We start from the raw sequence: 61,622 nt of genomic DNA on the forward strand, positions 1-61,622 counted from the left end.
GATGGTGGATGCCAGGAAGTGACACCTCTTCTCTCCAGCCTTCTGCTGTGGGCCTTCAGGCAGCTTTGAAAACAGAGCAGGTGTAAACAGGGTGGAGGCAGACTTTGAGCCCTCTCGAACTGCTGCTCTTGTGCTGGGGTGTGGGTAAACAAGTTTTGGGTGGCTGCAGCCCACAAAGCTCACCTTTCCCATGCGGGGGCTCCTGGGCATCCCCCAGCATGTCTGTAGATGTGTGATCCCGCTGGGGAGGAGGAAGGTGGCCCATGGGAGTCACATCCCAACCTTCCTCATTTTGGCATAGCTTACAGTCTCCTGGAGGGGCAAACAGAGCCTGGCCAAGGGTTGGGCTCAGCAGGGTGGCTCCCAGCAGAGCTCCCCATTGAGGACCTCTGGGCTTGGTGGGCCAGCACAGAAGATGGGGTTAGACCTGCTGATTATATGATTTAACTTCGACCCACTCCAGCCAGCTAAGGGGGTCCTGGGTCCATACACCCCTTTGTACACGGCTGGTGAGGCAGCACACTTATGGTGATGCACTGTGGGGAGGATGGAAGCCAAGAGATGCATCTAGTTTTGCTTTTTTCCAGCTCTCCGGCCTGCAGCACACACAAGCAGTTAATCCCAGGCCGTGCAGAGCTGGCTGCTTACCTGTCTGGAGCAGTGCCTGGCAGAGGGAGGGACAAGGGCACGGCTCTGCACCTTGCCAGGGCAGGCATCACTGCAAAAATATTTGCTGAAAAAAGTGCAGCTCCACCCCAAGGAAAACCGGGACCGGGAGCGCAGCCTGCTCTGGGTTTGCAGACGGAGGGTGGTGGCAAGCAGGGGAATGCGTGTGGCTGCAGGGAGTCGAGCACATCCACTTGCTCCCCTTGCAGCCAGGCACTGCCCAGCACCTCCACTTGGCACCACCGGGCTCAGCTGAGGGTGCCGGGCAGGGACGGGTGGCTGGGCAAGGTGACAGCCACTAGGGATCCTGTCCGTGGGGCAATTCCAGCACCGGAGGTCGGGGAGCCCTCGCCACCTCAGTGGGCAGCCATGGGCTGCTGGAGGGGCCCCAGCACCATGCTGGCCTGCCTGCTTCTCCTGCGCCCGCTGCCCTCGCCAGCCTGCCCTGCCGCCTGCCGCTGCTCCTCGGGGGAGGTGGACTGCATCGAGCGTGCCCTCCGCAAGGTGCCACAGAGCCTGCCGACCAACACCAGCACCCTGTGGCTTGGCTACAACTTCATCTCTGTGCTGGGGCCGCACTCCTTCCCTCCCCTGTCGGGGTTGCTGCTGCTCAGCCTGCCCCACAACCGCCTGAAGCTGATCCACAGCCAGGCGCTGGTGGGGCTCCGGGCGCTGCAGGAGTTGGACCTCAGCAACAACTACTTAACTGTGCTGAACCCCGAAACCTTCCTGCCCCTCACCAGCCTGACCACGCTCAACCTGGGCAGCAACAGGCTGAGGGAGCTGGATCCTGGGGTGCTGCACGCCCTGCCCCAGCTCCAAGCCTTCCTCCTGCAGGACAACCCCTGGGTGTGCAGCTGCGGCATCCTGCCCCTCTGGCGCTGGCTCAGCCACAACAGGGAAAAAGTGCAAGGTGAGTGCCCAGAGGACTGTGTCCCCAAGCCCCCCACCTGCTCCATGCTGGCAGGTTACCCCGTTGAGGCTGAGGCAGGACCCAGCACCCTTGTTGCCAGCCGGCCGTGGGCTTGCATGGTCGGTGCCCATGGGGGTACAGTGAGGTTCCTCAGGACCCATCCTCAGGCCATGGCAGCTCCTGTGTCTGCTTGGGTGGATGCATCCCTGGGTCTGGTACTTGGTGCCCACCCTTGGTCACCAGCAGGGATTGCCTGGAGAGGAGGGCTGGGCAATGTCCCAGTGATGGGCACCCAGCGCTGTCCCCAGCAGTGGCACCAGTCCTGCCACACTGAGGGCAAGGCATGCTAGACAATGGGCACTTGAAGGGGCAAGAAGAGCCTGGGTATCATCGTGAGCATCACTGCTGACCAGCCAGGATTCAGTACCTTCAGCCCCTTCCCTGATACTTTCATTAATGTGGGTCTGATCCTGCATTTCTTACCTCGTGAACCTCAATGTGAGGTCTGCGAGCAAGGTCTCTCCCTCCGCTGCTACCCACTCCTGCTTGCTTCCAGCTTGGGTGCGCACCTGTCACTTGTGCTGGTTGGGACGTTCTGTGGCATCTCCAGGTTGGCTGCTCACTGCTCCCCACATCTGTCCCCTGGGAACAAGGCCTACCACCTTGCCTGCCCCATCTACCACCCCACACCAAACCTATTTTCCAGTGCCCCCTCCAGCACTGTCCCCACCTCCCCATCCCATCCCACTCCCCAGGGCATAGGACGTAGATGAATCCTGAATCCTCACCGCTCCCCTTCTTTGTACCCTGCCCTGGGTGATCTTGGTCAACCCTGTCCTCCTGCCCTGGTTCTGTCTGTCCCATATAGCCCTGCAATCCCCTCTGTCCTTGACATCTGCCTTGTCCCAGCTGCCTCATGTGCCCATCAGTGCTGCTTTTCTTTTCCAGAGAAGAGTTTGCTCCTCTGCAGAGTCCCAGAGCAGCTGAACAAGTATCCAGTCATGGCCTTCAGGAATGAGTCCTTCAGGCAATGTCAGGAGACCTTACTGTCTGCCAAGCACTACATCGCCTTCTTGATCATTGGACCGTTCTCCTTCATGGCCAGCATCTTCTTCTGCACCTTCATGGGCTCCATCATAGTGGTTTACCACAACCTGTGTAAGGAACCCCACTTCTGGAGGAGACCCGGCATCTGCAGGCGCCGCTGTGGCAGGGTGACTAGGCTTTAGCCCTGGGCACGCTGTGGTCCATGCTCTTGTCCAGCTGACTGCATCCCCCTGTTGCCAACATTTCCCTGTTGACCAGTGAGAGGATGCTCTGTTCTGGAAATTGCTTTTCTTCCTCCTCCCAGACTCCCCCGAGATGATGCCAAACTGCCTCTGCCCCGCAGCCTGGGGGGAGCAGCCCCCAGCTCAGCCCCCCTGCAGGGCACAGTCTAACCACAGCTGCTCTCAGTGTTTTGGGAGGCTGCCCCAGGCCACCCTCAGACCTGCACATCCCCTTTCTGGGGGTGGGGGGCAGATGATCCTTCTCCTCCAGCTCACCCTGACCCTGCTGCCCAGGAGCCTCATTGTGCATTTCAGGATGCACTGTATGCCTCTGTGTGCCTTTTGGTGCATCCTGGGAGCCCCTGTGTGCATCTCAGGACACACCATACTCCTCTGGGTGCCTTTCAGTGCACCCCAGGAGTCTTCATTTGCCTTTTGGTGCAGCCCAGGAGCCTCTGCATGCCTTTCAGTTTGCCCCAAAGCCCTCCTTGGGTCTTTGGGTGCCACCCAGCACTCCCCATCTGCCATTCAGTGACCCCAGCAGCCTTAGCATGCCATTCTGTGCCCTCAAGACCCCTTGGCTTGGCTTTTTCTGCATCCAAATGCCACCCATTTGGCTTTATGTGTCCTGAAAGGCATTGGTTGGACTTTTGGTGTGCCTCAGAGCTCTCTGTGTGCCTTTTGGTGCACCTGAAGATCTCTGTGTGCTTTTGGGGAACTCCAGAGCCTCCATGGGACTTTCAGAAAGCCCCAGACCCCTCTGTGTGCTGCCAGGACAGGGCAGGTTGCACAATGTTTCTTCTGTTGTTTTTTTTGGTTTTTGTTGGTTTTTTTCCTTGAGACAGGGCTGCTGGTGCTGAGAAGGCTCAGCCAACAACCAAGATCTAGGGTGAGGCTGAGGTTTTGGGTGAGGGTTGGAAAGAGACAAAGCCTTGAGCTCGCCCTGATGTGGTTTGGCAAATGGGCTGCCAAAGGATGTGTGAGGCTGCATGGCGGTTCCTCCCCTAATAGCTTTTCCCCTAGGCTAAAGCTCATCCAAGGCCAAAGTCTAGGGTTAGCTCAGTGATGGGAGTGGAGACAAAAAAGCCCATGTGGGTTTACAGCACAGAACCTGCAGCCCTTGCTGCTGCCTCACTTCCCATCACCCACAAAAAGGGGCTGGGGCTGCCCCTGCATCTCCTTGCCCTGCTGCCTCCTGCCCTTCCCTGCGGAAATGCTTCTCCACTGCATTCATGGAAATGCTTAGTGAGTGTAGCGGGTGATGGCCTGGAAGGGGCTGGAGCTGTGCTCCAGAGGAAAGCACAAGCTGTGGTGACAAAAACATCTCTCAAGGAGGAGCAACAGCCCTTTCTGGCATGAGTTCTTACCCACTGCAAGGCAGTAAGACCCACAGTGAGATGACTGTGGCCACAAGCCTCCCCCTGTTCACCCAATCTCTTGCCCATCCAAGAGCTGCAGGACAACGCAGCAATGTGGCAGGGGACAAGGCATCCTTTGGCAAGCTCTTGGCAAGGATTAAATATATCGTGCAGAGAATAAACCAATGTCACCTCAGTTGTGACATTTGCTCCCATTTTTATTTTCAAGAGAGAAACCAACCTAATGTGCTGCCACACTGCTTGATTCCCGCTCGGCTCTTCCTGCAGTGCCTCTCCCCAGGGAGGGATGCAAGGGCTGCAGGATGCTGGTGAAAGCAGCAGCTCCTCCAGTGCTAACAGCCCTGCACCTGGGATGGCTGCAGAACCTCTGCCAGGATCAGCCCCTTGCATGGCACCTTTCCCAGAAGCAATCCCAGCTCTCCCAGACCCTCTCTAGTGACAGCACTCTGTCCTTCCCGAGAAGGCCTGGGCTTCCCATTTGGAGCTAGAACCTTGCTTGTCATCCTGCTTGGCCACCTGAGCCTCACTCCTCCTCCCAGATCATCCTGAGGCTGAGACCCGCATGGGGGTTGGGCTAGTGGTCTCAGCACATAAGAGGCATGCTGTGAATGAGTGATGTTGCTTCATTTCAGCCCAGGGGAGCTGCCTCTCTGTTTTGCCTTGGGGCACCTCCCTACAGATAGGCTGATGTGTGGGGACTTCCTCAGATGCCTTCATCCCTGCAGTCAGTTCTTTGTTCCCAAAGGGCAGCCCCACTGGCAGTGCCCCATGCTGGCTCCCAGGAGGTGGGAAGCACAGCAGTGGCAGGGTACTGTTTTGCTCTGGATGGAGGTGGGTGAGAGCCAGCTGGCATGGTGCTGGCATTTGGACAGTTTCAGGCTGTCCCTGGCCCCCTGCTGCCAGGCCTGTCCCCCTACACTGGCTGTTCAGGCTGTCCATCAGCTTGGCATCCCAGAACAGTGATGCCCCTTCCCTCCTAGTCTTCCCTGCAGCTCCTGGCCTTTGTCCCTGCTGGCTTCTCCGTCCCTTCCCATCCCTCCACATTTTACTGTTTGCAAACCCTGCAGCAGTGCTGGGTGAGGCTCTGATTCAGCACGGGGCTCCCTGCCAGCTTTGCCAGAAGGCAGAGACGGAAAGAGGCACATGGCACTGAAATGAATCACTTCATGATCCAGTCTAGACTTTACTTAGCTTTTGCAAAAACTTGGTATTAATGTTACATTGACATATAAAGTAGAATGGGTCCAATTTCTCAGCTGGAGTGAGATGAACTTGATGGAGCCACTGCAGTCAGTGGGACGATGCTCACAAACCTCAGCTGCCGTCTGAAAATCCTGCTTGGAAAGGCTGCTGACCCTCAAGGGGAAGCCCCGTCTGCTTGGCTGGGGCAAGGAGAGGGCAGTTCATGCTGCTGGGGCTTGGTACCACATTGCAGGTGGGTTTTCCACCTTTGCAGGAGGCGGGATGCGATGTTGTCTGTGTGTGTGCTGTAGCAGCTCATCACCAGCCTGGCTGGTGCCAGATGCTTCCCCGGCGCTGGTGCCTCTGCACCCACTCACAGTGCCCACAGGGAGAGTGCTCAGGGATGTTGGCATATGGGCACATATGCTTGAGGGGCGGAAGCTGTGGGGAGGAATGGCATCGGCCTGTCTCATTTGGTTGCCTTCTCCTCAACGGGGATCCAGTTTCCAGGTTCAGGCAGATGCAGCCATGTGAGCTGGGGCTTCACGGCTGCCATAGGAGCTGCTGGCAAGCTTGAACTGGAGGTGAGTGTGGCAGGGAAGCTGCCAGTGCCCACTGCAGTGTGCTGACACTGCAGGCAGGCTGGGTGGCTGCTGCAGACACCGCAGCACACAGCAAGCCACAGCTGGCCAGCAGCATCTCTCCTCGCATTGCTGGTGCTGAGGCAGTGTGGAGCTTGGCTAAAAGTCAATGCAACAATCCAGATCCATTTACCATGGAGATGCTCCTGGCCAGGAAAGCCACGGTGTGAGAGCTACGTGCTGGCCATGGCCAGGTCCTGGGGATGCCTTCTGTGCAGGAGAGGTGGGGAGCCAGGATCTTGGCTGACAGCATGTTAGGAGCTCCAGAGTACCACATTTAGCACAGGAGCATGGGCTGCAGGGCTTGGAGCACTCCTGCTGCAAACAGACCATGTACAGGAGCCAAGTCACAGCCATGGGCTGATGGGAGGGAGGAACAGGGGGTTCATCCCCTGTGAGGAGCAGAGCACACATCTTCCAGCCCCTGCTGCAGAGGTGGGGGTCACTCGGCACAGCAGGAACATGTGCCCAACCTGCCGAACTGCCTCGGCTGCTCCAGTTGCTCGGGACCACAAGCATGTTGCACTGGAGCCCTCCAGGGTGGTGGGAAACGTGGAGCACGTGGCTGAGGGGCCGTGCGTGTGCTGAGAAGCCTGAAGCCTGCAAAGTGAAGCACGTTTGTAGTCTGCCACCAGCTCTTCCCTGCTACCGTGGGAGAGCAGGCACAATGTGCCTTTCGAAGTCCTTTCCCCTTGCACGTAGCCTGTCAGTGGCAATACTGATTATCAACAGCATTGGTTGGAAGCAATTGTCTCTGTACAGTGAAGTCCAAACCATGTCCTGGTTCTGCCGTGCATTCTGGGGCATGAGCATGGCAGCAGGCCTAGGAAGGGAGGGAGATATACAATGAAGTCACTGTGTATGGATGAAGGATGCTTTCCTCCCATCTCACCCAGAAGAACCCATCAGTGTCCCTTGAAAGACAGTCCTGGCTGTGCCTTCCTACTGTGTTGGGCAAGGACTGATGGCCCCCGGGGAGAAGGTCACACCACAGTGCTGACTGAGGGGTCGGAGAGGTTGAGCTGGCCAGTGATGTCGGTGGGATGATATTGCTGCAACACACAAATACACAGACAAGGAGAAAGAAGTGTTAGGCAGTTCTGGCACTTGCTCCCACCTCTACTTACATCACATGTGTCCCTACAGGATATCTCTTGGGGGTGATGCAACGGCCCGAAACCTGCTGCTGGCTGAGGTCCCCTTCCCAGTGCAATCCAAGCTTGTGCAGAGGTCGTTGCAGACACTCTCCAAGCACCCTACAGCTAGGCAGGGAGGACGCCCAGCAGCACGGTGCAGCTTCTGCAGAGCGTGGCAGCCGGGTCGCCTGCTGAGCGAGCCCCTCTCTGCTCTGGGAGAGCTACAAGACAAAGGCTGTGACTCATCATCCCAGCCCACCGCTGAACCTGTGTTTGGAGGGTCTGGCTGGGTTTCGGCATCTCTCTGGTGCCAGATAAAGCTGTGCTTTGAGGCCAGGGCGTTTCACCTCCTTGCTTGAATGACTCTGCTTTGACTATCCTTTCATGCAGGTGAGGAGATGCGTGGTGTGGTTGACTTGCAATAAACTGTAGTGTCAATTGCTAAGGTGAAAGTACAGCCTGTGTTGGGGATGTGGCCTGGATTCGGGGTTCTGCGCTCCTTGTGGTTGGGGGGGCTTGGCAAACACTCCCTGGGAGAGACCTCCCCAGCCACAGTTCCACCGGCAAACAAATGGGGAGCGCAGAAATACCCTTCAACAGGCAAGAAAAAAAAAGTCCTTCCTCCCCAGGCAGGGATTTACAACTGGGCAGTTATTTTCTCCCTTCCTCCTTCCATACTCCCTTCCTCTCCCAGTTCCCCTCTCTTAACTCCAGACCCTGAACTGGAAGCCCTGCTGTGAGAGCGGGTGGCACGGAGCATCTTGCGCTGCTGTTTGGGGACCTAAATTGGTGCCGGGGCAGGAAAGGGTCTCAGTGGGTCTTGTGTGCTGCAACGTGGACCCTCTCCAATGACATTTGCCTGGCCCTTGCACCATGCTACCCAGGAGGGCTGCCATTTTGCTGGGCTCTTGGGGGGGCTCCTCGGTGACGGAATTTTACCTGTCTTGCGTTGGTCAGTGGTGACTGTGGCCCCCATGGTGCCGCTGGCGGCTCTGGCACTGTGGCTACCCTGCATGGCTCTACACTGTGCCTCCCACCATGGGGAGGTCTGGGGTTCCCCCGAGCATTGCATGGGGTCCTCGGGGCTGCCCTGCTCTGCCCAGTTTTGTGCTTCACCGGGACCCCTCGGTGGGGAGCTGCTCGGGCAGGGGCGGGAGCCAACATGCTCCCGTCTCTCCGGTACATGTGGTTGGGACATGTGCTGACACCCAGGGAGCATCTCATGGGATCATTCTTTCATTTAGGGGACTAGCTCATATTAAAATAGAGCCTCTGAGAAATTCCTTGCTATGGCCTTGATTTGCTAAGTGGCAACACCTTGGCCGTCGCCTGTTTGCACAGGGAACGACTGAGGTGATCCTGAAGTCGCTCTGCCGCCCTGGGGGGAGCTTTTTGTGGCTATTCATCGGTCCACCAAAAAATGCCCCTCTCTGCCCAAAACGGGTGCAGCTGCCCCCTCCTTGCAAAGACCTAGGATTCCAGCTAAATGCAATCTTTCCTTTCTGTAGCAAAATGGCTGGGAGGTGTGTGCTTGTGGGATGGGGCTTGATCCCCACAGGGAGGAGAGGTGACTGGGAAAGGGAGAGGCTGGGTGACTCACTGGTGGAGAAGAAGGAGAAACTTGAGATATGAAAAGCAACGGGCAGAAGAAAAGTCCTTTGTTAAATATCCTGCCTGATGCAAGCGGGGGGTGGGGGTGGGGGTGGGGGTGGTGGGGTGGGGGTGTGTGGAAAAAGCGATGTGTGCGTGTGTGTGTGCATGTGCCTCGGTGCACGTGTATGTGTGGCTGCTGTGGCGGAAAGCTGGAGGTCTAGCAGGGCAGGCTGGGGTGTTTCTGGCCTCTCTGCACAGCTCTGGGGGTGGGAAACGGTAAAATAACCAAGCGAAATGGGGAATCTGGCCAGAAAAATTAAAATACAAGAGCATGGCTTTTGATTTGAAAGCATATCTCCTCCAATCACAGAGTTATCACAGGGTAACATTCTCATTTACTTTTTTTTGTGTAGAGTTCATGCATGCAATTTTTAATAATAAAAATTAAAAAAAAAGGAAAAGAAAAAAAGCAAGAAAACTGTCATATCAAAACTATGTTCAAGTAGAACTAATGCTAGAAGCACATATCAGTAATTTAGGGTAAATTATGTTACAGGGATGGTGCAATTATCCCCAAACCAAACATTATAAAGCCAAGAAATTAATCAATCTTAACTGTAGAAGAGACTCAAACATGTTAAGGTATGGAAGTGAAGTGAAGGCACCAAAAACTTTAAATGACAACCAGGAAGAAAATATAGACAAGAACTTAATATGTCTTTAAAAATGACTTCAACCTAATCTGGGCTCATATGGTAGTCCCTGGCTGGTGGAAGATTTTCTGGAAGAATTTTGGGGTTTGGGGTGGGTTTTTTTTAATTAAAAATTAAGATTCCAGCTAAATGCAATCTTGCTGTAGAAAACGTCAACTTTCCTTTAAAAAAAAAAAAAGAAGTTGTCTTTGACCTACATTTGGTTCTTTTGGGCCAAAAACTAGATTCTTTTTCAGCCAAGAAGCATTTGGCTTTGGGATGGCTGATCCTTCACTGAAAAGGTGACCTTTTCCATGAACCCCCTCAGTTCTCGACCAGCTCTGGCACCATCCCCATGGCTGCAGGGCGAGCATCGCCTCACAGAGCCGGGCCCTTGCTTGGGGTGACATGGGACGTGTGTCATGCTGTGTATGGTGGGGGACGCCCACGGGCTGGCAGTGTGACTCTGCGGGGGCTGATGACGGCTGCAGTGGGGGGGCTAAGGGACCTGTGCACCTCGTTACGTGTCTGTACGAAATGTGCCGGCTCGGAAGGTGTCTGTGTGGTTTATGCGTCTCACATGGCTTCTGTGGGGTTGCAGTATCGTGGGTGGCTGCGATGGATGGCAGTACGTCAGCTCTGCGAGTGCTATTCGAGTTGCAGGAGCTGCCTATGGGGAACACATGCATCTCCTCCTGGGGCGGTGGGGATGATGTGCCGCGGAGAGGCTGTGCAGCTCGGGTGATGGTGGGCGCTAGGACGTTCAGAGTGGGGTGGTAGCTTCCCAGGGCTGTCTTGGCTCCATGGTGCCAGCCTGTCTCTCTGGCACTCCTGAGGGACCATTCTGCAGGGCTGCAGAGCAGAATCCATTTTTAAAACTCCCGACAACGAAAAGGAAAGAAGCAAGGCCACCAGGTTTGCGTCTTTCGCTCACTAGCCAGGAGAGCCCATGGGGCTGGGGTCAGTCTGGCCTTCCAGCCCCATGGGCTCTCAAGCCTTGCCCATCTGAGACCTGGTGTCGGCCCGTGGCTCTGCTGAGCATCATGAAACAGAGCACCTCACTGCTTTCTTGTCTTTACAAGGACCCCAGGCAACGTGTCCCAGCATGCTACATACTCATGGGGCCTTCCACAGCAGGAGGGCATTGGGGTCTCTGAGCCAGGGCTGCTGCACGGGAGCGGAGGGCACCAAATGGCAGGCTGTGACATGAGCTGCTGGCAGCACCCTCCCGCTGGCTGCTCAACCTGCAGAGCAAACAGCAGGTCTGCCCAACATCACGACAAAGCTCGCTCCACCGCAGACCTCCTGCAATAGCTGGACCTTGGACCTGCTAGCCTCCATCTTGGCCACGTTGGCTTGGATGTTGACCCTGCTAGCCTGTTCTTGACCCAACTAGCCTGGTTCCCTGGGGAAAGTGTCCTGGGACCCTGGCCACATCACTCCATGGCAGGCAGAAGACTGTGAGAGGCTTTCTGGGCAGCAGGGCATCATTGCTTATAGCTGCGTCACAGATGCAGCTGCCCCTGAAGCGGAGGCCGTCTTCTGGGATGAGTGGGGCCATCTCCTTCCACATCTCGCCTGTGAGCAACGTGCCAAGAAGAGCATGGCAGGGACCCAGAACACAGGGAGCCCCATGCCGTGCTGGTCCCCACCAGGCAAGGGAAGGGGAGGGCACGGCTCCACTGCTTGCCCATGGGACCTCTGGTGCAGGTGGCCCCTGGACCTGGTCAGCTCAGGGCACTGGGGTGCTCCTACCCTGGGACTGAGAGCACTGTGGAGTGGTGTGGCATAGACTGGATGCCACACCATGGAGCAGGATCAGGCCCAGGATGCTTCCCTGAAGAGGGAGCGATGTGGGAGGTACCAGAAGTGCCACACACCAGCTGTCTGGTGTTCCTGGGTTCTCCCCCTCTCCTGTGCCCACCGGTCCTCCCAGGTGCACACTGCACCATGATACTCTTGTTGTCCAAGGACAGGACCCGTTGGATTCCTAACCGTGGAGTGATTCAAACACAATAAAACATGGGCGTCTGCTCAGGACTTGCTGAGCGTCCCCCCAGCAGATCTTTCTGCAATATTTTCTCCCCTTTTTTCTGTGCATCCCACCTGTCCCTCCTCCTCCTCCTCACTCTTCCCACCTTTTCCCCCTTGCACCATCCACCCAACACTGTCTCCTCTCCCCCCGTCAGAGCTCAGGCCACCAAGATACAACCTGCAACCTTCCTGCAGAGCTGCTTGGGGGGTGTACAGTGGCGAGGGAGGACCCCAGACATGGGGGTACCACTGGGACAAGGTGCTACCCAGGGAGCATGGAAGCAGCACAGGAGGTGACAGGGATGCCTGTCTTCCCTGTGGGGTATGGGGGATGAGCGAGGAGAGTGTGGGTCCCCCCCCATGCCTGCCCAACTTCGAGATGACAGCGAGAGGAGCACTTTGTGTGAGACGGTGGCAGTCGAGCCCGGCCAAGGGCTCAGCTGTCCCCAGGCCCGTGTCCCAGGGGTGCTCCAGGAGCTTCTCAGGATGAAGCCTGCATCGGTGTCAAAGGCAGCTGCCTCCATTTCGCGTACAGAGCCGTGGCACTGAGACCCCCTGCGATATCGCATGCTGCTCCCCGAGGCACCCCGAGCCTGCAGCCGGGGACAGGCCACCCCGCCATGGGGGGCCGCATCTCCCCACGCTGCCGCCGTCCCCCCGTCCCCGCCATGCCTCACGCCTCAGGCAGCCTGGCGGGGAGCCTGGTCTGAGCAACCCTGGGCAGAAACCCGCCGGTCACCCCGGGCAGGCAGTTTTGGCAAGCCCGTCGCGCCGGGAGGTCGGGCAGCAAAACGCAGTGGCCACCGCCACACGAGACAACAGAGTAGCCACAGTGCAGAGTGTCATACAACAGACGGCAACATGCAGAGGGACACCGGCTCAGTCCGACAGACCAACAGCCCAACCTGACGCTGAAGAGTGTCTGAAGCTCCAGCACGAGCAGACACATTTGCACATTTGGAAACAGCTGGCTTTAGAGGCAGCAATTTGGAAATTTTCTCTGGTTACGTGAGAGCAGTTTTACTCTGAGGCAGAAAGCACAAGTTTGAACCAAGGTTGGGTCTTTAACAACCTCCTCTTTCAAGCCTTTGCGTCTCTTTTCTGGAGCTGCATTACTGCTGACGATAACCAGAGACAGCTGTCACTCCTGTGCCGAGGACTACGTCCCGAATGCTAATCGTCACAAACAAAAATCACATGTAGAGAATGTGACACGCATGGCTCTCAGTGAGGTGACACGGTGCCCAAATTAAATCGGGGTGATCATTTTTAGGCATACAATGACAAACAGGAACAGGAACACTCAGGAACAGGAAAAAAAAAAGTCATCGGTTTCAAGAGGTCAGCACCAGTAAGGTGAGCGAAGCACAGAGAGGAACATCAGAAATCATCCAGGCAAAAGAAAACAAAAAAACAAAACAAAAACTCGGTTGCATCTCCCAACTCATCACAGGACTCCAAGCCACCTCCTGCCTGCCCTCCAGGATCCCAGCATCCTTTCAGGTACACGGGATGACTGACTCACTGACTCACTGACTGACTGGTGACGAACATGAGCTATGCATGTACACTGGCAGCTTCGGGATGGGTGTGTGGCAGTCGATGGGATGGCAGAAGAGAGAAAGAGAGAGAAAGAGAGAGGGCAGAATTGTTCTTCTTCCTCTTACCGTATCCTTGGAGGACCTACGTCTCTTGAAGCTGGAGGCCAGGGTGGAGGTGATGGACCTAAAAGTGGCTTTCTTTTTAGGGTCAGGTTCTGCTCTACCACTTTTTCTATCCTAAAATGAATATGTATAAGTGATTAGATCTCTAGTGTGTTGTTGGAAACACTAAATCTATTTGAATACTGCCCCGTGTCATGTCCTTCATTTAGGTGAGAAAGCTACTGGAGGTGTCCTGTCACTCCCAGTCCTCCAAGGGCCTCCGTGACCCACAGCTACAGCACGGCCACCACACTGCTACAGCTATGGGGCCGGCCTCACATCTGGAGTGCTGGAAACCCCTCTGGGGAGTAGCCCTGCTCTCCTGGGTGTCTGTGTCCAGGCCGGCACAGCTGACCTTGCTTCCTGGGGATGCTCTTCCTGGCACCCTGCCCCTCGCTTCCACTGCTAGCCTGGCTAGACCGAGAGGTGAGATGCTGCACCTACCACTAAAAAAAAAATTGCTCAGGGCCTTTTCTGAGGCTGAATCCTAGTGCCACAAGAGAGAGAGAGGACTGCATTGAAAGAGAAGTCATTGTATGAATATTCTGTAAAAAAATGTATTCAAAAATTTAAATGATGCAGTTGTGCAAAGCCGAACGTGGTTGTTGTTGGTGGTTTTTTTTTCCCAAAGTAAAACGGGTTAAAAAAAAGGAAACTGGAAGAAAAAGAAAAGGAAAAAAAATAAAAGGAAAAGAAAGGGAGGAGGCAAAGCGTTAGCGCTATGATGTCATTGGGGTCGGGATGAACTCAAAGAGAAACAGAACTGAAAAATGTAGCCATTGGTGTTAGCGAGTCGGACCTGGTTAGCGCAGGCTGGGAGCACCAGCCGCCATGGTGCGGGGGCAGCGAGCCGTGGGGACCGGCCGCGCTCTGCGGCGGGCGCTGAGAACGATTCCTCCCCAATTGCTTTCGTGCCAATGAGTGTGACCTTTCCGACGGGGGACGGAGTGACCAGGTCTGGCTCTGCTACCGCACGGGGGTAACCAAAATGTATCCCGCTGGTGCGTAGAGCATGCTCGGGGATACATTTGCTCCTCCTTCTCAGTTCTCTCTTTTGCGGACATGCACAAACGGAAAGGAAAGCAAGATGAATGGAATGAAATGTCTTTTTCTTCCATGGCATCTCAGGAAATAGCCATGGCAAAACTGTGATCCCAAAAACCATTATTTTTGTTTGTTTGTTTTAACAAATAAATCTTTCCACTTGCCTACCTTCTAGCAATGTACCAGATACTAGTGCTCTGACGTTTCCTCCTGTGGAAAAGTCTTACAATGTCAAACGGCTCTTTACCATGAGGCTGTTCACCCCCACAGGGCAGCATGCTTTGCTCACAGTCCCACAGACTCTGCCCAAGGACCCAGTGCAGTATTTTCTAGAAGGTTGGCAAGTGAAAAATGGCAGTGCGACTAGTGTGCTCTGTCCCAGCAGCCTTAACCCCCTTGGTGCTGCTGCTTTTTGGAAGCAAAGAAAAAAAAAAAGAAAAAAGAAAAAAAATAGAGAAATGGCTTTTCCAAGACTCTTATCAGTGAACTGAACCCAGCGAGCTCTCAGGATACAGCAGCCCGGCCTCGTGCTTCCCCTTGCTGCTCTCGGGCAGGTTGCTTCGACCCGGGCAGCCCACCCGCATGCCCCAGCCAGCGCTGCTCCTGCAGGGCCACCACTCCGGGCTCATTTTGGGGTCCCCAAGCCTTGTTCTCTCTCTGTCATTCACTGGCTCTGCTGTGAACGGCAGTCTCCTTTAGTCGCCTAAAGGATCTCCCGCACTTTGAATGCCGGTGTTCTTCCCCAAGGAAGAAAAGCAGCCCAGGCAATTCAGAGAGAGCCTCCAGCTGCCCTAAACTGGGGTTCGGGGACACCATGGGGCTCAGCCCCAAAAGCAATGGGCTAAGGGAAGTGTGAGGCAGGTGGCCCATGTGGGCCTACGGCTCAGTGTTACTGCCAGGCACCACTGACCCTCCCAGGCTCCCCTGCCTGAGCGGCACGGAGGTGTTTCAGGGATGGGAGAAGCCAGGGAGAGCAATGGCCCCAAGAAGGGGCCCAGGGGAGCCTTGGCGCTGACAGGCACTGGCATTGCTGGCTCCCATGTGGGGAGATGTCCTTGTCTCCAAATGACAAGAGCACGCACCACCTCTTTTTGGAGTCGGTCCTGGGTATGACAAGGGCTACCACACCCCCGGGGAGTGGGCAGGGAGGGGGAGGTGATGGAAACCATCCCTGGAGCATTTCTCCACCTGAGCAGGGATGCTCAGCGGCAGTGGATTAACCCTCCCGTCTGCTGGTGAGCGTGGCCAGAGCTGGGCAGCAGGGCAAAGCACCTGCAAAGGGGCTTGCACCGGCACCGCTTGCTCAGCCAGGGCAAGATGTGGCTCTGACACATGGTCCCCAGCAGAGCAAAGTCCCCGTCCCAAGCACCTCTGGGGGCATATGGGCCAGGTCTCTGTCCCGGTTGGAGCTGTGCACAACACCCCCCGGGAGAGATGGCATTGTCCAAGGGCAGCTCCCAGAGACAAGGCAGGGACCCTGCACTACAGCTTGCTAGGTGCCCAGTAACCCCAGCTGGAGTTACTGGGGTGCAGGGTGGGGGACAGAGGGCCCCATGCTAATCCACAGCTCTGCATTCACTGATTTGGTGAAGGAATGGAAAACGCACCTGTTGGAGATTTGCTCTAAAAACGGTTTGTCCTACCTGCAGGTTTTTCCTCCACACATTAACGGCCGCAAACGCCAGCTGCATCTGCTTCCTCCGCGCGTCCTTATGCCTTTTGTAAGCTATTTCTATGAATATTAAAAATATCCCGGCAACAATACCTCCAGCCACCAGCATAAACACACCTGAAATAAGCAGGAAAGTTACAGGGGGCAATGGAAATTGCACCATGACACTTCATTTCTTCTGTATCACACTCAGCAACAGGAGCACCTGCCAACCCAGGGTCCCCTTGGTCCCCCTTGGCCCCCCGCCATCCCCCCCCCAGTCCTGGAGGGGCCGGGGAGGGGAACCCAGCAGAGCAGGGCAGGCACTGCGGGTTGGCTACCCACAGTGATGGGTAGAAAGGTGATGGGGTGCTGGGTGTCCATGCAAGGTCCTGTTGGTCAGGCACAGGGCACCAGCTGTGCTGCAGCGGTGCTGGGGGCAGGCACGGCGCGCTGGGTGCTGCACCGAGCACCAGGGCAGACCCCGTCCCCTGGGACTGTAGGGTCGTTTGTACCAGAAACACAGCTCTGGTGCTCCTGTTTGGCTCATCGGGAAGGACAGCCATGCACAGAGCTCTCTGTGCTGTCCTTGGCCAGCTGCAACCCTCGGGGATGAAGTTTTGGGAGTGGTGTCTTGTCAAGCAAAGTGCCCCTCTCTTGGTGCTTCTGCCCGGGCCCGTGGTGCTGGTGAGGATGGGGTCCCATCAGACACCCCTCATCCCATGTCACCATGTTGGCTGGGTGAAGGGCCAGCAGCACTGCATTGCTGCAAAGGGAGAGCAAGTCTGGGGGAACTCGCACTCTTTGCAAAGGGGGACCAAGAAAAAAACCCCTCTGTATTGATTATCCTCCTCCTGCCCCCTGCCCACTGCCCAGGGCTAGCCGGGACACACTCGTCAGGGCTGGGGGGCTGCCCCTCGCCGCCAGCTCCCTCCTGCAGCAGCATCCTTGCTCGCCTCCGCGGCCACTCTTGCCTTCCCCGAGGTGCTGCTCCCCTCTCTCTGCCTTGGCGACAGCTCTGATTTCACTGTGACAGCCGCAGTTTGGCCAGAGCAGAGGGAGGGGAGCAATGTTCAAAGCAGGACAGCCCCACCGATGAGAAAGCCACCCCAGGGAAGGTGGGGGAAACTTCGTGGAGCTGTTTCAGACAAGGTGGGATCGGAGCCCAACATAGCAGCCTCCCAGCACTAGGAAAGCACAAACCCAGAAGAAGCAGAGCTTTGGCCCGAGAGGAAAGCCCCGGAGAGGAGAATGTCTTGAGCGAAAGCAGGCTACCCAGCGAAGAGGAAGAAAGAGGTTTGCAGAACAAACCTGCCATATTTTCAAAGGTGAGTGTTGCTGGGGCATTGCTACGGGAATCACACTCCTGATACCTCACCCAAGTCTTGTCCAAATCCTCCATGAAGCCGTTCTCGTGGGACCTGAAAACACAAGGAGACAGGACAGAGTAGTCACTGGGGACCAGCCGCAGGCAGCTGGGGCACATGCTTTTTGTGCCTTCACGCCCTTTGTCCTAGGACTCCGCAATTGCCTGCAGCCTACAAACACACAAACTGATGATGTGTGCGTGTGCACGCTTGTGTGTGCATGCCTGGCTGATATTGTGTGTGTGTGTGCACACGCATGTGCATGTATGGCATTTTGCATAGAGAGAGTGCGTGTGGCCTGTCTGCAGTGGCTGTCTGTAGTGCATGTGTTCGCACGCTGCCCTGCACACAGCCAGTGCTGCCACGAGCCACGTGCACAGTGCAGCAGGTGCGAGGAGGGATCCACAGCTGCCTGGTGCCACTGCCCCGTGTCTGACAGCCAGAGAGCTGGCCAGCTGCTGCCAAAAAGAGCCATGTGTGAGCTCAGTTCCCAAGGGGAGGGATGGAGCTGATGGGTGTAGGCAGGGCTCGGAGAGAGCTCAGAGGGAGGCTGCAAGTAGCTGACACGAACCACATCCCTGGTGCCCTCCTGTGCAATCCCCCACCTGTCAGGGCCACTTGGGAGCTGAGGCAATGCTGGAGCCCAATCCTGTCTGGTGAGCAGTGGCACCCTCTAGATCAGGGCAAGGGCAAAACTGCTGCCTGGCAGCTCCCTGCTGTGCACGGCGAGGCTGGGACTCTCCAGCAACCTGGTATCACTGCTTGGGAGGAAACAAACCATGTCCCCGCAGTGCCTGTCTCTGCCTGAACAGCTAGTGGGGCTGGTGGTGGGCACAGAGCACACGTCCTACCAGGGGTTCCCCTGTGCTTTCCTCCCTCTTGAACCTGGCACATCCCCACCGCCTTCCTGGGCCACCTGTAGCCCTGGGCTTCCCCTTCCTCTCCCAGGAGGACACTAAGGGCTCCTTCTGCCCCTCCAGACTTCTCACATTGTTGTCCCAAATCCCATCTGATCTGCTGCCACCCATCCCCATGGTAAGACCACCCCACAGATGGGGTCCCATGGCTCCTTACGTTAGTTACCCTGGGTCCTGCCTGTGTCTTCCACATCCGGCCCATCCTCTCTCTCAGGCCTTTCATCTCTGCATCTTGGGCAGGACCCTGGTGGCTCCTGACCCTGTCCCTCTGCAAAATGAATCTTGCATGTCCCCCTCCCTCTACTTGCTGCTTCCTGGCTACCTGTTACTCCATCACCACATTCCTTTGTCTGCAATGGGTGTGGCATTTCTGAACTAATAAAAGGAAATCCCTTTTTACCCATAGTATCAGATTGACTTGTGGCACCCCACGCTGCAGGCTAATGCTGGTATAGAAGCCTTAGTTGGACTCAACAGGAGTCCTGACATATCTCTGCCTAACAGGAATAGCCAGAGCTGAAAGAAAAACCCCTGGAAGATCAAGCCAGGGCACTGCAATGCTGTCAGCCAAGCTGAGCTCGCAGGGTGAAGTGGGGAAATGGCAGCACCCCTGCTTGCTGCTGCAGCCTGTGCCCTGCTCACAAGGACCTGGTCCTGGATAGGCCCAGGGATGCTCTCTGCCAGCTTTGCCTACACTCCTGCGGCTGAGCACAGCTCTTGCTCCCTGCCCTGCTCTTCTCTGCCCTCCCACCAGCTCGGTGCTGCTTCCCCAACCCTGCGAGCCGGAGCTGGGGCCGTGGATGCCCACCCCGGTCATTCAGGCACATCCCCTTCATCAAGAGTGACATGGCACCCCCACAGCCCATGTCCCTGCAGGGGGTTTGGAGGGTAGGGTGGCAGTGCCTGGCACAAGGCTACTTGCATGCTAACACATGCAGCATTTAGGGTGAGCCCCATGCCAAGAGCCGTGTACGGACTTGAGGATGGCCAGGGAGACATTCTGCTTCCACGGGCTGTCCTTGCGCATCCCGATCCCGAAGCCGGAGCGGAAGAAAAGCTCCCCCGTCGTCACCAGGTCACACTTCTGGGAGGCTTCAAACTCCAGCACCGCTGAGTCCCAGATGAAGGCGTGGAGCTTGCTGGACACCAAGAGAGGAGAGGCAGGTAAGGTTGGGCAGCTCAGCTTGTCTGCAGCCACCATGGGAGCAGCGAGGGTGCTCCCAGCCCTAACTTAAGCACTGATTAGCACCACCCTCCTCCCAGCAGGGTCTGTCCTGCTGGGAGCCAGAAGGCTTGGCAAAATTTTGGAACAGTGTGAGTGGTTTACATTGGATTTGAAGCCACCCAGCCTTGCACAGAAGAAAGCGCAGAGGTCAGAAAGGGAGGCCATGGCCAGGGCCAGGGCTCTGACTGTGCCTTTCCCCACGCAGACCTTGTGCTCTCCATCCAGAGACCTGGTATGCACCAGGACTAGGAAGATCCCACCCAGCACCAACTGGGCAGGTCCCATCAAGCCATGCTTTGACTGCAGGTCCTGCCAGGTTTGTATCAGCCCTGCTTGCTCTGCCAAACTGCAGATCCCTGAAACTCTTCCCAGCATGGCCAGGCAAGGTGCTGGCCCCACTCACTTGTCCCTCACTGCCTGGATGGCTTCGGCAGCGCTCTCGTAGTTGTGCTTCTCCATATGCCGGTACATCGTGCTCAGCTCCACCTGCCGTCGGAAGTAGATATCCACCGAGCTCTGCTTCACCGTGGCGTAGATGAACTTATCAGAAGGGTTGCGCAGCTGAAAGGCAAGGGCAGGGCTCCTATTTCTTCTGTTCTTCATCAACCAAACTAGCTCACCCCAAAGCTGTGTTTCCTAATTTCACATCTCCTTTAGGGACCTGTTTCCCAGAGAAGACCTTGATCTCCTCAGCAGAGCTGAAGATACCATGGGACAGTGGATGCTCTGGGACCATGGTGGTGGGGCAGGGGATGCTATGTGACAGGGACACTGTGGCATTGAGGATGCAGGAGGCCTGTGGATGTCATGGGGCTGGCAGTGCCGTGGACAGAAGAGGCAGTAGGGTGTGGGATGCTGTGGGTCAGCACTACTGTGGGGTATATTCCTGCATGCCTGGACTGATAAGCTGTGGCTGTGTCCTTGCCAGAGCAGGAAATGGGTTTGAGGCATGCTGGTATCTGCTGAGAGTATTGACTGCACCGCAGGGACAATTTCATTAGTTATAACTCATCCATAATGAATCGTTTCCTCGTTGGTTAGTGCAGGCTCTCCAGGAACTGGCAGGCAGTTTGGCTGGGTACGTGCTATTTCTGGACAAGCCTTTTTCCTGCTAATCCCTCCCCATGTCTGTCCATTCCCACCCAGTGCAGGGGCTCAGACCCACCAGGCAGAGCTACACGGGGCTCGACCCCCTGGCACAGACCCACAACCATGTTAAAGTAGGGCTCTGGGTACTACAAGCCACATTATATGAGCCAGGAGATATGACTGGAGGCATCTCCTGCATCTCTGCCCAGAGGTGGACAGGGAAGGGGAAAGCAAGTAAGAGGCCATTACCCGGGGGTCGTTAATGCCTGTAATTCTCTCCTCAGGCCGGTCTAACACCAGGAAGGCTGCCAGGTTGGCAGTGTATGAAGCCACAATGATCATAGCAAAGCCAGCCCAGACCATGCCAAGAATACGGGCAGAGAAACTCCGGGGAGCACCTGAGAGGAGAGAGGCGAGATCAGACTGGCACAACAAGGGCTTGACTTGGTTGCCAAAGCCACATCCATCCCACATGAGACCAATGGCAGCTGCAGATGTGCACCATCTATCTGCTCTGCTGACAGATGTGCAAGAAGCTTCTGCATTGCCCAAACCAAGAAAACCCCAGCTCCTTCCAGGGCATGATGTGTCTCACCCTGAATGGATGGGTAACCATGGGCAGGAGAAGCAGCCCAAAAGACCTGTTTTCCACCACTGATGGTAAGGGGTGGCAGGATGATCTGCACAAGTGTCACAGGTGTGCCACCCCCAGCATCACGGAATCTCCTACCAGCCTGCTCCAGGGAAGGCTCAGGGGATGAGGTTCCCCCAGGGCATCAGCCCTGCCACAGAGGGAGGCAGTGGAAGAGGGCATGGGCTTCTCCCCCAGCCTGGTATCCCCCCCAGCTCAGGGCCAGGGTCACGGGGCAGAGCATTCGCACTGCATGCTGTGACGCACCTTCTCCGATGCCAGAGTTCAGCAGGACTCCCCAGGAGAACCACATGGCTGAGGAAAGGGTCAGGGCATCTTCCTCCTCCTCCTCGCTGTTCACTTTGAACCGGCCAAATGGGCTGGAAAACAAGACAGAGAGCTCTTCTCATATCCCTTATCCTGGTTCCCAGGGCTCTCCACTGTGCCCTAAGAGTCCTGATGCTGCCTTACATCACTCATCCGTACAGACTGTGCCTATGCCCCAAACAGCTGTTCACTCCTCAAGTCCCCCTGCCTTGCATGTTCCCTCTGCTGACCTGCAACCCCGTCCGGCTCACACTGGTACTGGTCCCATCATGCTTCTCTCTGGGCCAGAAAGACCTTCTGATTCTGGCCAGCTTGAGCCTCTCCCACTGCAACATGGAGGGCTCACTGCAGATTAACTGCAAAAGCCTCTGGGCACAGGGCTGAGGTGGGGACAGGCTCCCTGCCCTTCAGAGGAGCTGCCTCTGGGCCAAGGAAGGGAGCTAACTCAGAGCCCAGGAGCTGATGGTCCCCTTGATCAGGCATCAGCACAGCACCTGGTCTAACAGGCATGTTCCCACATACCCAGGTGCCCGGTACCCCACATATCCATATCTCTCAGCTTAGCAGCAGCCAGAGAGGCCAGGAGCCTCAGCCCAGGGCTGGTAGGGTAGAGAAAGTGGGTTTAGCTCCTATGAGAGCCTCCCAAAAAGCTGCAGGGCTGTGCCTGAGCAAGACACTGTGGGCACCCAGGGGATGGTTCCCAGGAGCACCTCCCTGTCCCCTCCAGCCCTTGGGTTACCCAAAGCACACTCACCTGAATCGGTCCAAGAGGTACAACATCACTGCCACCACATGCACAGACAGCCCCACCAGCAGCCAAAGTGTGCTCTGGAAAGGCTGCATGAATGAGTCCAAGGTGCTGCGGGGGATTTCCTAGCACACAGGAGAGAGGTGAGCAGCACTGGCACCCATCACACCTGCACCTTGCCTGCCTGGCTGGACTCACAAAGGCCTCTGCCCTGCTCTGAGCTCCTCCTGTTCTGCTACACAGGAAGGCTCAAAGTGGCTGAGACAAGACCCAGCATTAAACCCAGCAACCTGGAGTCTGGCATCCCACAGCAAAGGCTGGGATTTGCAGCAGCTGCCCTGGGGTGGGCAGGGGGCAGCAGCTGGGGGAGCTGGGCATGGTGCAGGCATGGCACATGTCTGCAAGCTAGGGAACAAAGGGCACCTCCTCTGTTCTACAAAACATTCCAGCCCAGCCCATACCTTCTTCACAAGGATGGTGAGGCCTTGGTACTTGAAGGGCTTGGAGAACTCAATGTACTGTGCCCGCTCGTTGTTGATGGTGAGGGGAGCCACAATCATGTCTGCTTGGCCGCTCAGCAGCTCCCCCATCATCCCATTCCACTCCTTCTTGTTGCTGTTGTTAACCTGTCACAAGCCAGAGAGCCAGTGCAGGATCAGCCCACTTCCCTGACATCTGTCCCCCACCAGCCAGGAGCCCCACATACATGGCAGGCACCCTGCGCTGCCCTCTCACCCCACGCCTGCTCTGGAGAAGGCTCTGGGGGTGTTTCAACACACAATATGGGCAAAGAGATCTCACAGGCTGCCCAAACTCACCCGCTCTTGGGTACCAAATTTACCATCAGCCACCAGGTGAACCTCGTAGGTGAAGTTCATTACCCCTGCCAGCCGGATGAGCAGGTCGATGCAGAAGCCGTAGCAGCATAGTGCCACGGTGGGGCGGCCTGTGGGCAGGAGAAAATGGGGTGGACAAGTGGAGGCAGCCCTTTGCCAGGGACCCCATGCAGGATCCATGACTGTCCCCAGCGAGAGCAGCCACCTGTATGGCTCTGGTTTCATATGAGATGTAATATTATTCAGGCAGGACCATCCACCTTGACCACCCTCTCCCACTGTCTCCATCACCTATGGGTGCTGGCAAGCTGGGGGCAAAGGGGTCTCATTCATTTGCTATGTCCCAGTGAGGTGGGCTAGGAGTTGGTGCTACCGACCCAGTGCAGGAGACAGAGGGGTCTTGGTGCATGCAGGCTGCGCTGCAGGAGTGCTAACACAAACCCATCAGGTTGAACACAGCCCAGGACACAACTCAGGGCTGGAGGTGGGAGTTGCGCACATGAAAGTGTGATGGGCCAAGGGGATGCACTTCATGTGGATTTGGGCAAGCCTGGCATTGCTAAGCAGCTCCTGGCCCCCACCGGGTTCTCACTCCTAATCCTGAAACAGGCTTTCCATAACAAAATGATTTGAAACTGGTGGTGTTAGTACAGTGCAGCAGGTGCTAATGTGCCTCAGGGTTCTCACTTCTGCTTGAGATCAAGGCAAAGAGAATGGGAGCATGTCAGGAGACAGAAACATGGGACGCAATCCCCCAAAACAGCCCTGGAGTCCACCCAGAAAAGAAGCAGTGGGGAAAGTCATCTGTTGGGATCAAAAACCTGAATCCCAGTGCCCAGTTAGTGCACAGCACTACTGTGGGGCTGAGCTGATGGGGGGCATTTGGGAGCTGAATGTGCTGTCACCTTTCTGCTACTCATCCTCTGGGCCTCCTGTGTGACTGAGCACCCTCCCTGGGGACCCCATCTTGCGATGGGAGTCTTCATCAGCTGTGTAGGCTGGGGAAGCTGCTGTGCTCACCACCGGGCTGAGTTACCTGGGATGGTCTCATTGGGTCCAGTGCAAAAGACCTTTTTCACAGGATCTCCATTGATGGTGAATTCCTCCCTGCATGTCCCATCTGCTTGCGTGGGCTTCACATACACAAAAGGCTCTTGGTGGATGGTCACGATCTGCAAGGTGAAGCACAAACACCTGCTTGTCTCCATTCCCCTCCAGAGCTATGTTCCCCTGGGTGGGGAGCTGGGCTGCCCTCTCCACAAAAGCATGGCCAACATGCTGTGGTGCTCTCCTCAGCTGCTGTCTTGGCTCATGGGACTGCTCAGCCCAGCAGCAGGACCTGGCTTTGACACAGGGAACATTTGCTTTCCCTGCACCCAAGATGAGGAACAGCCGTATCAACATCCTCCTTCATGTGGCACTTTCATCTTGGCCTCAAAGGCTTTCACACGCCTCTCCCTAACAGCAGGCTGATGAGAGCCACCACACAGCCAGGATTAGTGCCCTGACTAGTGCTCTAGACACGGTCACACTGCCCCAAGCTAATGCAGATATTGCAGTCCTGCCCTGGACCTTTTCAGTAAAGCAGCATCCCAATGCATCTTCACCACCTCTGCAGGAATAAGGGCTCACTGCCTGTGGGAATGTGTGCTTTCCCTTGCCTGGACAGTAGGACAAACGAACGGTCATACTGGTAAGACTAGCCAGCCCAGGATCCAGTCACTAAAGTTGCTGCTGGGCTACACTTAAGGGAAGGGCGTGAGAAGCAAACCAAGAGTAGAGGGACCTTCTCCCAGTGTCACCTGCAGCTTCCAGCCATCCCTCCCCTAGCCTCTTTTGAACCTGTTTCCTTCCGGCCTCTGCGCTGCCTAGCAGCAGCAGGCTCCAGAACTGAACTATGCCTTGTCCAAAGGAGCCCATCCTTGCATTTCCTGCAAACCTGTGCCAGGTGCCCTCTGGCTCCCAAGCCACAAGGAATTGTGAGCACCTTATCCCTCCATCCCTTCTCTGCTGTTCTCTCTCATATCCCCTTTCCAGCTGTCTCTTTCCAAACCAAAGGATGCCTGCCACCCCATCTAGTTTGTCTCCAGCTGGAAGTTGTGCTCTAGCTCTGAACACCCTCCAGTACCTTCTCTAAGTTGTTCTGCTATATCCTTTCCGAGATGCCAGGTGCCCTGGGTTTGCAAATGCTGCTCACTGCTGCAGAGGCAGCAGTGGAAATGGGAGGCAGATAAAATCACAGCCCTGCATGCAGAGGGCTGAGGAGAGCTGCCACCCCCTAATGCCATTTGCTGTTACCTTCAACTTGGTTGACATCTGATAGCCTTGAGGTTTCTCGGTTTCTCCCCCTGGCCAGATAATCTTCCGATCATTGGTCAAGACCTGTGATTAATCCCAGAGGAAGGAGATAGGCATGAGGCCATAGGTAGACACCCCAGCACACACAACCCTCCTACCCAACCTTTTCAGGCCTCTACGTACGTGGCTGCCATTGTAAATCCCAACTTGGACCAGTTTCCGATTCTGCAGGTTCATGATACTGTAGTTGGCAAACTTCCTGTCCCCGTCCTCGTTGAACTCCACCCGTCCAGTGACACCCTCCGAATACTTGGAGGACATCAACACCCTGTGGAGAGAAACAGAGCAGGGCCAACCTAGAAAACCTCCTGTCACCATTGGGACACCTAAAAAGGCATTAGAAAGGCAAATGTTTTCCTCAGTTGCCTGCCATATGCCCACTACCCTATAGAAGTCCAGTCGAGGCTACCTATGGCCTGTTCATAGACCTGTGGTCATCCTCTCCTGGTGGATGGAGTCAGTTTCCGAAATGTTGCACTACCATACCTGTTGTCATTGCCCCTTGTTTTTCAGCAGACCAGTCCCATTCCCTTAAGGAATGATCTGTCCCACAGCACCCAAAGACACCTTCCTCTGGGGATCCCTTGGGAGCTGTGTCCATGCCACCGCTCCCGGTGCTTCTGTCTGGCACCAGCCCATCACAGCCTGGGTAGTGCCCCAGGCATGCACATACACCATCAAGGGAGAACCAGCCCTCCAAACCCTGGAAAGGCAATAGTGAAGACACAGAAGAATTGCCTGAGCCACTGGCAATGCACCATAGAGAGCAACTTCAAATAGCTCATGCCAAAGATCATGTCACTGCAGAGGATGCCAGAAATTTTTCTAAAATAATCTTCAGGCTTTGCAGGTCTCATGCTCAACAGAAACCAGATCTACGGAAAAGGCATCCCACAGACACCACGTCCATGTCTGCAGAGAGCATCCCCTGATCCAACTGCCAAAAGCAAAACCCTGGTGCCAGGCTACACACTGCAGAGAGCAGCCCTCCCACACAGGGAGCCATGCTGCAAAGGAAATTGTTGCTTTACCAAGATACAGCCTGCAGAAGTGGCCCTTGTGGCTCCAGTATCTGCAGTGATGCAGCACAAAACCCCACGCAGCACAAAAGACTGTGTTCTGGGGAATGCATGCAGCATCTGCTGATCACACTGCCCACGGCAGCGAGACCCAATACACACATGCTCTGATCTGCTGAAAAAACACAGCACCAGTGTTTGCTACAGCGGACAGCAGCCTGTCCCATGCATGGAAATCTCTTGCCCCCAAGTCCTGCTTGCAGCATGCTGACCCATGCCGCAGTCCTGAAATGTTCAGCAAGAAACATGTCCGCAGCACTGAGCTCCAATTTGACAGAAATATCCCCCTACCCTGATTCAGCAGAAAACCCCCTTTCTCCTCTCTTCCACCCACAGAATTAAGATCCAGACTAGAGGAGATCATGGCCACCCAGATTTCTTCCTCATAGAGTCATTCCCTGCCCACACTGATCCCAGCTGCCCAAGCACTGCGTAGGAGAGCGTGGGTTGGCATGGACCAAAATGGTGCCAGGTACCAGGATAATGCCTAAACAGCCTGGACAAAATGGGCACCAGTGCCTGAGCCCGTGTCCTGGCTAGTTTTCTAGGATAGATGTAGCCCTCACATCCGAATCATGCAGGAGAGTCCAAGCAATCCTGTGCCACATGCCCCAAGGCTATCCCCAAAGATGGATACTTTGAACAAAGCTAGCATGCTTCTCTTTTCCACATGCTCCCACCTTTTCCAGTTCTCCCCCAGGAGGTCCTCTGCTCCCTCCAGCAGGACCCTTCCCCAAATACCTCTTGAATAGGGGTCCTGTCTTCCAGATGTTGGTGTTGCCCACGCAGCCCCGTGGCGGGTCTGTGATATTCTCCTTCTCAAACAAGTCATGCACAGCCTGGGCCACCACTGCAACAGCGTCACTGATGTGGGCTGACTCGTTCTTTCCGTTGATGAGCTGCAAACCGATCACTCCTGCCACGAGCAGAGAGGAGGAGGCAGGTCAGCAGGGCACACTGGCTGCTCCGGCATTACTCCCATGCGCAGGGCTGGGGGGCCAGCAAGCACGCGGTTATGGGGCTAAGGAACCCTCGGATGCAGTTGGGGAGTTGTCTGAGCTTCAGGTAGGGCACACAGCTGTAGCGGTGCTGGGCTGGAACTGTCCTGCCTGCTGGATGGGGACTGGGGACAGCTACGTGGACTGCTGACACCCCATGCTCCATCCCCCTCCCCTTGCCCAAGCCTTTCCCCCAGGTGACAGTCATCTTGCAAAGCCCTGGCAAGCTGGATTTGGGGCACAGCAGTGTGGCCAAGGCTGCTGTCTCTCCACGCAGGCAAAGGGAGCGGAGAGCAATGTGTGGGACCCTCCGGTTGCTTGGGACCACCATGGCATCACGTTCCCCCAGCCCAAGGGGTCCCCGGGAGGGCAGGTGCTGCTCATCCCAGCTCTGAGCAGGCTCCTCCAAGCCTGGCTGACAGCAGGGCGGGCGCCTCCAGTGGGTGCCTACCATCAGGGGCGTAACGCAGGGCATTGCCCGATATCTCCCGTTCCCCCACCAGCCACACGTAGCCGGAGCCCGTCATATTGAGCATGGCTGCTGATCTGTACACCGTGGCCGCATCATCCTCACTGCAACGAGAAGAAGGGAACGGCAATGTGGCTCCAGGTGCCGGATGGCCCCTTTCCCCCTGTATAGGACCCCGAGAGGGTGGCGGGGCCAGGGAAAACATGTCCCCAGGCAGCCCTCCTCTTATAACTGGTTCTCCTGGGCAATGGCTAATTCCTTGGTGTGATGGGACCCTTTCTCTCAGCTTCATCTAATCCCACAGCACCCAGCACTGCTGAGCATCTGCAAATCTGGCCCATTCCTTATTGCTCATCGGCTGTAGGCATGGGGGCAATAAGACTCCCCTCCTTCACAGGTGGATCAGGATACATCCTCAGTAACTATTGCTGCTTCTGCAGCTGCTAATGCTTTGCAAGACTGCCAGACATCTCAACCATGTTCATGATTGCAAGCTCTCTGGCCAGCAGCACACACAGCACAGCATCCACTACCTCCTTGGCACACGGGGCTTTGTGTGGGTTTTCTCCCTTGCTCCTTGAAAGGATGACATGCCCCAAATCTGCACTGCCTCCAGCACTCAGCAGTGCTGCAAAGGGGAGAATGAGGAAATCAGAGCAGGGAGGGGAAGGGACAGCTCTGCCTTACCTGGCAGAAAGGATGATGACTCGAGCCTCCAGCTCCTTAGCCTCCAGCAGCAGCGACGTCACATTTTTGGTTCCAGGGTCAAACTGAAGGACTTTCTCAGCCTGTGATTAGTGTGAGCAAAGTTGGTTAGTGCAGGAGCCCCAGGACTGCCTGTGAGAGCCATGCTATCTAGAAAAGGGTCAAGAGAATTCATTAAACTGCACAAAAGTCTGCTAAATAAGGTTGGTTATAGCTACTTTTTTCTTTTTTCTTTTCTTTTCTTTCTTTTCTTTCTTTCCTTCCTTCCTTTCTCTTTTAAAGTTTTGGCTTTTTTGTTTTTTTTTTTTTTTGGTTTTTTTTTTTTTTTTTTTGCACTGTGCATGCAAACTGAAGTCAATCAAGACCCAAAAAGAGGCGTGCATTGTACAGGAAAGAGAAAAAGGTTTTGAAATGCAATTGAAAACTCAAACGAGTGTTGTTTTTCAAAAACATGGGAAATGAAAAAAACATATTGCACAGGGTTAACCTTTGGGAGTAAAAGTGAGCAACTTACACCAAGGAACCGTTTCCTTTGGGGAGGAAAGGGGGTTGGTTCAACTTTTCAAAAAAAAAAAAAAACTTGCAAGTTAATTACTGGTTCACATGCATGTTTCAAAAAGAAATCCTTCCAGGGTCAGCTGGCTAGGTTTCCATTCTCAAGTCCAAACCAAACTATCTCAACATAAAAACGTGCTACCAAGAAACATAGTCATGGATCTTTTTTTTTTCTTTCTTTTCTTTTCTTTTTTTCTCTTTCTCTTTTTTTTTTTTCTTTTTTATTTTTCTGGTGGCTGTGGCTATTTTTCATTTGCTAGTTAGGTTGGTGGGCGGCGTGCATTTCCATGCATATATACCTTGGGTCCTCGCTTGTTGTCATAGGAAAGTTGGTCGAGGTTTTCATAGTTCCTTTTTTTACTCTGATGAATAATGTGCACAGAGAAAATATGTAGACACAGAAGAATATTATAAACAGTTGAAAATGACGTGTAGTAAAGCAATCCAACATCCACCTCCTCCTCCACTGTTTGCTAAAGGGTCTCTATAACGCTGGAGCTCGCAAAAACCACTATCAGGAGAGAGTGCCTCAGCTCTCACGGGAGCGTCAAGGTGCAAAGCCGTATCGGTTAGAGCAAGCCTGAGTCTCACAGCTGTTGCGATGCAGTTGCATTTCCCTTGTGGGACTGGGGAATTCTTCAGCAAGAAATTTTTATTTTAAACTCAGAAACAATCTATGCATGTCTAAGGGCCTAAGTGGTGGGATTTCCATGGAATTACTGTGGAAGTAACGGACAAAATGCTGTGTACAGAAAGTGCTGGATAAATGCAAACTGTTACAGTTAAGAGTATTAGCATTACTACTGTCACTATTATCATTACAATTCTGTTCACCCTAAGAGAGTTCACAGCAAGTGAGGTGTCTCAGCTGAACTTCTCACCCCCTGCAAGGAGGGAGCAGCTTTTTGGAGCTCTGTTGCCGTCCAAAAGAGAAAGATAAAGCTCTCTATGTCCCGTGTTGGCTCAAAGCGTGGCGATATGAAGCAATGGTGATCATGGGATGACATTGCAGCTTTTACCTGGTGCTTGGGGAGGGCCAAGGGCACACGGGTGGCCCTGGGAGGTGCAGCTGCTGGAGACCACGGTGCCCATAACCTGGCTCTACACGTGGCTAGTGGGGTTCACTGCTTGGTGGTCTCCATGCTGCTGGCCAGAGCATCTCAGCTGGACTAGGGGCAGGTGGCTCAACGTGCACTGACCCTGCAGATAACAGACTGGAGCAGATAGCCTGCTCCTCCCCTTGTCTCCTGCCTGAACCACTTCTGCTGCTTGGCCCCAAAGGAGCCAGGGGCATGAAACCTCTTCTGGAAGCTTCCTCTCCTCCAAGCAGCGTGCTAAGGGTCAACAGCCTCTGCTCTCAGGAGCCTTGACCCTGCAGCAGCGTGCACAGAGCCCTGTGGATCTTCCTGGGAGCAGTCCCTGTGGTCAGGCCACTAGCATCAACCTGGTAGTGCCTGCAGGATAGTGCTTGGCTGGTTTTGGTGGGACATAGTCTGACCTCTTCTTCTTGGCCCCATCTTGCCCCAGCTGGGCATCCCTGATCTGTGTTTATGGGGTATGGGACATGGCTCTATCCCGATCTCCATTTCGCAGCATCTTTTGGCAATGGCAACTGATCCCTGCCAGGAACCTGACCCTCTGCACCCCCGTAATGCAAGGGTTCATGTTCCCAGGTTGTTCCTTAGGCAGCCAGGTTTTTTCTCTGCATCTTGCTTTCCAAACTAAATAGCTTGCCTCTTCCTGAGCACTCAGACCAGTCTTTGGCAGGACATTTTGCCAGGTCTCCTTTCTGTGCAGCTGTGTAATCTTTCTTCTCCTTGGACACAGCCTGACAGATTTTTCATTGCTCAAAGAAGTTGGGTCCTTGCAAGGAAAATTATCTGAGGAGGCAAAATCTGCCTGGAGCCCAGGTCTGCCTTCACTTCTGATGGCATCCACGGTGAGGCTTTCTGCGATGGCTTCTTAGAGGCTGCTCAGATCGCAGTGAGACCTGGAGTAACAAGTGCCTCCAAGGAGAGCACAGGTGCAGCAGGACAGCATGAATATTCTCCAGTGATGAGATATTGACCACTTTTCCTCAGGCACCATCAATTTAGCCAGAAACTTGGTCATCCATCTTGCAGCCTCCAGCCACGAATTGCCTTGTGTGCCTAGGATGTGCTGGCACCTTGACCCAAGCTGGTCAGCAAAGTGAAGCAGGGTCTTGGGTGCAGCAAAGCTGGACCTGATGGCACCTGATCACCTCTGCCTATCCCTGTCACTATCCCTATTGTGAGAACTAGACCAGTAATGTCTCCTCTCTTTCCCGTTTTTCCATGTCATCCTGCAGCCTTTCCCTGCTCCTCAGCCTGTGTTTCACACAGGCACCCACAAATTCAAAATTCACTTTCCACCATGTTCTCCAGCATTCACTGAAAAAATTACCACTTTCATGAGCAACACTGTCCCAGAGAAGAGGAGCCAGCACACCAGGGACCTGCCACCTCTGACTTGGACAAACTGATTTTCACAGCATCTGGCACTCCCTCCTGAACCCCAGCAGCACTGGTGCGATGGTGGCCTGCCCAAATGAACGAGCAGAGTTGTACTGGCATGAAGCAGTTGCTCCAGGCTGACAGTTACTGCAGACAGACATAAGACAAGGCCAGCACGTGGGGTGGGCCAGGGCTGGCGAGCCTGGCCCGGGTGCTGGGCTCTGAACACCTGCTTGAAGTGGAAATCCATGCAATGGTGCCTGAGTGGCACTCAGGGACAGTGCAGACTCCAGGGGACAAGCCATGCTCAGATCCAAGAGCTCTGGTGGGCAAGTGACCCACAGCAGATCCCCCAGGTCCTCAGAGGCTGTGATCCAAGCCTCAAAGAGGTCAAGAGCAGGTCTCCTGCCTGCTCCCTCCCCAAGGCCCAGGCTGCCCTTGAGGAGATTGGGGAGGGGTCCAGGGTATCACTTCACTGCATGAAGAGAGTCAGCACACAAGTGATTAGAAGAGCAATTACACAGCAGAAGAGATTGAGGAAGACTGGAAAGCCCCAACAGGTGTATCTACTACCTTCAAGACCAGTCAGACCAGTCAGTTTGACCAGAGAAAGCTCCTCAAAGGAAAAAGAAACAAGATGCAGCGGCACACTCCAAAGGGAAGACAAGGTGACCTACCATCATGGAGCACATGCCCCACACTGGAGGATGGCCAGGGCATTTGCAGTAGCCTAGTGGCTGCCAGGAGATACCAAGACATTTTGTAGATGCAGTGCAAATGCAGGGAAGGTCTGAGGACAGACCCTCCCTCCCCCATCTTTCAAGCCCCAGATATCAAATCTTTCCTGTAGGATGGGCAGGCTGAAGAAGAAATACACCCTGTGCCTGGGAGCATTGCATGGAGGAAGCAGGGAGTGGAGGCATGAGAGGGAGTAGCAGAAGGGGATTCACAGGAGCTGCAGGAAAACAGAAAGTGGAAATCAAAAGGTGCAAGGAAAGGGATGACAGACTGACAGTGGGAACAACCTTTCCACAACTCTCCCTGGGTGAGGGACACTGTGCTGGGAAGAGAAATACCAGCCCGCTGTCACCCAGTGGGAAGCTGCCTTTGGAGGCAGGAGGATCCCACCATGGTTGGTGGCACACCAGTGTCTCACGATGGCCCAGGATGCAGCAAGGATGACAATTCTTGAAAACCACCACCAAAAACAAAAGCCTGTTGGTAAGTGTGGTTTGTGCCAGCCCGCACCCCTGCACCAGTTGTTCCTCCAGTGGCTTGACAAATGGTGACAAAGAGCAGTGGCAGGCTGCTCTCTCTGGTCCCTCAGAGCTCAGCTGCCAACTCCAAGTACAAGAAGTGTCTATGGCCACGTCTCCTCAACAGCCAGCTGCCAAATGTCCAGCAGCTGCTGGTGGGGCTGGAGAAGCGCAGGTTGTGGTCCCTGCCTGTGACCCAGGAGGGAACAGACAGGAATGGGTGCCTGCCCTGACGCTGCTGCAGACTTGGAGATGGGCTCAGACTCTGCCCACCCGAAGGGGGCCTCACCCTGCCCCGGGCAAGAGGACATGCTGGGACTTCACCCCGTAGGGCAGGAGGTGGTTCCTTGCCTTCCAGACAGGCGCCTGCCTTTGAAGCACTGCAGCTGAATGGCTCCCTGTGTTCTCCTTGCCTGCTCATCTTGAACGCTTGCTCAGTCCTTTTACTCAATGGCAGCAGGTCTATGGTTGTCCTCCTGAATTTCTAACAGGTTCAGGGACCTCCCCTGCCTCCCTCCCTGTTCCCCTGCGTGGCCCTGAGTGCAGGTGCAGTGCACCTCCTCGATAAAGCTGCTCCCGCCAGCCGCAACCGCCCTCTCGTAACAGCATGGGGTGTCAGGAAAGCAGCGTTTGGCATGTGCTTCAATGGAGATGGGAACGGGGGCGTCAGCCTGCAGCTGCAGAGCTGACAGCTTTATAGAGAGGGTGCATTATACCTCCGTGCATCAATGTGCCGGCTGCCCTTGCCCCTCCTAAGCCACTAAGGTGAGCTCCGGTTAGCCAATTCAGAAGCTGCTTTTCGGGGTTGGTTTAGCACTGCTGGGTCTGCCTGGCCCGTGGGTGGCTGCAATGGGGCAGGTGCTTCCCTAAGCTGAGCGACTGGTCCTCTCCTTAGGTGGGAATCTTGGGCGAGGCATTTGCAGAGCTCCAGGTTATCCTTCCCTTCATTTTGTAGTCGATTTACATGTAGGAGATTTTGACCATGGCAAAGCAAGTGAAATGAATAAAGTACAAAGTTCTGTCAGGTACTAGTCAGACACTGTTGATGCTTTAAGCATGTTAGCCATGTTACAATGGAAAGAAAAGGTGTTTTACATACAGAAATCTACATACATACAACAGCCCAAGACTTCTAGTTTTGTTGTTGTTGCTTAAACAAAGCTACAAGACAATGTTCAGGAACTGACCTTGGACTCTCTCTCCTCCAAGAGGGTCTCCAGCTTCTTTTGGGCAGCACGACCTTCATGGTCGTCACTGACTATCAGAATGACGTGATTCCAGTTGAAGACTCTCATCATCTCAAACCAGACGTTGGCCTGGTGAGAGTATGGTGGGACCGTGCGCAAAAAGGACAGGTGGATACTCTGCAAGGAAGAACAAGAGCTCAACATAGACTGGTTGGGTTGTCAGCCAGGGTGCGTCTCAGGGGCCGGGCAGGTTTGCAGGGACAGGCCTGGGATCGCAAGGCCAAAGAGGCAGAGCAGCAATTTTTGGTAGACCTCTGGATTGCACGACTTGAGCTAGCCTCTGGGACCCACAATTCTTTCTTCTGGCTGAGAAGCAAACCCTGGCTACAATTTTGTACCTCTCTATGGTTAATTCGGCACATGGCAAAGCGGGTTTTTTGCTTTGTGGTCTCTAAATGCATGGTGAAGAAAAGCCTACCCAGCAATGAACTGTCAGCAACATTCAGTGCAAATATAGCCTTTCCTCTTGACTTTTTAAAAATATTATTGAGCAATGGACATTAAAAAGAAAACAAATTCCCTTCAGAGAGTGACAAGGAGCAGCTGCGTGTACATGCAGGTATATATTAGTTATTTGTCAAGACAGAAGTTCAGAAAAGCAATTTTATAATATGCTGTTCGGCTGTTTCTAGGTCAGCCTGTTCTGCAGCAGCACACAGGAGGAGGCAGCTCTGCACTCATGCCCCAGCTAACCTATCTGATTTGGTTAAAGACATCATTATGGTTGGATGATTGACCAATAGCAATTCCAGGCTAATTAAGTACAGCACTCTTAGGGGAGCAATTGGACCAAAAGCTGTAGTAGACAAAGAGGTTTCAAAAAAATGCAGCTTTTCAAAAAGGCCCTGGAGTCAAATATTAGAAAATGAAAGTGCTTATGCTCAGCACGGATGCTCCTTGACAAACCAGCTATATGCTAAAGGGAGGCAGAAGTCTGAACTGGAGAGGACAAAAAGGAAAGCACCATCATATTTCTTTTTTTAGGGCTGAGATGGTCCTCTGGACCAAACAGGGCTTGTCCATACCTGCTCATCCAGAGACCAGCCCCAGCACAGGTAGGAAATAATAGTCCTGAGTGGGCCAAAGTAATTCATGCTGGAAGGGGAAAGACATCGTGTCCACCATGGACCCACACAGGAGGAACAGGCAGACCAGATAATGCCTTTTCCTCACACTCAACACAGTGGTAAAGCCAAACCGAACCATGCAACATATAGAAAATAGGGCAAAACCGCTGTCATGGTCAGGTCTGTCTGCACTGGGACAGGAGGTCCTTTCTGCTGTCCTGGCCCAAAACACAGAAATGACAGAGGCAGCAGCAAAAATATCAAAGCACTGGAAACATTTCCTAATTACCGAAGAGACTGAGAAGAACTGTGGATGTTCGATCAAAGGAGGAAATGAATCAGGAGAGCTGTAACAAGCTGCAGTTTTGTATGACTGATACAAACATTCCCAATTACATGAAGAGCAGGAGAAATGCAGCTCACCCCACAAGCCCAGTACTAATCAACAGGATGAGGAAGAAGCCCCATAGGGACAAACAATGCAAGGACAGCTATGGTCTCCACACCAACATGGTGCTCAACCTCTCTTTGAAGTCAGCAGAAGTGCCCAGGTATTTCCAGGTCCAGCTGCACAGCTCAAGCCAGGGGCACAGAAGATGGGTCTAAGCATTTTTAATTTTTAATCCCTGAGATTTTTAATAGGTTTAAGGAAATCCATGAAAAATGAAAATGGAAAAAAATCAGAAAAGAGGAAAGAAATGAAAAAAGAACAGAATAGCTAATAGCAAAAAAAAAAAAAAAGGCTAAAAAAATCAAAATTCTAACTCAAAATTATTTCGATCCCTTTTATTTTAAAAAGAAAACATCTTTGAAATTTCAATATATTGCATCAAATTATTTTCTAGTTTCCCAACTAGCTCGCAAAAATGCTGTTTAAACTGATCATGGCTTTCTTAAGTGTTGTAAATACATATCCCTAGGTCAGATGAACAAATTTTACTGCAAAGTTGTTGGAGAGCAACTTGGTTTAACAGTTCAGGCAAATTTGCTTTCTGAGGTGGTGTTAAAAGGGTCATGGACTTGCTATGATGGTATGTCAGCTCTCAGATTACAGAATTTTAGTTATTAAATAGGATAATGAAGAATAACTAATTGTAAATGCTGATTCTGGATTTTAGGATAAGCATTCATATTCTGTGCTCAGCTTCTGATGCACCTGGGACTCCTGAACTTCCCTGCAGGGCCCAAAGGTTGGCAGAAAAAATGAAAGTAGAGTCCCCCAAAGGTTAAGAAGTCCAATTTGTGATGTGCAGAGGCAGTTGGGAATCAGGTTTTGTGCGATTTGATAACCCCTATCACAGCATAGTCAGTGACTTCCCACAGGTCTCTGGCAAATCCTTCTGAAACCCAGCACAGAGCTTTCCTGGCTATGCAGCACATGGACACATGGGGCTGTACTGCAAAGTGTGTGGATGCAACAATTTATGCACCATAGTTAGCCCAATTTTAGAGAAATAATTGTTATAAAGACCCGATTTTTTAACACAGCCTCTGTGAGACAACAGGCACAGTATGTTAACTCATTTCAGCTGCACCACTCGTCAGCACCGTCCCTGATGTACTGCTACAAGTGGTCTAACTCTAAGCTGTCATGGGTCATAACCCGCTCCCCTCAGATCAGGCACACAGAAAAAAAAATGCTCCTAATTACAAATCAGCTGTTGGCCTTGTACTATGTTTTGCAGGATTCACATCATTTGCTCTCCTCTGAGGGTGCCTGCCGCTTGCCAGGAGTGCTGGGATGTGAGCATGGAAATCGCTGACAGCAACCCCAAGCCAAGGAGCAGCTTCCTGCATTATCTTCTATACCCCACCAAAACCTGTGTGCTCAGCCCTGGGCTTCCTCACTTAATTCTATTTCTGCAAAAAGTAAGTAAATACAGGTTGGGATGGAATCCAGGCTTTAAAGTGGAATTAGCTCAGCAGAAACCCATGGGGCTGGAGCCTAGATGCACTGGGAGTGAGCGTGGTTACGAGGCTGGGGACATGTGCTAGGTCAGAACTCTTAGGAACTGCAAATTATTAGTGGTACTGACTTGGCTGATACGAGTACATATGAAGAGGAGCTAAGTTTAAGTAGATGATATGTGTGTGTGTGTGTGTGTGTGTGTGTGAAAGCAAGGACTCTCTGCATCCATAAATGTGGGCATGTACATGCAGAAAGCATGTGTGTGCATGTACCCACGCTGGGACCGTGCTTGGGCGCTTGAATAGCTGTGCACAAAGAGTCTGCACATGGCCTGGCCATGCCATGCCTGGGGGAGGGTGCATGTGTGGGTGCCTATCGTTGGAGTTTGTCTACATAGGGGATGTGCACATGTATAGGGGTTGTGCAGGCATGGGCCACCAGGCAATGCATGCGTGTCCACATAAGGACCATGTACACATCCGTGAATGAAAGGATCGCTATCTTCTTTACCTCTGTCTGCCGAAGGGCTCATCATAGCTCATGGTCAATGGCTGACAGAGTAATTTTTCCTACCAGCTTGAGGAAACAATGTGCTTTTGTTTGATTACCTAAGGAAATAATGTGGTCAATCCCCCTTCTAGCAGTGCACTCCAAAACTGAGCTGTCTGGGCAGTTTCAAGGAGATTGACAGAGATTCCAATGTATAAAGTTCCTGGTAATTTAGCAAAAATCATCAGATGGGTATGAAAAAGAAGCCCTGGCCAGTGTCTCCATGGAAGGAGTCTGGGCTGCTCTGTTCCCTGCTCTGTTCAGCCTGCCCGCCATTCAGCACGCATGTCGCTTAGCCCCGCCAGAAAGCAGCCTGCCCACTGCCCCACATGATAGCTGCAGACGTGGGAGGGAGCCGAGATAACTCTGCAATAGCTTAGATGTGCTGGGAGGGATTTTAGTGGGGGCAGCCATATGGGGAGCTCAGGCGCAAATGCGTCGTCTGCCTTTTCCTACAGTCTGTGGAGGAAAGGACTTGTCAGCCCCTGGGGAATGGCCCAGGACCACAGCAGCAGCTGTGGAGTGGTGGGGCTGCTCTGTTCTCCTCCCAGCTTGAATCCTGAGAGCCTGTGAAGAGCTCACCTCTGCTGGGATGGGTGGGCTCCATCACTGCCATCAGCACTGGCTTCAGTGTGCAGAACCCCCCTGCCTGCTCTGACGCAATGCAGGCAACCCCTGCTGATGGCTGTGCTACTTGGCGGTGGCTGTGAAACCCCTTCCCGGGGCAAACGTCTCTACACTGTGTTAACCAGCCTCTCCAGTCCCTTCTTGCAGGTGCCAGTGAAGGAGTCCTGACCCTGACCCCGACCCCGGTCAAGGGGAATCACTTTTCTCCCCACTTCCATGGAGTGGTTATACTGAGACAAGGAACCAGAGGGAAAAGCCACCCCCAGGCCCAGGCTGGAGAGAGAGAGAGAGACCTCATTTCAACTAGCAGGACCAGGTGCTGGACATTGAAATGGCTCTCCAAGTGCAGAATGACTAAATTCCATTTTCTGTCTCTTTCAGCAGCAGAGCAGGTGTCAGTTAAGAGCCACCCTTGATTCTCTGCTGCACTGCCTCTTTGACAGGGAGATGGTGTGGGCTCTGCACCTCGGGGTACCCAGCATGTCCGTTCATCTCCATCACGTAGGTGTGGTCCAAGTGGTGGTGATGAATGGCACCAGACCCCAACTCCTGAGCTGTGCATTTCCCCACAAGCTTCACTCTCACACTCTCAGTGTCATTTCATATTTCCCATATTTTCAAGATGTCAATGTCATCTCATTTTTTCAGCTGAGATGCAAATGAGATATAAATATCCACAATGACACATGGGGAACAGAAGCACCAGAGCAATAGTCCAGCCTGTCTCTTCAGGGGGCCCAGCGTGAGAAGGTGAGAGAGTGACTTTTAAAATGCTCAGTCCATGAGGAGACCATGAAGGGCTCTCCATAGTGACAGGTACCACAGCGATGGGTACCACTCTGCTGCCTGTACTGTGAGACCCTCGTCTCTCCTCCTGCAGTTCCCTGCTCACCTCACTCAGAGGTTACTTGGGATTTCAGACACCCCCTCACCATGCAGGTGGGACTGTGCTGAGTGATGTGAGGATCTCAGTGAAGAAACAGGTAATGATTTCATAAGATGTAGGCATAAGGAGGCCAAACAGAGGCTGCCAAGCCAGAGTGCTCAGCTTGATAGCTGCAATACCATTTCTAGAACAAATAGTTCTTTGAATACTGGGAGCAATAAAGCTTGCTTCCCTCAGGTGTCTTTGTTGAAAGACTGGCTATAGCTCGTGGACCGTTGTGCTTGACTGAAGATGCTCTGAGAGCATCAAAAGGTACAGGGAAAACCTGTCTGTGCTGAGGCCCACACCTTTCCCTTCCTGCCAGCTTAGCCTTGGGAGGACCATAATTAACTCTGAGAGTTCAACCCCCTGTGAAATTTAGCTAAAACTGGCTGATGCCTTCAAAACCAATTGGGCACATACACAAAGTGATCTTACAAGCTTGTTTCCATAGAAACTAAGCTGAAAGATATAATTTCCTGAATTAAAAAAAAAAAAGAAAAAAAGCAAGCTGATCACTGGAAACCAAAAAGGGAACCAGCTGAATGTCCCCATGTTGCACCAGCCAGTCTGTCCTGCATGGGGTGTGCAAAGCCTCGCACTGTCCTGTCCCATGCCTTCACACGCCTTTGCTCTGCTGTCCTCCACTCCACTCCCACCTTTGCTGTCACCTCCAGCTCTTGCCACTCCACTATTCAATGTCCTTGATCCTCTACCCACCCAGTCCCTGCCTTTGCCCCATCTCCTGCCTGCAACTCCCCTCCCTGCATAGAGCTCAAAGTCCTCCAGCCCTTGGCTGCCTTGGTGGGAAGGAGACTGAGCATGAAGCCAGCCAGGCAGGAGCACTTGGAGGGCTGAGACATGCCGTGTGGCCTCCCTGCCCGAGTCTCTGCCAGGCGGGTGCACCCCACAGCCCTGAACCTGCCCAACATCCCTAAATGTTCAGTGGAGAGCATCTCCCTGCCACTGCAGTGGGTTGCTCCTCCAGCTCTGAAGTGAGCCAGGTAGTTTTTATGAGCCACTTTGGCAGAAAATATGTTTTAAATAGGAAAAAATGGCTGAAGCAGAGTCTGCCGGAGAAGCTCCCTCCCCCTCAGAGTGAGCACGCAAGTTCAGCACAAGGTCATGCTACGGAAAAGGCGGCCAATTTGCTTTGGTGAGCATGGATGTGCTGAGATTAACCTGGACTGATAGCATGCGGGGTCTCCTCTTCCCGTCATCATGTGCACTGTGACAAGGTCCCTCTTGGTGATGTTGCTGATCAGACCCATCTCCTCCCCCTGGCAACATGAACCAAATTCACCCTGCACATTTCCTACCTGCTGCCTGCCCTCTCCTTCAGTCTGCCAGCTCTATTATCATCCCTTTCCTTCTGACAGTGTCTGATGGGACCTTGCTGGGGAATGTGGGTCCCCAGCCCCCGGCAGCCACTGTTGCTGTCACTGCTGTGGTATTGGCTTGCTGGTTGTCCTCCCATGGTTTTACCTCCCATCTCCCATGGTGGGAGATGCCAAGACCGGCTGCTGCTCCAGCCGCGCAGTCCTGTGGGATGCATCCCTGCAATGCTCTGCTCCTCCCTCCTGAAATTTGACTTCATTTAGCATGTAGGTGGAGTGACTATTTTTGCACTGAACATTTGCATTTGTGAATATTCACATTTTCCAAGACAAGGCTGATTCGTGCTTTGAAACAGGCCTGATCTCACCCCCTAAGCTCGTGCACCTGGACAAAAAGCTCCACCAAGGCTTCAATGGCATGTGGTCCACCAGGCTCTGCTCCTCCTTTTGCTTTTACTAATCTTGAAGTGTCTTTGCAAGACAGGTTGTGAGCTGAGTGCCTGGTGGAAGAGCTGGGCAGGGCAGGATCTCATTGCCCAGGCCAGGGCATTGCTCCCAGCCCCTGCACACAGCAGGACCTCATCCAGCCTGAAAGTCTCAATGTTTTCACAGGGACAGCAGAGAGTGGTTTGAAACACTGGAATTTTAACCTCTTTCTTGAGTGCTGGCTGGACTGAATGTTTTTTAAAGCCTCAGGATAACTTGTTAATCAATTCTATTATCTTCCCTACCAATATCACACAAACCCAGAGAGGTGAATGCAACCAAACAACCTTCAAGCCCCAGAGAGCTCCAGCCTGATGTACAGGCTCCACTACGATCTTCCTGCCCCTCCGCAGGCCCCCTGCACCCAGGGAGCACCCAGGACCCCCCATCTGTCACTAGTGAGCAGGGCAGGAGCTGGTTTGTGCATTTGCCTTGGCTGAAGAGCAGTGAGCCCAGCAGCCTGGCAGAGAAACGCTGCAGAAATCATCCAGCACTATGTAGGTCAACACTGGCAGCTGCAAAAAAATAATGTACCAGGGAATGCAGGAGAGAGAAAGAGGGAGCTGCAGGTTTAACTGGAGAGGGTGGATGGACAGACACATAGATAGGCAGGGTAGTGTAGACATCATTAACCCTCCTGATGGGCACTCTTGATTTACACCACATGTATGAGGTACTAGACTAGAAACATGCATCAGTTACCTTATCAGAATATATAGACATGCGTGTTGTCAGACCAATGACAGGGATCCTGTAGAAGCCAGCTGTGTATGATACGGGTGTTGGTGTTAGGTGATCGTTGGGAGCAGGAGGGTGACTAACTAATATTGCATAGACCTGTAGGACAGGATACATGACACAAACATTATTTCACAGGAGCACATTGGCCATTGAGTGTGATTATTTTCCTTTTCTTTTCTGCAATGTTAAACAGCCCCATGTTAACATGATAATGGCATTCAAATAATCAGGAACGGCAAAGCAAGGACTGCGCTGGGGAGTGAGGGGTGCTGTGCCACGGCTCGGGCTGCAGCCCGCGTAGAGGTGATGGGTCTGTTGAGGGTTATATCTTAATGGAAATGCCGTGCCTAGCCGCTCTGCTCGCTAAACTAATAACTTTCATGGATTGCAGATTAAAGGGAAACATCTCCCTTACAGTCACACTGTGTAATGCGATTTCTTTAACCACACATTTAATACTCGGTTGTAATTCCCCTCTGAGGACTATTACAAACAAAGTGGTCAGCTGGGACTCCGGGCAGGAGAAGGAGCGCAGAGCCACAGAGCAAATCAGCCATCTGGCCCTGAGCACACAGAGAAATGAGAAAGCTGGGAGGTGGCGTGGAGGGGGGGGCAGGAGCCAAGATCTGCCCTCAGCACACTGAGGCAATGGGAATGGGGTGCAGGGGATCTGGGTTATACTGAAATGGGGGAGGATCTTGGCAAGATCCTGCTGTATTTACAGGGCTGGAATTTTGGTCTCCAGCAGGATCCTATTTTGTGTAAAAGGGAGAGGAAGGAGCTGGGTAATCCCTGGGGGATCCTTTGTTACACTAATGCCCTTTCACAGCACAAGGAATGTCCCCATCTGGCGACAGGCTTCCAGCTAGGGTGAATCAGTGCAAGGACTTTGATGTCTGGGAGGAAATAATACTTATTCCTCCCCCAAGCATCTGCCCAAGCCCCAGGATGTGCTCTGCACCCAGGCTGGAGGGGCAGCTTCCTAGGACAGCAGAGGAAGACGAAGCGTGCCTGGGGAAGGGGAGCTGGGGACTGGGTGGGAAGAGGGAAGATCCTGCCTGGTGTTGGGTGGGAGCAAGCTGAGGTTGCAGAGCAAGCTGGGGCAGGGGTCGGAGACCCTACCATGGGAGAAGGAAGGAATTACTGGAGAAGGGTTTGGGGAGGTCACCTGTAGCGGCAGGAGGACAGGAGTGCCGTACGCAGAGGTGCCCGGTGCCATGCTGAAATGAGGGGTGGGTGATGACCTGCACTCTGCAGGGCTGGTGTATGGGCCTTGGGCAAGACCAGGCACTGGGGGGAGAGGCTGGGGGCTGTGTGGGGGTGAGGGCTGCGCTGTGCTGCACCGCACAGCAGCTGACTAACAGGAGCCATTTTGCACATTCAGGCTCCTAGCCCTTTCTCTGCCTCGCAGACCCCTGCTTGGGCACAGCACCAGTGAGCGAGGACCGAGGGTGGCTGTGCCCCATGCTGGGGCCATGGCGCTGGGAGAACCCCTGCATGTTGGGATAGCGTGGCCACCACCAGCCCATGAAGCCCCCAGCACCCGCAGCCCCCTCTGCACCCCAGCTTAGGTGCTCCCCCGCATCCCACCGCTCATGCAGGAATGTGCCAGCGCCTGCAACCCTGCACAGGCCCGGGGGTCAAGGCTTAGAGGTGGCATGGACACCGGCATCCATCAGCTGGGTTGCTTAAATGGAGCCTCAGCTCAGCAAGGGACCCAATTGAGCCTTCTTCATGCTCCCTGCCAGGCAGGGGGTATCTTTTACAGCCTGTGCTGTGCTTCCCGCCCCGGCTCTGCCAGCACCCCGAGGGATGTCTCCAGCCATCCTCCATCTCCACACTGGAAAGCTGAGCTGTGAACATGTCAGCTCTGCTCTGCTGTTCACCTCTGGCCCCTCCAGATCCCTCTGCCCTCGCTGGTTTTGTGTGTGCCTGGGTGCATACATGCATTTATGTGTGCGTGTTGGTGTGTGTGAGTCTCCATGGTGCAGGGATTTTTACCTCTGCATGGGTCTGTGTACACTTTTTGCATGTGCATGGGTGTGTTTGAGGTGGGGGTGGGTTTGTACTTGACTGTCTGCCCACCTGATGGCCCCGAGTGGGGGGAATGGGGGCTGGTTAGCTGGGCTCAGCACCCAGAGCACATGCAGGGGAGATGGAGGGGCCACAGGCTACCCAGGCTGCACCCACCACTGCTACAGTTTCGGACTGCTCCCTTGTGTGCGCTGAGAGTGACCCATGTAGACAGGAAGGAGGAGCGCGCTGTGCTTGTGTGTGCAGGCACGCACATGCACTGCACGCACTGTGTGTGAGCCCATGGCTCTGTGTCTGTGCAGGTGTGTGCTCGCTGTGTCTATGCATCTGCAGTCTCTCTGTGTGTGTGCCTGTGTCTCATGTGCATGTACGCTGGATCTGCTTGTGTGCCTGTTTCATGCATTGTGTGGTGCTGGGGGGGGGCATAATGCTGTGTGCGGTGGGGATACGTGCAGCTGTGGTGCACAGTTATGCAAGTGTATGACCTGGGATGATGTGCAGGTGTGTGTGTCTGTACATGAAGCATTGTGTATTTGTGTGTGTGTGCGTGCTTGTAGTGCACGCAGTGGGGTGTGTTTGTGTGGCAGTGCATGTGTGTGCCTGGCACAGCTCGTGCTCATGTGTGCACATGGATGTATGTATGCATGTGGCACAGCGCGTGGTCACACAGTGGTGTGGGTGTAGACGCGTAGCGTTCTGGGTGCGCCCGTGTTTGCACAGCGATGCGTGTGCGCACATGCCATATGTGTGTGCATGCAGTGCAGCCCATGGGCATTCCCACAGCGATAACATGAACACAGAGTGTGTGTGCACGCGTGGGGCTCCCCATGCCCACATCTACCCACGGTGTGTGGCTGCCCATGCGTGCACACAGCCTGTGCACACGTAGCTCTGTGTGCGCCCGCGCGCGCCCGTGCTGCGTGTCCGCGCACGGTGTATGTATGTGTGCATGCATGTCGCTCTCTGCACGCGTGCTGCTGGGTCGGCATGTCCGCACACCCGCTCTGTGTGCGTGAGCCCGTGTGCACCCCGGGGTGCGTGTGCGAGCCCGTGGGTGCCCCGGGGCGCGTGCGGGTGCCCGGGCGGGGGAGCGTACAGCCCGGCCGCGCTTACATAAAGGCTGCAATGCGGCCAGCGGCGCCCCGGGGCCCCGGGGCAGGACCCCGCTGGCCGCGGCTCTGCCCGCCCCGAGCCCCGGGGGCGGCCGCGGGGCGCCGCGGGGCCGGGCTCGCTGCGGCCGCGGGGGCGGCGGCTCGGCGCCCTCCAGGGACGGGGCGGGGGGGTGCCCGGCGGCGGCGGCGGCGGCGGCGGCGGCGGCGGCGGGGGAAGTCGCCGGCCCGGGGTACCTGGCTGGAGATGAGGTCCTCGCAGACGGAGAGGGCCATCTGGATGGCGTTGGGCTTGTGCGTGACCGAGGTGGCGTTGAGCTGGAGCTTCCAGGTGCCGTGCCGCTTGTTGGCCTGGTTCACCGCCTCGCGGAAGATCTGCTCGTGCTTCTTGGTGCTCAGCACCGCGCCGATGTTGACGATCTTGGGGTCGCAGCCGGCGCGGGCGAAGGAGGAGGAGAAGAGCAGGGCGAGCAGCAGCAGCCGCATGGTGCTCATCCACGGGCGGCCCGGAGCCCGCCGGGCCCCCCCCGCCCGCGCCCCGCCGCCGAGGGGCCGCCCGCCCCGCTCAGCGCGGCCCCATGCGGGGCCCGGCCCGGCCCGGCCCGGCGCGGCGCGGCGCGGCGCGGCGCGGTGCGGCGCGGGGCGCTCTCCCTGGTGCTGAACCGCCCGCTCCGCGCCGCTCCGCTCCGCTCCGCGCCGCTCCGCTCCGCCGGCGGCTCCTCCCGCTCCGCCGGCCCCGCGCTGCCGCAGCGCCCTCCCCCCGGCCCGCCCCCGGCCCCCCGGCGGAGCGCGGGCGGGACCCCCCGTTGGCCCCGGGCGCTGCGGCAGTGCCCCGCCCGGCGCGCTGGGCGCTGGTGCGGGATCGGCGGACGGGAGCCCCGCTGCCCGCCCGGCTGGACACGGCGAGTGGCCGGGGACGGAGGCTGCGGGGCTGGGGTCCGGCTCCCGCGCCGCTCGGGAGGGGCGGGAGGTGCGGAGGTCGTCTGGGGCTGAGCCTCCGGCCGCAGCGGAGAGAATCTCCCGGGGGTCCCGCTACGTCCTTTTCGCCCCCGCTGCCCGTTCGGGGACTGGGTGTTCCCCTTGCTTCGGGAGGCGTAATCACACCAGGTGTTGGGTAAGCTGGGGTCTTCCCCAGGCATAATCACACCAGACTGGGGGTAAACCAGGGTCTTCAGGATTTGTTCTCCAGAACAAATATTCCCAGTTATGCAGCATCTCTGAACAACGCACTTCCCCAGCCCTGCCTGGGGAGAGTTGCTTGTGACATGAACGCCATCGGGGTCTATGTTCACTCTAGTGCTGGACAACCCTCCCTTGACCAACACAAGGGTCATCTTAGGCAGAGATGTTAAGCAGACACTCAGCCTGGTTCCTTGGCTTCACTCTGTCCCTCCAGACAGAGCCACCACTCTTCCAGACATTAGCTCACAGGGCAACCGGCCATTTTCCTCCATTAAATTCACCACGTTACTCTGGGCTATGACCTTAAGATTTGTCTGCCGAGGAGATTTCTTGGGGTTCTCTTTATCCACCTGCCCCTGGGCTACTATTAGCCTCCCCAAAGGAAATGGAGGCATAGCAGCTAGCGGCCAACACCTGGAGGACAGTCCAGCTCCATAGCTGAAAGGGACTGAGTTTCACTCCTGGACCATGTCTCTCTCATTCCAGGGCCAGAGGGGTGAGGTGGCCAGAACAGCACATTGCTCCCCAGAGCTGCCACTTTGGCCTTTTTTGAAAAAACAAAGGGGTTGCAGATACCGACAGGGTTTTTCTTTGTAACTGCATGGGACAAATGCCATCAGCCAGCCCACTGTATGCCAGCCAAGGGTGAGCACTGCAGAAGAAAAATCACCAGAGATATTTTTACAGCAGCCATTTCTAGGGTATTGCCACAGCCCACCTCTGTGCTTGCTTGCAACGTGAGTTGAAGCAGAATTTTCTTCCCCCAACGCAAATTTCCTCACTGGCATCGCTGAAGTGCAAGTTGCCATGGAAACCATTTTGTCTGTGTCCCATGTTGCCCACATGCACTCGGAAGAAGCTGCAGAAGCAAAATGGCCGTTGTGTAATGCTGCAGGGTCTCAGCATATGAGGGGCTGCTGTGCTACACAGCACCCTTCCAGCTATTTGACCCTCTCAGAGAAGCTGCGGACAACTGCATGGGAAAGTAATGAAACCCATGGAGGTTATGACGCACTCAGTGAGAGAAGGAAAATGGCCCCACCTCACCTTAACTCTTGCAGTGCTTTGCGTGGAGCTCTACACTGATCCTGCTGTGCTCTCAGCATGGACTTCCAGGCACGCTTTACCCTTTTCAGTGTCACTGTGTCATTCCTACTCCTCCACACATGGAGATGAGGCCCTTGCTGTACTCATGTGGTATGGCTCTGTCCACCCCGAAGGGCCTGAGTGCTGTCTTGAAGGGACAAAGGGTGCAAGTTAAAGAGAGTTGCATCCATACCCTTAGACGGCACACATTTAACTTCATCCCATCTCTGCCTACCAGGCGCATTTCCAGTAGATTGGGAAGAAACTGTTTAGGAGCAGGCTATACAGACCCAGACCCTGGTGGGTGTGATGGCAGTAGAATAATAAAGGCAAGACCTGGCCACAGCAGGGGACTTAGCAGAGAAGACAAAGGAAAAAGGCAGGCTTTGAAATATTATTTGGCTTGCTCACATTGGAGTGCAAAAGGTCTTTCCTCCTTATTATCTAGAGTTCCCCGCAGGGAGAAAAAGAAGCTCAGTTACTGAGCCCCTTCTGTGTTGCCCAGGAGTCTAGGATGATCATAGTCAGGAGCCAGGGTCTTCGGTCTGTGCCTCCATTCATTTGTTGTCTCCAGAGACTCTTGTTTCTAGCACTGTTGCAAAGATCTGAGAAAGGCCTGCTTCCCTCTCAGGTCATGCCTCCCACTGGGCCATGTTGTCCTGGCATCAGGAACAGCCCCGATCACAATATCCAAGCAGTCAGGCTCAGCCAGCACAGATGTTGTCACCGCATGACTTCCACTCTTGCTGTGTCCTCAGGCTCTTTGATCTTCTGAAGGCAATGGGTGCACGCAGGGCTTTCCCAGGGTGGAAGCCGTGTAAATAGCAAGCACAACTGCATCCACCAGCTGATCCTTGTAGAGGACTCTGTAGCGAGCAATGGTCTTTACTTTCCCAGCCGCTGCCTCCTGGCATATCATGGCAACCTTCTTAGCCATGGTTTGGCGCAAGAACTTAACACAGTTGCCTGTTAGCAATTAGCATGTTTTTCTATCTGGCACCTTCTGGATGGATGCAGGGGAGTTGGACAAGGGCATGGGACTGATGTTTGTGTGGTGTCCTGTTGCCTGTGAATGGTGTCATTCCTCCCATGGCCAAAGTCAGTGTAAAACCTAGAGACTTCAGGGGAGCAACTGTGAACCCAGCTGGAAATTTTATCTGCCTTGGGGTAAGGTGTCAGTCCCAGCGGTGGAAAAGATAGTATGGAATTTCATAAAAGAGGAAATCAAGCATTAGGAATATGTAATTTGTGCCAGTCATCATGGAGCTGCCAAGCAAACTAAATACTTCTTTGGAGAAAGTTAAAATTCAATTCATAGAAGTAACTGCACAGCTACAACACAGGCTATGGAAATGCTTTTTACATACAGCTGCAAGATGTAAGAGTGGTTCATCTAAGGTATAGAACTAAGTAAAGCACATACTGGGTGGCCATGGCAGATCTCTAAGAGTGGTTGTTAGTGAAGAACTGCAATGGGATGCAGGCATTCCTAGAGGTATGAAAGGATTTGTGATGTGGTTGATACTTGAGTATTTCTGCCATTGCTCTGGAAGCAATCACTGATGATAAAATCTGTGAGACAGAAAACAATGATGCCAAATAATTTGGGTTGTTTGATAAACAGAGTGCCAAACATATTTTAAGACAGTCAGTGCAGAGTCACGTGAGCAGAAGCAAGTATTGTTGGTCCTGCCCTTAGGACAGGACTGTGGATGCAGCAGAAACATTGAGGGGAAAGGACGCCTCTAATATTGACCAGGGGGTCAGAGATCATGAATTTCAAAACAAAAAGGGGGCAGTGTTGTCCTTGGTGCACCCTTGAGGGGTCAGAGCAGCAGCCGGCAATGGCTTGAGCCTCTGTACAAAGCACTGGGAAATCCCGGATGGGACACCTGCCCACAGATCTGGTGATCACATTTTTTACAAAGAGGTTGAAAAAATGGTGAAAAAGTCCCTTGAGAATATTTGGAGAAAAACTCCTCATGAGCTGCTGCAGAAGACGTGAGAGTGCTTGCTGCCTGCGGTATTAGGTGTTGCCTACCAGGAGCAATGACAGATGACTGCCTCTGTGCAGGTGCTTTCCCCAGGGGCTCTGAGCACTGGAGAAGCTGTTTCCAGAGTTGCTCTGTCAGTGCAAGCTGGCTCCACCACAGCTGGGGGAGACAGGGCGGTGAATTTGGAAGAAGGTAACCCTCCCCTCCTTGCACTGTCTCCATGCCATGGCCAGAGCCTCTTGCCCAGTTTCATCACATGTCCTGTTCCTATTGCTCGGTTATCTGGACACCTCCCAGGAGAGTCCCATGCCCTGGGTACCCTGCAGGCAGAGGACACCTGCCCTTGGTGGGTCTCTGCCACGCGACCAACACAGGGTTAGCTTGGGACAGGGACAAAGAATGGCACTGAACCCCAGTCTGAGGTCAAGGCAGGCAGCGGGTGGTGGCAGACAGCAGGCAGGGATGATTGACAAGAAAGAAGGTGCAGGAGTCCCCTGCAGCTCCTCACCACCCACCTGGAAGCTGGCACAGTGTGTTCCCCACCATCAGTCCACTGGGGGATGGACTTTGTGTGAGCAGCTGGGACACAGCAGAGGACGTTCTTGTCACAGTGTCAGCCATCTAGCCAGACTGACAGGCAATGGTTGGTATCTGCAGAGAGCAAGGTGCCCAAAGGCATTATTTCTGTGCTGGGGGAGCTACAGGGAGCAATGGGGTGGAGACGAAGGGGAAAGTGTGTGAGCAGCCGTTTTGCCTGAGCTATTGCTGTCTTATGTTCTGGCCCTGTCTCCACCTCTTTTCCAGATGACACCCAGGATGGACTGCAGTCCCTAAGCAGGTCTTGTGCTCTCCCTAAATGCTTTCCCAGCTGAGAGGAACTCATCCCAGCCTACTTTGCAATTCAGTTGTGGCTGGTGGAGTTACCAGGCAGCACAGTTTCCTGCTCCGGTGCTGGTGCAGCACAGAGCTGCCTTGCTACAGGCATCCGTGTTGTCTTTACTCAGGTCTCCCCACAGGGCACAGGATCTAGAGTTCTAAGGGCCTTTGCCACCCTCCCAAGCACAGTGTGTGTCACCTCTGGAGTCCCTGTTATCACAGAAAGAAGCTGCAGCAGTATCCTATGCCAAGTGACCAGAACTGAGGTATCTCTCCCCTCCACTGTCAGGTTACTGCATCACCCATGCGCCAGCGCCATTCCCACCATCCACCAGCGCTTTGCCTTCGTCCAAGGCAGCTGGGCATTCACAAGGCTGGGGGGAGTTAAAACAAGAAGACAGCAGTTAGGCTGGCTTTTGGACACCAAGAGATTCCCTAAGAGGACAGGGAGATTTTCAGGTGACTGGTAAGAGGATGGGACATCAATGGCCAGAGGCAAAGATGGTGAGAAACACAGAAACAGTTTCTATGAAACCAGAAGGAACTGAATGCACAGAAACACACAGTCAGATGTGCAGTAGGAGTGGGTGGCAATTTCCACTGGAATAATTTTCTAAGGGAAAAGCATTCACATGTTTGAAATGCTCTGTAGGGAAATTTTCATTTTGACAGAATTCCAATTTTCTGCTAGAAAACCAGCCAAGATGTGGCTGGGCTTCAGCTGCCTGCACGTCATGTCCCAGGAGATGGGACAACTTGTCCTCAAGGGACTTCCAGCCCCCTGGGACTGCTGCATAGCAGAGGCTGGAAAGGAGCTCAGAGAGATCGGTCATTGCTTGGGGGTTTCCTGCATGTCTTTACCTCAGAGGATGCTGAAGCCTGGGCCCAAGTAATGCGGTGATGCAGTCACTGGTGCAGAGTGGCTGAAGATGGAGCACACTGGGGAACATCAGCCCCCATGCAGCCCTTGGTGCTCCCCAACATGCACAGCCCCCCATGCTGGAGCTCAGTCCAACAGCTGGGGTGTCCATGGGAAAGCTTGCCAATGGGATGTGGCTGCCTTCCTTCACAAGGTAGAGCTGACATCCAGGGCTGTCAGATTCACTCCCTTTATCTCCAGAGACTCTCTGGGGACACTGGAAAACCAGAGTCTACTGTTGCACCAATAGCCTGCAACCCTGCTCATTGCAAGATGTGGTGGTTTGTGCCTGTGCAGCTTCTTGCTCAAGCAGAAATGGTCCCACCATTTGAAGAGGCTGGAGGTGTGCTGGAGGGGCCAAATTCCCTGGGAAAGGGGCCATATGAACTTCTCCAGGTGGCTGTGTCTCCCCAGCAGAGTCCAGGTGGTGACAGACTTCATTGGTAGGCAGACATGCCACCTTGTTGCACCATATCAAGTAGAGAGTGAGATCTCTGGCATGTCCAACCTCTTCGAGCTGGTATGAAGCTGAAAAGGGGAAAGGAAAAAGAGGTCAATGACAAATGAGGCATTCTGGAACTTGCAACCCTTCCAGAGACAGGTGTCCTCAATATCAGGACATTGTCTTCACACTGATGTGTGCAGAAATGTGCAAGAGTTGCCACCTCTGAAACCTGCCTGTGGGAGGAGGCAGCAAGCATCTCCTCAGCAGAGACCCTTTGTCTGCATGCCCAAGCCTCCTGTCCCCCTCCTAGGAGCCCACCACAGTGTTCAGAGCTCCCCTTGCATCCCAGGGCCCAGCTCTGCACTGCCCCAGCCAGATGCGAATCTGCCCTCCCTGTAATGCACAGTGCCTAGGACACACTAGTACTCAATACTTCATGTTGCTGCTGGCAAATTTTCATGTCTTTGCAAATGTTCAATTAGCTCCAGGGGCTCCCCAGCCCATGCAGGTCCCACGTGAATGCTCCTGACTTTGGGAAAACAGAAAAATTAGAGGGCTGCTTTCCAACTTGCCAGATGTGGCTTTCAAAGACACCAAACATGACAATCGAGAGATGTACGGCCTCAGGAGTAGCTTTGGAGGATGCTGAGCAAGCCAGACAAAGCCAGAGCTGGCACAGTTGTGTCAATATGGCATGTAGGGGCAGGAGCTGAGTGGCACCAGACTTTCTGCTGCACTTGATGTACTTTACCCCAGGAGCCAGCTGGCAGGCTGGAGCATGGAGCCTGGGTGTGCTCGAATGTGCACCAGAACAGCTAATTGGCGGGTTAGGGCCAAATGCAAAATCCAGAGCACAGGAATGTGACAGCAAACCTGCCTCCTTGAGAGCTGTGCCCTCCTGTCATGTGTGATTGATACTTGCTAGAAGATCAAAACCTTGTTGCTGAGGTCAGATAGAAAGATTGATTGCACGAGTTTGATTATGAAACCAGCCTAAAAGCAAATTAAAACATGATAAGACAAGGCTAAACAGAACTGGTTTTGAAGAAAACACTGTTTTTATCTCATTTCCTTCCCTGAAGATATCTGTAATGTTCTTCTAAGTCAGCCCATCTGGAAAGCAAGACACACAGTCTCAAGGTGGGCTTCCTGGAAAGACAAACACACAGGTAGGGTTATTTGGTGAAAAATGTCATAGAGAGTCTTTGTGGCCAACAACGCAGATCTTCTTCAGAAGGCTTCATCCTCCTCCTGCAATCCTGTGAATTGCCCTTTACTTCCCATTTCTGTTGCCATGTCAAGTCCTAGCCCTGATCTAATGCAGAGATGTGCTAGAAAATCCTAGCCAGTCTAAGGATTTCTAATACTAGCTAAACACCATGTTTCTCCTTTACTTGTTTTTCTATAGAGTTAAACTTCGCGTCTTCAACCTTTTGAAGCAGATGAATCCTCTCTACCATGACCACTGCTCCTGTATGTGTCAAACCTGGGGAGAGAAGCATTTCAGCCTTAGGTGGTTAGTTCAGCAAACTCAGAAGCATTTGAAATTGGGGTTTTGTACATGATGAAAGGAGTTCAGCATCAGTAACCATAGGCACTACTTCAAATCCCAAACAAATGCTTTAGTGTGGATAAGGTTGCTATGTCAAAAGACTCTCAGAATATCCTCAAAATAAATACAGAGATAATAACCTGCAGAAGCCACAGTTACCTCAACAATGCTTAATTGTACTCAGTTTACATAATTTACAGGTACATTTACTGCTTCTTGGACTCAAATGTCCTAGTTTCCTCCTTTTCTGTTTCCCAGCTGCCTTGGGATGGTCCCCTGCAGGTCATTGCCCAGCTGTGCCTAAGTTAAGAATGAGAAGGAAATCTCTCTGCATTGGACTTGGTTTTACCTTCTGTCGTGGTTTCAGCCCAGCCCGTGACAAAGGACAACGCAGCCGCTCGCTCACTCCTCCGCCCCCCTCCGGTGGGATGGGGAGGAGATGGGGGAGAGAAAAGAAAAAGAAACCGGAACCTCGAGGGTTGAGATAAAGGCAGTTTACTGGGACAAACACAAAGAAATTACAACAACAACAACGGCACTAATGAAAAAGCATACAAAAAGGGTGATGCACAGTGCAACTGCTCACCACCCGGGACCCGACGCTCCGCCACTTCCCCCACCGAAAACAGAGACCACCCCGCCGGCCCGCTCCTCATTTATATACTGAGCATGATGGCACATGGTATGGAATAGCTCCTTGGCTAGTTCAGGTCAGCTGCCCCGGCTACGCCCCCACCTCCCAGGTTCCTGTAAAAATTAACTCTACCCCAGCTGAACCCAGGACACCTTCTCACATGGAGTATGCTTCATCCCAGTACTGCCCATCCCCAGCACCCCTGAGCCAGGCACCCAGAAAGCAGGAGGACACAAGGTAGTGCCACATGCCCTGCGTGTGTGTGGAGGTCCTGCATTACTCAACAAGTTCCTGGGTGCTCCTGCTACCACCCCATTCTGGAAATCCCATAACCCTGTCCTGGCCCCATTATATCCATCTGTAAATGCCTCTTGCACTCAGTCTTTAACACCTGGGCCTTCTGGGCAGCCTTCACACATCAAGGGCTCTTTCATTTCTGCTCACTGCCCCAACCCATGCCTGGGGAGAAGAAGTTCCCACAGTGCTATACCAGACGTGCCCTGAGTAATCCTTGATGCTTCATCAGCGGTGGTGAATGCTTCATTGGGGTCACAGTGTGTGTCCCACCAGGGATGCTGTGGGTGCCCTGGCCCTCCTGTTTGCACCTTTGAGATGTCTTGGAAGATGTTTAAGATATCTGGGGAAAAAGAGCAGAGCAAAGGGGGTAAGTGTTCATAAAGGCCAACCAGTTCTTAGACTGAGCCCTTCCTTGCCATGGAGGTAGCTATTGCTGCTGGGTTTATGCAGCGACACCCTGAGGCTCTCCTTATTTCCCATTTGCCCTTTTGTTTTTCATCCTGCTTGACTGAGTTCCAGCCACTAATAAATTCCTTCAAACTTGGAAAAGAGATCAAATATGAACTTAAAAGGAAAGTGCTAGGTTGGCACAAAGCCCTGTCTAGTTCAGTGACTAGTAATGGATGGGTAAAGTCACCTTCTGATTTTCAAGACTTCAAGTCTACTCTGTTCATGCCATTCCCTGCTTCTGATCATTCGCCTTTCTTTGTATCTCCTCTAGGTTTACTCCATGCACGGTGACGTGGCCACCATTACATGCACCCTGTAGTAGACCAAAGTGCAGGTGGTTTTTTTGCTCTGTTCCCTATTACATTCCTAATTATTCTTGAAGGAGGGCTATTATGCCTGAAAGCTTGTCAACTTTTTTCCAGCTGTATCAGCTCATCTAATAGAATATATTATTGTCCTCTGCGGACCTTGCTTCTTTTATATGCTTAGATCATCATACCTACAAAAGCATTAATAATAGTTATTCCTAACATTGCATTTGTCTTTTTAAGCAGCGTGGACCAGTGAGCAGACATATTCACAGACCAAGTCAAGTAATGCTCAGATGTCTTTCTGAGTGCCAATTAACAGCTAACACTCTCCTGTGGGTCTTCACCACATGCATTACATTTCGCTGGCAGAGACTGCTGTTTGCCTGCCAGTCACTGAGAGGTTTGTAAGGCTTCTTTTGCAGTAGTTCACTGTCAACTTTACATTTTACCACTGTATTGGTTTTGTCTGGCAAGGTTTTGGTAGCGGGGGGGGGGGGGGGTTACAGGGGTGGCTTCTGTAAGAAGCTGCTGGAAGCTTCCCCTGTGTTCGAGAGAGAGCGAGCCCATACCAGCCAGCTCTAAGACAGACCCGCCGCCGGCCAAGGCCGAGCCAATCAGCAATAGAGGTAACACCTCTGTGATAACATTTTTAAGAAGGAAAAAAAGTTGGGACAGAGAGAAACAGCCGCCGGAGTGAGGAGTGAGAACATGTAAGAGAAACAACCCTGCGGACACCAAGGTCAGTGAAGAAGGAGGGGAGGAGATGCTCCAGACGCCGGAGCGAAGATTCCCCTGCAGCCCGTGGTGAAGACCCTGGTGAGGCAGGCTGTCCCCCTGCAGTCCAGGGAGGTCCACGGGGGAGCAGATCTCCACCTGCAGCCCGTGGAGGACTGTCGCGGTAGAGACGGACACGACAAGTAATAGATCACGCAAAATGGCTACTTTATTGTTCTAACACACCTTTTTATACCCTTCTTTAGAGTATGTGTTAGTATATGATTGGTTTGGTTAGTAACTAACAATTCATGATTGGTGAGTTCGTCAGGACGGTTCTTCTTATCACTATCTTGTTTTTGTACCGGTCTTCTCGGATCTTTCCAGACTCTTCAAGGATATACTACAAGCTGCTTGAGGTCGCGCTGTTCTCGAACTGTCAGGAATTCCGTAGATTCGTTACATTCCCCGACAATTCCCCCTTTTTGTATTTGTGCTAAAAATATTGTCCTGGCCGCCCCCTGCAGGGCCCTTTGCAGAAGACTGAAAAGACAGGGCAACATTAGGAGCACAGTTATCACAACCAAGATAACTACCCCCACAGTTTTGAGCAGAGATACCAACCATCCAGACAATCCCCAACCCTTGAACATCTTTGTTAGCCAATCTAATTCATCGCTTTCTGTCAGCTTCCTGACTCCCTTCTTTAATTGTTGAATACTACTGAAAATGGATTCTGAATGGTCGGACAGATTCATACAACACATCCCTTCAAACTCATCACAACCGTGTCCTTGTGCTAAAAGCAAAAAATCAATTGCAGCTCTATTTTGCAACGCAGCATGTCTAACACTACCAACATCAGTTAGAAGGTTACTTAAAGCTAAAGAGGTGGCCTTAGATTGCTTACTAAGCCAACATCCTAACTTATTTAAAGTTCTTAAGGCATTTGCAACGCCAACTCCTGGTGCCAATATGGAGACTGTTAAAATCTGGCCTCGATTCCAAAATTCGATGTCATCTTGACAGGAACTGCTAAACTGATGAGCAAACCTTTGGACTCGTCTATGCTTTCGAGTCATGTTCAGAATCGTTAACATATTTGGTGTTAATAACGTGAGGCGTCCGAGGCTACACGGGCCTCCATTCAGTTTAGATGGAATGCCTCCCCAGGCACGATCTCCACAGACTAGAAACACGCCAGGAGGTAGCGCAAGAGGAACAACAGAAGATCGCGAAGCATTAGGTGCAGTATAATTACACCACGCAGTTGCATTGCGATAGAGAATACTAGTTGCATTAACATTTCGACCCTGATGAGCAATATTGCTATAAGAGTAATTAAAGAACACACAAGCATCCATCATTACAGATCCTAATAATTCTAACTCTTGGGGTTCCTGGGTGACTGGCAAAAGATGTGCATACACACGATCCCAGTTTTTTGTACAACTTTTTGGAGAATCACAGAGATTCGGGATCCCCAGTGGGTTCGGCCAGGTGTCCACGGGTAGTCCCACCAAGCATGTAGAGAATGGATTTTCAGGGGTTGCTGTGGCGAGACACAAGGTGTCCTGATGTGTCATGTTTGCTAAAGTGACCCAGACATTTTGTTTAGGTTGTGAGATCACCCATCCTTCACCCTGAGGCAGGTTCCAATACAGGCCGAACACACCGAGCAGGAACCCAGCGAGGACCAGCATCTGTGGAAACACAAGCATAACCCCTTCCCCAGGTTAATAGCTCACATGGTCCACTCCACTGACCAGTAACTAAATCTTTAACATGTACTTCGATACCCTTTTGTAAATTCTGTGTTGAACAGAGAGAAGAGAAATGTTGAAAAAGAGGAGGTAGGGGAGAATTATCGCTACAATGGAGAAAATTAAGAACATAAACTGCTTTATCTAAACATGCCTGTGGTGGTTCCCCAACCATTCCCCCTTTTTGTTTTTGAAGCTGCTGCTTCAGTGTGCCATGTGCACGCTCAACAATTGCTTGTCCTGTGGGGGAGTGGGGAATTCCTGTGACATGAGTAACACCCCAGAGATTAAAAAATGTTTGAACTTTTCGTGAAGCATATGCCGGGCCATTGTCCGTTTTAATTTGGTGAGGTACCCCGAGCATAGCGAAAGCCTTCTGGAAATGCCGAATTACATCTTTTCCTGTTTCTCCATTATGTGCTGTTGCTACCAAAGCATGAGAATAAGTATCAATAGAAACATGAACATATTTTTGTCTGCCAAATTCATTAATATGAGTAACATCAGATTGCCAAATCTGTAAAGCTTGTATACCTCTGGGATTAGTACCAAAATACGCCGGAGTGTGAATTCCCTGACAATCAGGACAAGCAGCTACAATAGAACGAGCTTCAGCATGGGACAGACCAAATTGCCTTCGTAAAGCTCGAAAACCTTGGTGAAAAAATTGATGTGATAATATAGCTTGTTGCTTGATGTTAGGAACAGTAGCCAAAGCCACAGCAGAAGCAAGAGCATCCGCTCTGGCATTACCTTCCGTGTAAAAACCTGGTAAATTGGTATGACTACGGATATGCATGATAAAATAAGGTTTGTTCGTAATTGAATACTTTTCCAAAAGTCTAAAAGCACATCAAATAATAATTGATTGTCTGACATGGTCAAAGCCACTTTGTCTAGTCGAGAAACTAGATTAGCTACATATGCTGAGTCAGTTACAATATTTACAGGAGCAGAAAAAATAGAAAAGGCAACAGCCATTGCACGTAGCTCTACTACTTGTGGGGAACCATTTTGATGTACCACTTTGCTGTTCCAATTGTTGTTCTCGTACCATACTACTGCTGCTGTACCCGTTTTTCCAGAGCCGTCCGTGAAGACGGTAGGACCTTTCACAGGTTCCGGCTGGCTTAAATTTTTCTGACCAAATGGTATATCTCGAGCAAATTGCAGGAGCGGGTGTGACGGTAGATGATACGAGATCTGTCCTTGAAAGCCCGCCATAGCTGCTTGCAGCTCGTAATTGTTCGCCAGACACCATTCAAAGTACCAATTTTGAACAGGTAAAACAATCGTAGCTGGATCACGTCCTGTTAGTTCTACACATCGTTTTCTGGCTTTTATGATTACATCAGCAATAAGTTCAAACAAGCCAGGAGCAGTTTTTCGTGGTCGGAATGACAAAAACATCCATTCTAAAATGTATAACGGATCATCCCACTCAGAATTCCACTGCACCAAGGCACCAAATGGCACAGTTTTGTCAATTAGTACAAAGAACTGCACCAATTGAGACAGATCAATTCGAGAAACAAATCTCTTGTATATACATTGTTCCACCATGTGAATTACATTTAATGCTTCCTTGTTTAATATTCTGGGTTCTGTCGGATCTTTGGAATGTTTTAATAAGTCCAATAGAGGTTGTAACTGTGAATTAGTCAGTCCAAGATAGGGCCTGATCCAATTCAAGGATCCCATTAATTTCTGTACATCATTGAGTGTCTTAACCGCAAGGTTAAGCTTCACAGGTTGGGGCACAACCTGTTTATTTGTAATTGTCATTCCCAAGTATTTCCAGGGTGCTATTACTTGCACTTTTTCAGGGGCAATAACTAACCCATATTGCCGTAGTGAATTCATGGTCAAATTTTTCATGTCATTCAACTGCTCCTTGTTGTCTGATGCTAACAGAATGTCATCCATATAATGATAGCAATAACTAGTAGGGAATTTTTCCCGTACAGGTGACAAAGCTTGTGCAACAAACCATTGACAAATGGTTGGTGAATTTTTCATGCCCTGTGGCAGAACTCTCCATTGATATCTTTTTGCTGTTTCTGCATGATTGATAGAGGGCACAGAGAATGCAAATTTTTCTTTGTCTTGGGCAGCTAATGGAATTGTAAAAAAGCAATCCTTAAGGTCCATGACAATGATTTCCCAATCATGAGCAATCATGGCAGGTGAAGGCATGCCTGGTTGCAGAGCCCCCATCGTGGCCATGACAGCATTGACCTGCCGCAGGTCATGCAACAATCGCCATTTACCTGATTTCTTTTTTATCACAAACACTGGAGTATTCCACGGACGGTTCAATATGTCCGGCAGCCAGTTGTTCCGCTACCAATTCTTGCAGGGCCTTTAATCTTTCAATTGGTAGGGGCCACTGATTCACCCACACAGGGTTATTCGTTAACCAGGTTAGAACAAGCGTGGGTTGTTTAACACCCTGCAACACAGTGGCCCCCGTTAAAAATCCATGGTAATTTTCACCCCCCATTGCAACAAGCAATCCCTCCCCCATAAAGTGAGGGGAGCCGCCGCCACATATGGTTTAAGAACTGCCTGTTGGCCCTCGGGATTGGTAATCAGAACTGGAGTGGCTGCTACCTTTGCAGGCGTGGACCCTCCCAGCCCCAGTACTCCCACACCAGCCTCCTCTGTGGGCCAGGTGGACGGCCACAAATAGTCGGCTATAATAGTCGCATCGGCTCTGGTGTCCAGGAGCCCTGCAAGCCTTACTGTATTTGGCATTTTTCCATGATTCGACACGGTGCACGTCATCTGTGGTCGGGATGATGAGACAGTCTGGGACCAGCAGACCTGAGGGGGTCCTGTAGAGCCGAAGCTTCCATCGCATCGCAGTCGCTGTTCTGCTTTCGAAACAGAGCCCAAAAAGGGAACAAGTTGAGCAATACGAGTACCTTCAGGGATTGTTACTGGTGGATAGGGGGTTGAAATCATTGCGCAAATTTGACCTGTAAAGTCAGCATCAATAACTCCCACATGTACAATTATTCCATTTAACGTGCTACTTGATCTTCCCAATAATAATGCACTCAGTCCTTGTCCGATAGGACCCCTTGCATTAAGAGGGACCTTAACAATGTCTTTCGTGACTAGAGTTACTGTGTCGGCGGTGGATACATCCAGCCCTGCTGAGCCAGCTGTTGCGGCTGACAGCTGTTCACAGAGGGGAGTTGGCTCGTTGTTGGAGGGGGATTTGATGTCATCGCGCGCCCTCCCGCGCTCGTTTTGCGGTTTCCCTGCAGCGGCTGCCCATTAGCATGAAATTTAGAACGACACTGTTTGGCAAAATGCCCTGATTTTCCTCATTTCTTGCAAATAACCTCCGGTGAGTGGCGTACCAGGTGTTTACGTGGGGATGTTTTGTGTGGAGAAGTCTGTACATCGACACGCCCTTCACTGCCACACCCAGAGCACTTTCCAGAATCTTTGATAGCATTGGCTATGGTGGTCACCGTGTGTACCAGTGTCCCAACTTTAGAACATGCAGCTACCATGTCAGGGACAGAAGGATCTCCTGGCAGAGCCTGTATGATCCTTTGACAGTCCTCATTAGCATTATCTTTTGCCAGCTGTTTGCATAACAGTCTTAAGACCTCATCGTCTACCTGTTTTTCCAGGGCGGCAGATATTTTTTCTACAAATTGTAAAAAGGGTTCTGTGGGGCCTTGACGGATAGTGGCATATTTTTGCTTCGGGGCTGCCAAATCCATGGTTCTCTTTATTGCCAGAAGGCCTATATGTTGTGCCTGTTCGAGAGCCAGTGGAGGCCACGTAGCCTGTAGCTGAGGGTTACTATACTGCCCTTCACCAAGCAAGGCTTCCTCTCCCAGGCCTACTCTCGGGTCGTCCCGTGGCAGTTGTGAATTATGCAGCGCCGCCGTGCGTGCCATCTGCCTCCAGGTGGATTGAAATACTTGCAACTGTACGGGCTGAAACAGCACTTGTGCCAGATGCATTAGGTCATATGGACACAGCAGATCTGTGCTAATTATACGAAGAAGTTGCATCACCTCAGGAGAATTAATTCCGTATTTGTGTACTTTATTCTGCAAGTCCTGCACTACTCTCCAGCCCATTGGAGTGTGCTCATCTTGCCAGTTCGTGCCCGCAGCAGCTTTGAAAACAGGCAATGTAACAAGAGGCCCCGCTGCGTTATCTAGAGGCTTTAGAAATGCAGGTGTTAGCGAGCACTGGCTGAGGTGTTCTACTAGATCCCAGTTGTCGGAGTCGGCAGCATATCGTCTAACTCCCTCCCAAAATTGATCAGGGGATCTTGGGACCACAGTTACTGTGGACGGAGGGAGAGTCCATGGCAGGGGTTCTTTTGGTATGGTTTTATCTGCAAGCTGCAGGGATCGCATAGCGTCAATTAGAGATTTTTCTGCCTCAGTTTCATTTT

The 61,622-nt window shown here is 53.0% G+C and overlaps 2 protein-coding genes across 16 annotated transcripts; one reads left to right on the forward strand and one right to left on the reverse strand.

The window, feature by feature from the left end:
• The first annotated feature begins 531 nt into the window (after positions 1–531).
• On the forward strand, positions 532–4,555 carry LRRC26 (leucine rich repeat containing 26). The gene is made up of 2 exons (XM_049832922.1): positions 532–1,579; positions 2,528–4,555. The coding sequence occupies exons 1-2, from the start codon at positions 532–534 to the stop codon at positions 2,806–2,808; spliced, it is 1,329 nt and encodes a 442-aa protein (XP_049688879.1). The 3' UTR covers positions 2,809–4,555.
• An 837-nt stretch (positions 4,556–5,392) lies between these two features.
• On the reverse strand, positions 5,393–45,557 carry GRIN1 (glutamate ionotropic receptor NMDA type subunit 1). 15 transcript variants are annotated; one of them, XR_007510057.1, is made up of 23 exons: positions 45,205–45,557; positions 41,786–41,920; positions 34,124–34,300; positions 29,506–29,568; positions 28,634–28,734; positions 27,929–28,050; positions 27,221–27,395; positions 25,524–25,668; positions 25,341–25,424; positions 24,079–24,214; positions 23,025–23,152; positions 22,668–22,832; positions 22,213–22,331; positions 21,399–21,511; positions 20,750–20,898; positions 19,815–19,972; positions 19,164–19,325; positions 17,214–17,323; positions 15,895–16,040; positions 14,007–14,258; positions 13,172–13,282; positions 10,051–10,322; positions 5,393–7,101 (listed from the first exon to the last, which is right to left on the reverse strand). XR_007510057.1 is itself a non-coding variant. In XM_049833293.1 (22 exons), the coding sequence occupies exons 1-22, from the start codon at positions 45,460–45,462 to the stop codon at positions 7,033–7,035; spliced, it is 3,078 nt and encodes a 1,025-aa protein (XP_049689250.1). In that variant the 5' UTR covers positions 45,463–45,557; the 3' UTR covers positions 5,393–7,032. The 15 variants fall into 15 exon arrangements, 8 of the variants coding, with proteins under 8 accessions (XP_049689250.1, XP_049689252.1, XP_049689251.1 ...); XR_007510060.1 differs by lacking the exon at positions 41,786–41,920; XR_007510058.1 differs by lacking the exon at positions 29,506–29,568.
• Between the last annotated feature and the right edge of the window lie 16,065 nt (positions 45,558–61,622).

This window comes from Accipiter gentilis, chromosome 29 (assembly GCF_929443795.1).
Source record: "Accipiter gentilis chromosome 29, bAccGen1.1, whole genome shotgun sequence".
NCBI classification, from domain to species: domain Eukaryota; kingdom Metazoa; phylum Chordata; class Aves; order Accipitriformes; family Accipitridae; genus Astur; species Astur gentilis.

Excerpts from the sequence above, each read along its gene's own strand:
- LRRC26 (XM_049832922.1), top strand. The coding sequence starts at position 532 with ATGCACTGTGGGGAGGATGGAAGCCAAGAGATGCATCTAGTTTTGCTT. Across the intron at positions 1,580-2,527 it reads CAACAGGGAAAAAGTGCAAG|AGAAGAGTTTGCTCCTCTGC; the intron begins GTGAGTGCCCAG and ends TTTCTTTTCCAG.
- GRIN1 (XM_049833293.1), bottom strand. The coding sequence starts at position 45,462 with ATGAGCACCATGCGGCTGCTGCTGCTCGCCCTGCTCTTCTCCTCCTCC. Across the intron at positions 17,324-19,163 it reads GTCTCCCTGGCCATCCTCAA|GTCCCACGAGAACGGCTTCA; the intron begins GTCCGTACACGG and ends TTGTGTTTTCAG. Across the intron at positions 14,259-15,894 it reads TGTGGAGGAAAAACCTGCAG|AGAGAACTGAGAAGGAGGAG; the intron begins GTAGGACAAACC and ends TGTCCGCAAAAG.